The sequence below is a fragment of the Cavia porcellus genome, unplaced genomic scaffold, assembly GCF_034190915.1.
Source record: "Cavia porcellus strain 051 isolate PalLab524CR breed Dunkin Hartley unplaced genomic scaffold, mCavPor4.1 scaffold_6, whole genome shotgun sequence".
NCBI classification, from domain to species: Eukaryota; Metazoa; Chordata; class Mammalia; order Rodentia; family Caviidae; genus Cavia; species Cavia porcellus.
Window position 1 is genome coordinate 93,587,427 of NW_026947489.1, and position 66,101 is coordinate 93,653,527.

Below are 66,101 nucleotides of genomic sequence, written 5' to 3' on the forward strand. Positions count from 1 at the left end.
AAGGATTAGAGGCCACTGGGAGTGAGAAAGGCGGAGAGGACAGCACAGGGGGCACAGAAAGATGAGGGATTTGGTCTTGGAGATACAGGGGAGTAGCTGTAAAGTCAGGAGCCACCTCATCTAAGGGGTCTAGGGGGACAGAGCAAGCCAGGAGTGCTTGGGCCACCACACAGGACAGAGAGAGAGAGGGACACGTCCTCAAGGGAGAAAAGGCCTGAAAATGAGGGGTTTCTGCCAACATGGTGCCACTATGACAAAAGTATAAACAAAAGATCAGCTTTGTGCTTTTTATAGCCTTATTGAGGCCAAGGACACCAAGTTTATGAAGCAGGCACCTTAGAGGTATGTTTTTGGGGGCACAACAATTGGTCCCCAAGACTGAATTAAACGTGAACCAAAAGAATAACTTTACCTTGAGATGTAAGAGCTTTAGCTCTCTCAAGGAACTTGGCAGCTGTCCGGGTCACACCTATCAAAACTCGTCTTCACCTGTTTTGACAGTGTGACACAAGGTCTGGACTCCCGTTCTCCTCAGCCATCACCAAAAGTGCAGGGAGGGGTCCCAGAGAACAAGAGGGTAACAGATCTACCTTGGGCTTCCTGTCCAAAGAACGCGAAAACTGCCATCTTTGTCCAGAGATTGCAGTGGATAGCTTTTCTGACACAAGCTGTGGATTTTAGGAACAAAAACAGAAAACTCCAGAGGACAGCTCACCCATGATGAGTGAGGAGATTCAGTGATGCATTTGGATTAGTGGGGGCAAATAAATGGGTCCCAGAAGAGGGAAAGCTGGTTTCTAGGCAGGGGAGCTTGAGCTGGGAGTGATGCCCAGGAGCTAACGCTCTGCCATCGGAGTCACAGCACCAAAATGTTAAGAGTTTTCTGGTGAAATAAAGGAGCAGAATATAAGAAAAGGAAAGATGGCCTTTTTATTTAAGGGATATGGAGAGAGGCCCACACACAGCCAGGGTTTGGCTTTACCTATTGCCCGGATATGGGGATGTGGGTTGATGGGACCTCTGACTGGATGTGGTCTTGGGGCAGGCACTGATAATGCTCCAGGAGCTCATTTGGAATTTTGTTCGCCTGCACAGGGAAAGGAAGGAGAAAGTTGTAATTGGAGAAGAAGGAGGAAGTGGCCGACAGAATAAGCATGCCACATTTGGCCTTCCACCATGTTGAACTACCACCATAATGTCCTGTAATTTATTCTAGGGCAAAACTTTCTACTTCTTCTTCTCCAAAGACAGCTGTCACTTGGACTCTGCTCTTGGTACCATATTATTCTTCAGTCTCAGTTTGCATAAAACCTGGTTTGCTCCTATGAGCAGCATTGACTGTCATACACCCATGATTCTTTCTCGGGACAGAGAAGATTGAAAATTCATCATAGTCTAAAAACTATTTTATGATCAATCTTGTTGACAAAGCAGATTTGCCTGTGAAACACAGACTCTGGCCACAAGGAAGAGGCTACTAGAACATATCGGCTCGCCACTGTGGACCATGAGTTCTCCTCTCTGGACGAGATTTGCAGAAGTCTTACATGTTTCTTGGCTCCAAGGGGGATATATACTCTCTCGTGCATCATGAACCAAGTTGATGATCAGATTTCTCCAAATTCAGGTTGCATACGCACACACATAAAGAAACCAAGAAAAATCAGGCAGAAAATGAAGAGGTGTAGATAAGAAACCTGTAGAGCAAATTCATCAGCTTCGCTTGGCATGCTAGCACACACCTGTAATCCTAGCACTCGGGAGGCTGAGGCATGAGGATTATTGTGAGCTCAAGACTAGCCTGGGCTACAAATTGAGCTCAACGTCAGCCTGAACTGCATAGAGACCTTGTCTCAAAAGGACAAAAGAAAAAGGCAACCATTTACACTGGTTGATATAGGAAATGAAATAAGAAGTTCAAAAGTGGCTTCCTGCCACGGGTGGGAGTGGTCATTATAACCTAAGGAGCTGCCTGGCCATCCCAAGTCTGCTCTGAGTCTAGAAACAAGAAGGGTCTCTATGGTGACACTCTTAAATGTCTTCAATACATGTATTTATTTTACATTTTTTAAGAGCAGAATATATTTCTTGACAGAAAGAAAGCTTCTGTCTGAGAGAGAGACAGAAGGGGTTCCTAGTGGGTTGACAAAGATTCTGTCTTTTCTCAGGAATTTACAGAGCAAAATCTTGAGATGAGGCAGGTTTGTGGTAGTGAAAACATGGCAGGCATGAGATGGGACAGAACTGGGGCCAACCAATAGAATTGCTAGTGTAATTACTCAGGCATAATTGATTAAATCAGGATCCAATGGAGAGGCGAGTCACATTGCAAGCAGGCATGCATACACAGCAGGGTTGTTATTGGTTAGGGGTTGGGTTAGTGGCTCCTTCTGGCTTCTTCAAGGTGATGGAGACCCATCTAGAGAATCAGTCCCTGATGTTTATACTTGGGATGGGGTTGCATTTTTTTGCTCTTTTGCCCTGAGGTCTGGCCCAGGGCAGGAGGTATCTGTTTCCTCCAGGGTTACAAGGCATCTGGTTCTCTTGCACTGACTCCTTGCACGGTGCAGCCCTGTTTCCCTGTTTAGAATATTTCTGTCTAACTCAGGTGCCAGGAACATTCCGTCTTCTGTAGAAGTGCCCCGATCTGCCATGAGGGACAAGTGTGCTTTTTCTGGAGCAAAAATTACATTTTCCACACATTTCTGTCAGGTACAGAGTCTCCCTTTCCATCTTGCAGGTCTCAGTCTGCACCCTAACAGGGGAGCAGGAGTCAGTGGTGCCTCCAGTCTCAGGCTTAATTCTTTCCACCATTCTGATCACCAGCTGAACTGGTGGAACCTGCATGGAATTTCCCCCTAGGATAACAGGGACCCTAACCACTGAATTTGGTGTGGTTCCCCACCAGTTCATTTCAAGAACACAATCAGGATAGGATTGAGGTTGGCACACTGAAACGTCACTGTGTTTGGCCATTGTGGGGAGCTGCTGTTTTGGTGGGGGGAACCCTAAATTCTTTATTCTTCCCCTTCCTCTTCACCTCCTTTGAAAAAGTTGCCAGCATCTATTCATGTATTTATTAAAAGTTCTTATCGTGTGTCTTATTATGAACACTTTAACAACCTGGCTAATCGACCAGCACAGCATGTAAAGCACACGGTCCATAAAGCTGTATGAAGATCACTTTCTCTGTTATCCTGTATTGTCTTTCATTTATTTTGCACTTTCCTTGCACAGATGTTGGATTCCTCATCTAGGAGAAAACATGCAGCATTTGACTTGTGCGTCTGTTTTACCTCACTTAATGTCATGACCTCCAGGTGCAGGCATTTCCCACAAGTGACTCCCATTCACCCTTCATTATGGCAGAACAGTATTCAAATGACTCCCTTTCATCCTTAAGGACAGAGTAGTACTCCACTGAATATACGTACCACATTTGTGTATCCATTCATGTACTGATGGACACTTAGGCTGTTTCCAAACTCAGTGATTATGAACTGTGCTGCTATAAACACGGATATTTCTGTAGCACTGTAATGCTGACATTGTAACTCTTTGAGGAAAACAACTAGTGGTCAAGTGGAATTCCTCCTTTTAGGTGTTTAAAGAATCTCCATAGTGGTTTCCAAAAAATGATCAAGAGAGTCCCATTCTCATTACAGCTTCTCCATCATTTGTTATTGTTTGATTTCTTGAGGATGGTCATCCTTTGTGGAATAAAATAGAACCTCAGTGGGGTTTTTTATGTATGCATATATGCCCATAAGTAATTCTTTATTTGCTTATTTATTTCTTTTTTGAGGCAGGTCCTGCTATGTAGCCCAGGCTGCCCTTGAACTCAAGGCAATCCTCCCGCTTCAGGCTCCTTGAGGTCTGTGATTACAGACATGGGCCAGCACACCTACCTCTCACTGTTGTTTAATTTAATTTTTCAAATGGCCAGTGACATTCAACACTTTTTGTGTACAGTATTTATTGATCCTTCACCCTTCATCTGCTCTGTTTAACTGGGTCTTTAAATTCGGGATGGGTCTAGTGGCGTTTTAGTTGTTTATACATTCATTTGTCTGAGGAATAGCTGGAAAAATATTATCTCATTCTGGAGGTTGACTCTTCACTCTGTTTCTAGTTTCCTGTGCTGTGCAGAAAGGTTTTAATCGGATGGGCTCCATTTGCTCATCCTTGGTGCTATTTCTTGTACAACCAGGGTTCTGCTCAGAAAGCCATCCCCAACACCTGTGTCTTCAGGACTTTTACCTTTTTGTCTTCCAGCAGCTTAAATGCTGCTCTTTAATATTTGGATCTCTGAGCCCAGTTGAGTGCAGTTGAGTGCGCAGTGAGACCTGTGGGCCCAGACACGCTCTGTGGCGCTGGAGAGCCAGTTTGCCCAGCACCACTTCCCAGCCGGGTTTCCTCCAGCAAAGTATTTGCCCCTGTGTCAGAGGTGAGGAAGCTGAGCAGGTGTGCAGGTGGTCCGGCCTCCTGGCTTCTACTTTACCGACCTCTGAGCCTGGTGGTTCTGACCAGGACCGTGTTGGATTCGGTTTTTAATCGCTGTAGCTTTTAGTGTAACTTGGAGTCCAGGACCGTGCGCTTCCTGCCTGGCCCTTGCTGCTCAGAATCGCTTTCACTACTCTGTGTCTCTTCGGGTTCCATGGGATCTCAGGATCACTTTCTCTAGTTCCCTGGGAAACTGCTTTGCTTTTTCCACTGTGGGTGTACAGGTGTGTGGGTCCATTGTGGAAATAGCTGCCAGCGCCTTTTGTACCCCAGCCAAGGTGGCAGCTTGAGGATGATGCCCTCTTAGGAAGAAGCTGGGTTCGTCAGGACGCCACATAAACCTGAAATCAAAGACCATGACATCAGACTGAGTACCTCGGTTCAGATCCATGGATACAAAAAGCTAAGGCCCCAACAGAAGAGCCGTCTCTGTCACTGAGACCCCACTGGGGAGCCTTGTGGTGCCTCCACATGGCCTTTTTTAGTCTCTGTGGACATAGGGATCCAAAGGCAAGGAGAATCCAAAGACCATGTGAAAGGAAGCCTTGGTCTACAATGCACAACTCATAGCTTAGTCAATGAAGACATAAGGAAAGAAAGGACTTGGTTCACCAATGCCTGGATTAAACTGAGGAAGAAGAGCTTTGGGACACCCTGAACAAGAGGGACAGTGCATGGAGCACTCAGGAGAGCTTCGGGTAGGTATTCCTGGCATTTGCAGTCCATTTTAACTAGGGATCGGTGAGGACAACAGCTCCAATCCAATAAGAACATGGTGAAGAGAGGCTCAGAACTGTCCAGATAACACTTAGGAGACCACCAGGAAAGTTGCCAAATCACCACAGTGCCAGTCCCAAGGCCCCCAGGACAGCTTTCTCTAGTAATTAGAACTAACCACATGGAGGGAGGTCAATAGAAGAAACAGGAGGAAAGGATACTGCCAGATCCCTTTTACACTCAGGGTCCCTATGCGGAAGCTGCTGGGGTGCCCAATCCAGATGGGACACAGTGTAGCTGCCCTGCTCTACTGGTGACTGTCCTCAGCTATCAGCGCTGCTTCCCATGGAGCTGCCGCTCTGACTGCATCCTCTTCTCCTGCCCATGGTGGACTGCAGCACGACGTAACTGAGCAGGAGCTCGCACTTCAGCCTCCTCGCCCCTGGGACACGCAGGTCTGAGACCCCACGCTCTGGGACTCCCGGCGTTCCATGAGATAGAAGGTACGGAGCATGCACAGTGTCTCTGCTTCTCTTCAGGCTGGGAGTCCTAGATTTCACCTGGTCAAGTTTCTTTATAAATCTTTCCTGCAAGAGTCCCTTTTAATGTTTTGTTTGTATTTTACCCAGCTAGGCACACAGATCTTAGCAAAGCACAACCAGACACACGGCTTCCCGCACACACAGATGAGTGCAATGTCTGCTGAATACAGCCTGCCTTAAGTCGAGAATGGCCCAGGTATTTTTCACTATTCCTCCGATCCAGGAGTGTCAGGATACAGCATTCAAGATAAGCCACTAAAAACAACCCTGCCAAAGTCAGAAACTTGGAAAGCAGGAGATTCAATCCTTTCTTGGACAGTAAACCCAAGATCAGGATCCAACCTGAGAACTAGGCACACTGCATGATAGGCTATCAAGAGCCACCGAAAAGGGGACAGTGGGTGTCTCAGGAAGAGCGCCATGGGCTGCAGCCCCACACCCAGGGTTGGAGAGAAATTGATTCACTCAGAAAAGGATCAAAGGAAGTGCTGTGGGGAACGTGGGAGATGATGGAGGGCACAGGAACTCAGGTAAAATGACAGAGACTGGCATGTCCTTGGAAGCAGCGTCAGGGCACATCCCTCCAGGGGCCACTGCCAGACTGCAATCCACATTGGGTCCCTCCATGCCCAACTGCTGCCTCACTGCCACCCTTCACCCCTTCTCCAAGGGAGGCCAGCGAGAGGCCTCGTTTCCCACCTCCCTGGCCCAGAGTGAGCTCTGCTCCCAGAGCTTTGCTCTCCTGCCCAGAGTCTGCTCCTCCACCAGGGCACATCCTCAGCCAGGAGCCTGCAGGTGCTGAAAACCTCCTTCCTGTCTGAGGATGAGGAGTGTGGAGGGCTGCAGGGGCTCTGCTGAGAATGATGGGTGCCTAAGGACAATGATTCAAGAAGGAAAAACAAGTAGGCAGGATGCCTTTATGCAGGTTGTTTGAAAACTTCAAGTTTATTTAAGAGGTTAGGATAGTTCCAGGTGAGAAAATGGGGGAGAAAACAGATATTTCCATAGGGATCCCAGAGTATTTGACAGAGTTTAAACAGGTATACATTTGTGAGCCCATAACGGGGTGGAGGGTCAACATGTGGAGGCCAAAAGCAATCCCAGGTGGAGCTGAGGTTTCATAATCCCCCCCTCATAACTCAGCTGCCCAGCGGTCTACACCAGGGCTGACTAGTGATGAAGCACCCTAGCAGGCAGGGCCATGCTCTCAGCAGCACGAGGCGCTAGAGCAGCTGGGTTGGCAGCAGCTAGAGATGCAGCACTGGGGCCTGCAGCAGCTGGACACACAGCAGCTAGGGCGGCAGCAGCTAGAGATGCAGCAGGTGGGCTGGCAGCACTGGGGCCTACAGCAGCTGGAGATGCAGCAGGAAGGTCTGCAACATGTGTTCCTGCAGCAGGTGGTCTCACAACAGGTGGGCTGGCAGCAGCTGGAGATGCAGCAACTGGGGCGGCAGCAGCAGGGCTGGCAGCACTGAGGCCTGCAGCAGCTGGAGATGCAGCAGATGGGCCTGCAGCAGCAGGGCTGGCAGCACTGGGGCCTGCAGCAGCTGGAGATGCAGCAGCTGGGCCTGCAGCACTGGGGCCTGCAGCAGCTGGAGATGCAGCAGCTGGGCCTGCAGCACTGGGGCCTGCAGCAGCTGGAGATGCAGCAGCTGGGCCTGCAGCAGCTGGGCTGGCAGCACACAGACTGGCAGCACTGGGGTCTGCAGCAGCTGGGCACACAGCAGCTAGGCTGGCAGCAGGTGGTCCTGCAGCAGGTGGTCTGGAAACACCTGGGCTGGCAGCAGGTGGGCTGGCAGCAGCTCTCCTGGCCACAGCCCTGCTCAGAGCAGAGGGAGCCACAACAGGAGTTGACCATGGTGTTGTCGGGCCTGAGGTTCTGGGTGGTTTGTGAGGTGGAGGTCTGTGAGGAGTGGAAGCCTCCCTGCCATGGGCCTCTTTTATACCCGGCTAAGTGCTTCCTGTCATTATTAGGGCCCTCTTCCCTTGTAGATGTTTGTGTTAAAAAGTAGGCAATTACCTAATTAGGTGAGTGTGTTTCCCTGTGGAAGTGTCCCTGGCAGACACAATGCATCATTCCCTTTCCTGATTGTTGGATGGATCAACATCATTCTTCCTTAATAACTTGTGGTTTTCTTTCTTGCTCCTTTTAGAGTTTTCTGGCACAGTTCAGGAGCAGAATATAAGAAATAGTAAAAGTAGCCTTTGTATTTAAAAGACATGGAGAGAAGCCCATAACCAGCAAGGGTTTGCCTTTCTACACTCCGCGATACAAGGGTGTGGGTTATATGTCACCTCTGATCGGATGTGATGCTTGGGGTAGGCATTGATGTCATGCAAGGAGCTGATTGGAATTTTCTTTGCATGCACAAAGAAAGGAAGGAGGAAGTTATCATCGGGGAAGAAGGAGGAAGTGGCCATCAGGGTCAGCATCCCCAATTTGGCCTTCCACCATGTTGAACTATCAGCATAATGTCCTGAATTTATTCTAGGGCAAATTTATTCTAGGGCAAAACTAATTTATTTCCATCTTTTTATTGTTAGGAAAAGGGTGAAGACTCTCTTTTATTTCTTCCTCCTGAACAGGGCTGTCATGTTGGGTCTGGGGGTCGAGAGAATGACACTTGATGCCCACATAAAAGCTGGTACCAGGTGTTTCAGCTGGGATAACATTCACATCCTAGATTGGAGAAATGAAGAGACAAGGTGCATGAGGTGTATGAGGAGGCTGGCCACCTTCTAGTTAAAGGACCAAAGGGAGGTATCAGGAAAGGTGCCCTGGATCCAAATATGTGGTTCCATCAGGGCCTTAGAGAGGAAGAGCCTGAAACACAGCATGGAGTTGGGAGGGCTGGAGGTGATTGTTCCCCATCTGAAAGGGTAAAGGTAAAAGTGTAGGTAGGGCCTGTCTGTGGTCCAGGGCTCTAGCTGGAGAGACTGGAAGCAGTAGAAAGGTAAGGCCTGACAGGTGGATCATGTCTGGGAGATTGTAGAGCAGGGGCGGGGAGGGCCGTGGCTGTGTCACTGTAAGTTGGAGGAGATCCTAGACCCAGTAGGGTCTCATGCAAGGGATTAGGAACCAAATAGGATAACAAAAAATGACCTCAACTGAAAGTTGTGGCTGTGGGGCCTTGGTAAGAAGAGATGGGTGGGAAATAGGAGATGTGATGACACTCAGGATGTTTAAAGTCAGGGCAGGTAGGGCTAGGAGGGCACTGCTGAGCTTGAGTGATTTGGAATCAGGATGGCAGCCCAGCAACCTTGATCACCATTGAAGTCCTTAGCAAGACCAGGTAGGGGCCACACCACCTTGGCTGCAGTCCTGTTGAGGGATCTGAGAAATAAAGCCTGAGCCATTACCTGAGGGATACACTCTGAGGTTGCCCAAACCTTGGGATGATTTCCTGTAACAGGACTTTAGTAACTACATCACAGTCTCCCTGGTGGTGGGAATGCTTCTATCCATCCTGATAAAGCACAGACAGAGGGAAGAAGATACTTGAATGTTATGTGACGGGGCATGAGTGTAAAATCTACCTGCCAGTCCTGACCAGGTGTCCATGAAATTGATTAGTAGGAAAGGAAGCGGGTGGTTTGAGTCTCTGAGGTGTGGTTCTAGGTGTGAGTAGAGACCTGGGGTGAGTAGAGACCTTGTTGAGACCTGGGGTGTCTGTTTCAGTCTACATAAACACCAGGAATCCTGATAATCAGGGTGTAGGGGGGATGGTAAAAAAAAGGCATCTTTTAGGTCTAGGACTATGAAGTGAGTGGTAGAGGGAGGGATAGGAGAAAGCATATTACAAGGGTTTGGAATCACTTGGGCGAATTGGGGTAACAGCCTCACTGAGGACCCTAAGGTCTTGTATTAGATGGTAGGACCCATCAGGCTCGAGTACTGGGAGAATGGGAGTACTGTAAGGTGAATGGGTAGGCTTAAGAAAACCATTGTTGTAAAGGTACTTAATTATAGGTTTAAGTCCCTTTAAATGTTTGAGACCTACAAGATACTGGGGAATGCAAGGAAAAATTGAGGGATCCCTGAGACGAATTAATACAGGCATGGCATGGTTATTTTTGATGGGGTTCGTGGTGTTCTAAATTATGGGATACACCAGAGAGGGGGAGAGGGGAAGGGATGGATTTGCATTGCACTGTGAGGGTAGCTGGAGGAGGAGAGCTGTGGGCTGGGAGAAGGTAAAGGAGAAGTTAAGCTTTTGGAGAAGCTCCTACCTAAAGGGGGTCAGGGACATGTTGGAATTGCTAGAAAGCTATGGGTAAAGGAGAGAGATTGGAATCTGCATGGAATGGGCCCTGTCCTCAGGAGCTGTGTAATTGGCCATCAACACCAATTACAGAGACTGAGGACTTAGTACAAGGGCCTGAAATCTCAGGAAGAATACATGAACTCTATGTTCACAAGTACAGAGAGTGTTTTACCTGAGACCCCCAGTTTTACCTGAGGCTTCCTTAATGGGGGCTGCGGGCATTAATCTTCAGCACCCAGTCCAAGTAGATCAGCCAGTGATGAATCCAGTGGTGAAAAAAATCTCCTGTGAGGCCAAGAAGTTAGAGGCTGGCTTATCTGCTCTCTAGAGCGAGGAGAGTTGCTCTTCCAATGGACCTTCTGATTGCAGAGAGGGCACTCTCTTGCCCACCGTCCTTTCTTGACACACTTGAAGCACGGTCCAGGAGAGGCTCAGGAAGCCCTGCCTTCTTTTGGTTTTCCTGTTTCAGAGCTCCAACAGCCACTGCTAAAGTTTGTTATTTTTTCTTTTGATTTTTATCTCTATTGATGAAAACCATATTAAGAAGGACTCCCTCTGGGGTGTGAGGGCTGAATTTAACCTTTTGTCTTGGGATCTGGCCCACAGTGGAAGGTATCTCTCTCCTCCATGGTCACAAAACCTCAGGTACTCTGTGATGGCTCTTTTTAGGCCCTAGCCCTGTCTGAGGGCCTATAATACTTTTGACTGACTAAGCTCCCTGTAGCATTTTTCCTGTTAAGAAGTAACCCAGTCTGCCATGAGGGTAATGGGCAGAGACCAATCTGACTTCTTCGGGCTGTAAAGGGTTGAAGTTGTCGAAATTCAGTCAGGGATACTCTGCAGAGATTTTAACTAGTAGCCTCAGCCGGAATTTTCATGTTGTGTGGGTGAACAGCTTTAAGTCTAGAGGAGACAAAGGTAAAGAATCAATGAAATATGCATGGGCCAAATAACAGAATCACAGGATAATTATGAGTATAGCCCTGCTAATGGCTTCCCATAAGGGTAAGGGAAAAGTCCAGGGAATTTTAGAAACTGACATGTCATTCATTTGTCATACACATATTTAGTTTTTACAATTCTATAATACCTCCTGTGTTGTTAGCATGTCTACTGCCATCTGATTTTGGAGGATAGCCTGTTTTATTAATTTTACCTTTTTTTATTTAGGAGAGAGCTCAGCTGCAGTGTCATTTAAGGCCAGTTGAATATAGCTAATTATGGCCCCAATATGCATCATATAACGATTTTCTGGAAAAGATCTGGTGGGTCCCAGTAAAAAGAATCTAAAAGGAATTTAGTATATTTGTTATTGTTTTTGTCAACATGATGCCTTGGAGTTTGGCATCTTTTAGGCAAGAACAAACTTTAATCAAAGCATGTATAATCAAAGCATAACCAGCAGGGCTGACAATTAAGTTTAGAAACTGCTTTTAGGTTATAGAAATTGTAACTCATTGGCTCTCAGGTCCTTTTGTGAGGGACATTACATAAATTTTTGCTTGAAAATTATTATTTGACTGATGACCTCATGTTGATTTGACTTTAATTTCTTGGCTGGAGCACAAGAAAAAGGCAGATTCTAGATCTAAAAGAAAATATGTGTCATCATACACAATCCCAATTTCACATTTGAAGGTGTCCTATGTAGGTGACTTAGTCATATGAACTTTAGTTGGGGTGTCTCCTATAAGGCTATCGAGACTATAGGGCCTCTGATTAATGAACAAGAACTGGTTGAAGTTACCAGGTGGCCACTTTCTTATTCATCAGTAGAAGTCCCGTCCAGTGTCTCCTCACCCCCAAGGGATTTTGTTTAACCAGTTTTAACAACATTTTGACCAGCTGGCAACTGAAGTGGAAGCATGCTTTTAAATCTATAAGCCAAATAAACCTGGAGGAAAATGCAAAAGAAAAAGGAAAAATGATTGTTGAGCTCAAATAAAAAGGAACAGCTGTTTTGAGAGCAAACACATGGACAAACATGGGCAGACAATCTGTACAGTATAAACAGACTGGACAAACACACAACAGATACACAAACTGACAAACATCTTACAAAATCAGAGTGCACTCAAATATAGTTGGCCCACTTGAACTATAGTAAATAGACCAGTGTGGACCTTTTTGTATGTTAATTAATAGAGATCCCTTGAAATAAGAAGAGCAGAAAAGGAACCTATGTTGTGGTTACTCTGAGGTCGGTTGGCAAAGGGAAAAAGGAAGATGAATACGAACTAGTCCCTCAGGACCAGCCTATTCCTGCAGTGGGACTAGGGACTGAGGCCAAGAGGGTTCTGGAGCTGGAAGTATAGATGGCCACCGAGCTTCCAACCACCCAGCAGGCATCTGTGGGCACTTACTGGGTGATCAACCACAAAATGGCCACTCACAACCATGTGAAAGGGAAGCATAAATGGTGACTGGTTACCATGAGACCCACAGCAAGATGGTTGCTGCCAGTTACATGGTGAGGGAGCACAAGATGGCCACTGCTCATCATGCGACCTGCAACAAGATGGATGCTGAAGACCATGTGATATGGGATCACAAAACGGTGGTCAAATACCACGTGCTAGGTGGCTGAAATGTGCGAGGCCTCGTGAGGTCTGTGAAGAAAATGGAGATGCTAGAGTAGGGGACAAAGAAGAAAGCCATCTAATGGAATAGATGGCTCACGTGGAGAAAGAAATCTGAGCCCAGGGAGACACTTGGGAAGGATTAGAGGCCACTTGGGGTGAGGAAGCGGGAGAGGACAGCACAGGGGGCACAGAAACCTCTGGCTGAGAAAGCTGTGGGATTTGGTCTGGGAGATACAGGAGAGGAGCCGTAGGACAGGAGCCACCTCATCTGAGGGGTCTGCGGGGACAGAGCAAGCCAGGAGTGCTTGGGCCACCACACAGGACAAAGCGAGAGAAGGACACGTCCTCAAGGGAAAAAAGGCCTGACAATGAGGGGTTTCTGCCAAATGCTGCCATTGTGACAAAAGTATAAACAAAAGACCAGCTTTTTGTTTTTTATAGCCTTATTGAGGCCAAGGACACCAAGTTTATGAACCAGGCACCCCAGAGGTGTGTTTCTTGGGGCACAGGAAATATTATTCCCCATAACTGAATTAAATGTGAGCCAAAAGAACAACTTTACCTTGGGATGTAAGAGCTTTAGCTCCTCCAAGGAATGTGGCTGCTGTACTGGTCACACCTATCAATAGAGGTCATCACCTTTTTGAAAGTGTGACAGGGAAGGTCCCAACAACTGATATCATCAGGTGTCACCAGAATGTGGGGCAGGGTCCCAAGAACAGATCTGCCTCAGGCTTCCTGCTCTAGGAATGTGAAAACTGCTGTCTATGTCCACGGATGGCAGCAGATAGCTTTTCTGACACAAGCTGTGGATTTTAGGAACAGAAAGAGAAAACCCAGGAAGGCAGCTCCCCTGTGATGAGTGAAAAGAGTCAGTGATGCATTCGGATTAGTGGTGGCAAATAAATGGGTCCCAGAAGAGGGAAAAGTGGTTTGCAGGCAGGGGAGCTCGAGCTGGGAGTGACGCCCAGGAACTAGCACTCTGCTATCCGAGTCACAGCACTAAATGTTAGAATATATATATATATATATATATATATATATATATATATATTATAAGAAAATGTACAGGTGCCTTTTTATTTAAGGGACACAGAGAAGAGCCCACACCAGCAAGGCTTTGGCTTTCTCCTCTGACTGGATAGGGGGGTGTGGGTTATGTGTGACCTCTGACCGGATGTGGTGCTTGGGGCAGGTATTGATGATGCTCGAGGAGCAGATTGGAATTTTCTCCACGTGCACAGGGAAAGGAAGGAGGAAGTTGTAATCGGGGAAGAAGGAGGAAGTGGGCATCAGAGTAAGCATGCCCCATTTGGCCTTCCACCATGTTGAACTATCAGCATAATATATTGTAATTTATTCTAGGGCAAAACTCTTTCAGCTTCTGCTTCTCCAAAGACAGCTGTCACCTGGACTGTGCTCTTGGTACTGTCTTATTCTTTAGTCTCGGTTTGCATAAGACTTGGTTCGTCCCACGGGCACTATTGATTCTCATACACCCATGATAATTTCTCAGGACAGAGAAGATTGAAATTTAATGTTAGTCTAATGACTATTTTATGATTGGTCATGTTGACAAAGCAGGTGTTTACGTGTGAAACACAGACTCTGGCCACAAGAGGAAGCCGCTAGAATGTGTCTGCTCGCCACTGTGGACTATGAGTTCTCCTCTCCGGACGGGATTTGCAGAAGTTTTATATATTCCTAGGCTCCAAAGAGGGTCTGTACTTTCATTGGGAACCGCGTTGTTGATCAGATTTCACTGATTTCAGTTTGCACACACACATACATAAAGAAAAAGAAAATCAGGGAGAAAAATGAACAAGTATACATAACAAACAAGAAGAGCAAATGCATCAATTCAGCCTGGCTTGGTGGCACACACCTGTAATCCCAGCACTCAGGAGGCTGAGGCAGGAGAATCGTTATGAGCTCAAGACCAGCTGGGGCTACAAAGCTCAAGGCCAGCCAGAACTGCATAGTGAGACCCTGTCTCAAAAAGACGGGGAAATTATGCATCAATACCCACTTTTTCATGTAGGAGGTGAAATCAGAAGATCAAAAATGGCCTCCAGCAACAGAGTGGAGGTGGTCACTGCCTGGCCATCCTGGGTCCCCTCTGAGTCTAGCAAGAATCAGGGTCTCTATAGTGACACCCTTAATTGCCTTCAATACATGTATTTATTTTACATTTTTAAAGAGTAGAATATATTTCTTGAGAGAGAAACTTCTGTCTGAGAGAGAGACAGAAAGGGTCCCGAGTTGGTTACCAAAGATTTTGTTTTTTCTAGGGATTATATAGAGCAAAATCTCAAGACAGGGCAGGTGTGTGGTAGGGAAAACTTGAGAACTCACAGGGCAAGTATGAGGTGGGACAGAACTACAGTCAACCAATAAAATCACAAGTCTAATTACTCAGGTGTAATTGATTAAATCAGGATCCAATGGGGAGGCGAGTCCCATAGCAAGCAGGCATGTACACAGAGCAGGGTTGTTATTGGCTGGGGGTTGGGTTAGTGGCTCCCTCTGGCTTCCTCAAGGTGATGGAGACCTATTTAGAGTCTCAGTCCCTGAAGTATATACTTGGGGTGTGGTTGCATTTGTTTGATCTTTTATGCTGAGCTCTGTCCCATGGCCAGAGGGTCTGTCTCCTCCAGAGTTACAAGGCATGTGGTCTGCTGTACTGGCTCCTTCCAGGATGCAGCCCTGTCTCCCTGCCTAGAATGCTTCTACTCAGCTGTCTGGAACATTCCCTCTTCTGTAGAAGTGCTCTAAGCTGCCATGAGGGAGAAGTGGACGTCCATAAACTGCTTGGTTTCTGCTGGAGCAGAAATTACCCTTTTTCTACATTTCTGTCTAGTACAAGGTCTCCTTTTCCATCTTGCAGGGTCTCAGTCCACGACCTCCCAGGGGAAGCAGAAGTCATTAAAGCCTTGAGCAACAGGCTTGTTTCCATGATTCTGACCACCAGCTGAACTGGTGGAAACCACATGGAAATTCCTCTTGAGATCACCAGGACCCTAACCACTGAATTTGGTGCGGTTCCCTACCAGTTCAGTTTTTGACCACAATCGGAAAAGGAATGAGGTTTGCAAACGGAGGCGTCACTGTGTTTGGTCACTGTGGGGAGCTGGTGTGTGTGAGGGACATTCTAAATTATTCTTTCCTTCCTCTTTACCCCCTTTAAAGAGTTTTCCAGAGTCAGATTTATTTATTTGTTTAAAAGTTCCTATCCAGTTAATTATTATGAACACAATAATAACCAGGGTAATAGACCAGCACAGCATGGAAAGCACAATGGTCCATGCTGTGTTAAGATCACGTTCTCTATTTTCCCCTATTGTCTCTCATTTTTTTTTGCACTTTATGTGTGAAAATGTTGGATTCCTCCCCTAAGAGAAACCTTGCAACATTTAACTTTTGCGTCTATTTTTGTTCACTTCATGTCATGACAGATGACTGGCATTCACCCTTCTTTATGGCAGAGTAGTACTCCATTGAACATATGTACCACCTTTTCTTTATCCATTTGTGTACTGATGGACACATAGGCTGTTTCCAAGGCTCAGTGTTTATGAACTGTGATGCTATAAATGTGGATATTTGTGCACCACTGTAATGCTATGGTTATAACTCTTTCAGGAAGACACCTAGAGGGGGTCAAATGGAATTCCTCTTCTTAGTTGTCTGAAGAATCTCCATAATGGTTTGACAATTTACACTCCCTCCAAAACATGATCAAGGGAGTTCCATGCTCACCACAGATTCTCCAGCACTTGTTATTGGTTGATTTCTTGATGATGGTCATTCTTTCTGGAACGAAACAGAACCACAGTGCAGTTTTGTCTGTATGCATATATGCACATATGGAGTTATTTATTTCTTTGTTTGTTTTTTGAGAAAGGACTCTACATAGCCCAGGCTACCCTTGAACTCAAGATAATTTTCCTGCCTCAGCCTTCCTGAGGATTGGGATTACAGAGAGGGGCCATTACACCTCTCAATGTTGTTTAATTTACTTTTCTCAAATGGCCAATGATATTGAACATTTTTTGTAGAGAATTTACTGATCCTTCACACTTCGTTTGCCCATTTTTAATTGGGTCTTTAAAGTTGGGTTGGGTCTAATGGTTTTTTAGTTCTTTATATATTCTTTTGTCGGAGGAGTAGCTGCAAAAATGTTTTCCCATTCTGGAGGCTGCCTCTTCACTCTGTTTCTAGTTTCCTGTGCTGTGCAGAAAGTTTTTAGGTTTTTGTTCATTCTTCATGTTATTTCTTGTGCAACCAGGGTTCCATTCAGAAAATCATTCCCGACACCTGTGTCTTCAGGACTTTTACCTTTTTGTATTCCAAGAGCGTAAATGTTCCTCTTTAATATTAGATCTCTGATGGATTTTGGTTGCAGTTGAGTGCGCAGTGAGACCTGTGGGCCCAGACCAGGTTGTGGCGCTGGAGAGCCAGTTTGCCCAGCATCACTTCCCAGCCGGGTTTCCTCCAGGAAAGTATTTGGCCCCCGTGTCAGAGATGAGGAAGCTGAACAGGCCTGCAGGTATTCCAGCCTCCTCAATTCTATTCCACCGATCCAGGAACCTGGCGTTTCTGGCCAGGACTGTGCTGGGTTTGGTTTTTAATCACTGGAGCTTTGTAGTATAACTTGGAGTCTGGGATCGTGCGCTTCCTGCCTTGGCCTTGTTGCTCAGAATCACTTTCCCTACTCTATGTCTCTTCAGGTTCCATGGGATTTCTCCAGTTCCTTGGGAAGCTGCTTTGCTGTTTCCACTGGGGTGTGGTTCCATTGTGTGGGTGTGTGGACAGGTATGTGGGTCCATTGTGGAAATAGCTGCCGGGACCTCTTATACTCCATCCCCAAGGTGGCAGCTTGGGGATGACACCTGCAAGGAAGAAGCTCAGTTCATCAGGACTCCACAACACCTGAAGCCAGTGACCATGACATGGGACTGTGTCCCTGGGTTCAGATCCATGGATACAGAAAGCTCAGGTGCCACAAGAAGAGCCATCTGTGTCACACACACTCCCTGTGACCCTTCTAGGGAGGCCTGTGATACCTCCTCACAGCCTTATTTAGTCTCTGTGGACATAGGGATCCTGGGTCCAGAGACAAGGAGACGCCAAGAACCACGTGGAAGGAAGCCTTGGTCTGCACGGTATTACTGTGTGTGGCACATGGAGACTCCTCAATTCTACTCCACCTATCCAGGAGCCTGGCATTTCTGGCCAGGACTGTGCTGGAGTCGGTTTTTCATTGCTGTAACGATTAAAGGACCTGGTTCTACTGACCCCTGAATTAAACTGAGGAAGAAGAGGTTTGGGACACCCTGGACAAGGGGGAAAGTGCATGGAGCACTCAGGGGACCCCAGGGTTGGTGTTCCCTGGCATTTCCAGTCTTATTTTAACTGGGGATTGGTGAGGACAACAGCTCCAATCCAACAAGGACATGGTGTGGAGAGGCTCAGAACTGTCCAGATAACACCTGGAAGACCACCAGAAAAGTCGCCAAATCACCACAGGGCCACACCAAGGCACCCTGGACAACTTTCTCTAGTAATTAGAACTAACCAGCTGGAGGGAGATCAATGGGAGAAACAGGAGGACAGGATACTTCCGGATTCCTTTTTCATACTGGGTCACTGTCCAGAAGCTGCAGGGCTGCTCAACCTAGATGGGGCACGGTACAGCTGCTCTCCTCTCCTGGTGACTGTCCTCGGCTATTGGCACTGCTTCCCATGGAGCTGCCGCTCTGACCACATCCTCTTCTCCTGCCCAGGGTGGCCTGTAGCCAGCAGTAACAAACAGAGCTCGCACCTCAGCCCCCGCGCCCCTGGGACAGGCAGGTCTGAGACCCCATGCTCTGGGACTCCTGGGCATTCCATGAGGTAGAAGGTACGGAGCATGCACGGTGTCTCTGCTTCTCTTCCTGCTGTGAGTCCTAGATTTCTCCTGGACACATTTCTTTATGAATCTTTCCTGCAAGGGTCCATTTTAATGTTTTCTTCGTACTTCATCCAGGCACACAGATCTTAGCAAAGCACACCTGACACACAGCCTCCTGCACACACATACAGGGGCAGTGTCCCCTGAATGCAGCCTGCCGTAGGTTAAGAGTGGCCAAAAGTGTTGTTCACCGCTCATCAGATCCAGGTGTGTCATGCAAAGAGCATTAGACATAAGCAGTCTAAAAATGACCCTGACAAAGTCAGAAACTTGGAAAGAAGCAGGAGATTCACTCTTACCTTGAACAGTGAACCCAAGAACAAAGCTCAACCTGAGAACTAGGGACACTGCATGATAGCGTGTGGAGAACCACTGAGATGTGGAATACAGGTATCTCAGGAAAAGCACCTTCGGCCACAGCCCCACACCCTGATTGTGGAGAGAAATTTATTTACTCGGAAAAGGAAGTGCTGTGGGGATCCTGGGAGAGGATGGAGGGCAGCCAAGGCGCTCAGGTAAAGTAACAGAGTGTCACATCCTGGGAGGCAGCAGCAGGGCCCATCACACCAAGGACCTCTACCAGACTGCAGTGCCACATTCTGTCCTTCCATGGCCCTACCCCTGCCCCTACCGCCACCCTTCACCCCTTCTCCAGGGGAGGCCAGCGAGAGCCCTTATTCCCACTTCCCTGACCCAGAGTGAGCTCTGCTCCCAGAGTTTTGCTCTCCTGCCCAGAGCCTGCTCCTCCCCCAGGGCACATTCTCAGCAAGGAGCCTGCAGGTGCTGAAAACCTCCTTCCTGTCTGAGGATGAGGAGTATGGAGGGCTGCAGGGGCTCTGCTGAGAATGATGGATGCCTAAGGACAATGATTCAAGAAGGAAAAACAAGCAGGCAGGATGCCTTTATGCAGGTTGTCTGAAAACTTCAAGTTTATTTAAGAGGTTAGGATAGTTCCAGGTGAGAAAATGGGGGAGAAAACAGATATTTCCATAGGGATCCAAGAGTATTTGACAGAGTTTAAACAGGTATACATTTGTGATCCCATAACGGGGTGGAGGGTCAACATGTGGAGGCCAAAAGCAATCCCAGGTGGAGCTGAGGTTTCATAATCCCCCCCTCATAACTCAGCTGCCCAGCGGTCTACACCAGGGCTGACTAGTGATGAAGCCCCCTAGCAGGCAGGGCCATGCTCTCAGCAGCACGAGGCACTAGAGCAGCTGGGTTGGCAGCAGCTAGAGATGCAGCACTGGGGCCTGCAGCAGCTGGACACACAGCAGCTAGGGCGGCAGCAGCTAGAGATGCAGCAGGTGGGCTGGCAGCACTGGGGCCTACAGCAGCTGGAGATGCAGCAGGAAGGTCTGCAACATGTGTTCCTGCAGCAGGTGGTCTCACAGCAGGTGGGCTGGCAGCAGCTGGAGATGCAGCAACTGGGGCGACAGCAGCAGGGCTGGCAGCACTGAGGCCTGCAGCAGCTGGAGATGCAGCAGGTGGGTCTGCAGCACTGGGGCCTGCAGCAGCTGGAGATGCAGCAGCTGGGCCTGCAGCACTGGGGCCTGCAGCAGGTGGAGATGCAGCAGCTGGGCCTGCAGCAGCTGGAGATGCAGCAGCTGGGCCTGCAGCAGCTGGGCTGGCAGCACACAGACTGGCAGCACTGGGGTCTGCAGCAGCTGGACACACAGCAGCTAGGCCGGCAGCAGGTGGTCCTGCAGCAGGTGGTCTGGCAGCAGCTGGGCTGGCAGCAGCTCTCCTGGCCACAGCCCTGCTCAGAGCAGACGGAGCCACAACAGGAGTTGACCATGGTGTCGGGGCTGAGGTTCTGGGTGAGTTTGCGAGGTGGAGGTCTGTGAGATGTGGAGGCCTCCCTGCCCTGGGCCCCTTTTATACCCTGCTAAATGGTCACCATCTTTACTGGCAACATTCTTTCCTTGTTATTGTTTTTATTTTTCAAATAAACAAGCAATTATCAAATTAGGTGAGTTTATTTTGCTGGTAACATTTTCAAGGTGCATGGTAAGTAGTACTTCCCTCTCCTGGTGTGCCAGGATTCATCTGTCACCTCTTTGTGAATCATCCCTGCTGCCCTCACTTTATTTTCTTCAAAGAGATATGTCACATGACCTTCTGCCTCTTGGAACTACAGGCTTCTGGCTCACCTTGTATACACATCTTGTCTGCCCTGGAGTGACAACGATTCCCATAGGCTCATGGTTCTTCCTGGTAATCCAGGAGGATAAATCTGCATTTTATTCCAGCACACATTTGCTATGGGTCAGGGAGACAAAGAAGGGTTAGGACATTCTCCTGCCCTCCACAGTGAGCAGGGCCCACTTTGTAGGATATTTCTTGGGAAACAAGGAACTATTTTCTGTGTTGTGGCAACACCTCAAGTTATGGATTTCTCTGTCTCTGTCTATGACTCTCTTTCGGTTTTGTTTTTTGAGACAGAGTCTCACAGTGTTGTTCAGGCTGGCCTTGAACTCACTATGGAGCCCAGGCCAGCCTTGAACTCATGGCGATCTTCCTGCCCTCAGCCTCCCGAATGCTGGGATTACAGGTCTACACTTACACACCTGGCAAAGCTATGAAATTTTGATGTTTCTTTTTCTCCAGAAACCTCTAAAATTTATTTTCTTGCTTCCCGGTGGCAAGTGAGGTTTGGATGGGCTTCCCTGTGGGTTTCAGTTCCCTCGACTCCTACATCAGAGGTGATTTTTCTTATCTGACTACGGGCTTTCTGGCTGTAACTGATTATTCTGAGCCATATTCTCCATTTGCAGGGTTTTCTCGCCAACCCTCTTCAGATGACCAGATGCTTTCACCTGCTTCTCCAGCTCATCCTCCACTGTGCCCTGCCGCATTCTCTGTTGGGCTGCCTGGCCACTTGGATCCCCTACCCTCTCCTGCTTCCACATTTGATTTGTTGATGAGAACTCACTCTGGTGCTTTATTTTCCAAAAAGTAGAGACAGATAGAAAAGCAGAGTGAAAGCAAGTTTCTACATCAAAGGACTCTGCCTATATTTTTAAATGTAAAATCATGGTAATGCTTGAAGGTAGAGAAGATGCCTAACACATGACTATCTTTCCAAAAATGAACAAGGCTGTCGGTCTAAGCCCTGGAATATACACATCCTTCCACCTCCGGAAGTCAGGGCAGCCCAGGAAGGGAAACTCCTGTGCTTCACCGAGGGCCGGTCAAACCCTCAGATACACGGGAAAAACAAAGAGGCAAACATTAGGGCCCAAAGGGGACCAGAAGTGGCTCACTTCTGGGGGACTGGCTCCACTACTTCTGCAGTTGGCTCGCAGGAAGGGTGTGGAGGATGGAGGTGATTAAGTTCCTGAGGAACCAGATTTTCTCTAAACCCAAACGCCTGCCTTGTGGCAGCTGTCCTCAGCAGAGGCTGTCTTGCCCCCAGGAGCGCTGGGCTGTTAGCATTCCTCCCAAAGCCAGGGGCACATGTCCTTCAGTGTCCTTCCCTTTCCCTGAAGCAAGGTCACACTGACCTCCAGACTGTGGGGGTTTAAGTCACATAGTCAGACCCCCCATAGTAGCCTGGTCCCAGCGGCACCTGTGCCCTGTTCTTGCAACCATGTGCCACTTCCCGCTTTGAAACGGTCATAGGGGAGTGACCCTGGCTTGGACTGATCTCTCTGAGTACAACTGATAACTCAACTCTGTCGATGGCCTTTCTAGAAAATACGTTCATCAAAGTAGTCAGGGGCCATGAAGTTAGGGGACAGTGATTGCACTGAACAGCAGCATCATGGTTCCAAATGTTTTAGGCACACTCTCCCAAGAGAGTGCGTCTGACAGGATGAAGTGTCAGAGACACCGTTCAGTCTAAGCATTGTTAATGCAGCATGGTGCACGAGGTTAGGGAGTTGTGGGCATGTGTAGCTCAACTGCTTGGGAGAACTGATGTTTTTTAGCAATCCACATACCCAGAGTTGGGCCCTCCTCTGCACCTTACTTTCTGCTAGGTATAACGCAATCATTCAGATGAGCGTGGTAAACCAGCCTTGGGTAGAATAACAGGTTGAGACCTAAAGGAGTAAAAAGAGCCACTGGATTAGAAGAGGCTGAGGCGCTTCGTGATGACAAACACATGGTTTTCCACATTGCCGAGCTCACTCAGCCCGCGCTCTCTGCCAGCTGTGCGCTGCCACCGAATCCTCATGAACTCCTGTGTGCCAGGACCAACCCATTCCTGGAAGTGTGCTAGTTACAGGGAAGATCAGATAGCTCTCCTCTCAGGGCACTCAGAACACAGCTGGCAACTGCATTCAATGCTGGGCTATGGAAGGATAAGGATCAACTGAAATTTATGGAAAATGAAGTTGATATAACAGTGGCTTCATGATCAATGACCAGCAAGTGAGGGAAACTGAGAATCTGGCCTGCAGAAGACAGCACCAGGCCACACAATATGTGCCCTGCGTGAGGACTGGATGAGCCCCTGTGCAGGTGGCTAGGGAATGGGGGCCTCTGGTGGTAGATGGAGGTGCTTGTCTATGAGCCAGGGCTGCCGAGGAAGCCTCTGAACCGAGGAAGGAGACTGGACCCCGTGACTCTTCCCTTCCAATCCTCAGACACATGAGAGCCTAAGAAATCAACTTAGGATGTGCTAGGGTGCTCCTGCCTTCCTGGCCAGTTTCTGCTTCTCCCTGTGTCCTCCATCCCAAAACTTGGGCTCCTGGTTGGACCCACATGGAGCTTGGAATGGGGTCTGAGTTTGGATTATTCACTGGCTCCAAGGAACTCACATAAAGCCTCATGTTGGGGTCCTGAGCCTTGCCCTTGGTGAGGGGAAATGAAGGAACAGAAGCAGTTTCCAAGCTGTTGTGGGATAAACGCGTGGGTAAGCCCTATTACAGGAAATGAGGACAATCCTGTATTTGGGGGAAGAATGGTGGCCATGAAGCGCCCTGGTGAGCAGTGCCCCATGATTCAGTGAAGGTCACTGTCCTTTGCATTAATTATTTTTCCCTTTATAATGTGTGTGTCTCTGTTTGTGTGTGATGGGAGGATTTAGACTAGCTTTAGAAATCTCTCATGATTTTTTAGTGCTTTAACATTTTCATCTTTTCCAGTTTTACTGAGGTGCAGCTGACAAATGAAACTGTTTACATTGAAGGTACAGAATGTAATCTTTGATGTAGACATGTATTAGAAATTATTGCCACAGTCAAGTCAATCAAGCTGTATCAATTCATGCCCTCGCTGTGTGTGTGGTGAGAATATTTAAGATCTATTATTTTACCAAATGCTAAGTATCCCATGCAGGATTATTAACTGTACTCACCACATCGTACTCTGGCTCCCCTGGCTTCATCTCACAGTTGAAAGTTGTTACTCCTTGATCCTCATCTCTCTTTTCTTCACCCTTGACTCCGGTTACCATCATCTCCTCATCCATTTCTCTGAATTCAGCAGCTGTAAATTCCATGTAGAAGTGCAACCATACAGCGTTTGTGTTTCTCTGACATTGCATTTATTATAATGTCCTCAAACTCCATCCGAGCTTTCTCGAGTGACACAGCTTTCTTCTCTTTATAGCCGGTGATGTTCTTGGGTGCGTATGCATCATATCTTCTTCCTCCAGTCATCAATGAGTGAACGCTTCAGCTGTTCCTGTATCTTCGCTGGAATGGATAACGCTACAGTGAACATAGGAATCCAGGTGTTCATCCAAAACACTCATTCATTTGGTTTTCTTCAGGAATATACTCAGTATTGGGTTTGTTGGACCGTGTCATAGTTCTATTTTTAATTTTTTAAGAAGTCTCTGTCCCATTTCACATAACAGCTAATTTACATTCCTACCAACATGACTCCCTTTTCCCCACATCTTTGCCAATAGTAATAATTTTAAATAATAGCCATTCTATCACACACGAAGTGATATCTGGTATTTTCCTGATGATTAATGATACTGAGCGTTTTTTATGTATATCTGCTGCCTGTTTTTATGTCCTCTTTCAGAAAATGCGTATGCAGGTCATATACCTATTTTTATTGTTTTGTTATAAATCCCTGACACACTTCAGATATTAGCCCCTTATTATTGAGAGCTCATGATGAGACCCCAGCCCACTCTAGCGAATCCAAGAAACCTGATTTATTCTTCTGTGGATGGGCCAGTCTGATCCCCTTCCACAGAAATGAGCCCCCTTTGGCTGTGAGCTGAAGTCCTGTCCCAATTTTCTCTTATGTTCTAACTGCCTAATAAGTCTACCTACGCCTCTTTCCTGGCCTGTCCTGAAATGCTTTTCTATGACAAGAGTCTGTCAGCCTACTCCACGGGTCCTTAGAAGGAACTTTCTCCCATCTTCTGGAACCTTGTCTGGTGACACTATGAATTGGAAGGGGACACCATAATCTCAGGCAGGAGGGCCGACTCAGGATGGGGAAGGCACGGCCCTTCCCTGTTCTTCGTTGTTTCTGTAGCAGTTCCAGTGTGCAGCTAGAGAATCAAGGCTCCAGAACAAGACACCAAAGTTGGACACAGAGCTGCAAAAATCAGACAACCTCAAGATGGAAGCATAGGTGCATGTGAGCCACCAAATATGGAACAAACTGATCTGGAGGTCAGGAGGACAGAGAATCAGTCAGACCTCAGGGAGCCTGAATGTGAGTGTGGGAACTCCCCCAAGCCCTCTCCTGCCAGCTCTCCAGCAATAAAACCGAGTCTCTGAGCTCTGCCCTGGAAGATGCTGGTGCACACGTAAAGCTCCCTGACTTACAGTTCCCACCAGAGGGACCGGTTCTTAAATCACCTGACGCTGGGAGTGGCCAGGTCTCTTTCACCAGTGCCCTGGGAGAAAGTGGTAGCTTGAAAGATACAGGCAAGCCCTCCCTACTCGACCTCACCAGTGCAAAACAGACCATAATAGTGGGGCAGGTTCCAATTTCTCCCCGAAAGGAGTTAGCTGGGATGCTATCCTGGCTTTTGTCCCAGGCTCGGGATTCCAACTAATCTACTTCTGGAAAACAACCAGCACGGTAGGTAATGAATAGGCCTCTGCTCTCCCACCCCAATAAAACCAAATCTCCAGCCTCTCCCTGGGAGCCTGACCACATACCAAACACTCTAATTTTTATAGCTTCAATCAAAGAGAATAGCTCCTAGAATCCCAGCTCTAAAGTGGATGGAGCTTTTCATTAGAGAGGCCCACGGACCACAGAGATCAAAGGGGCAATTCAAACAGGCTGTCTCCTCCAGCTCAGGGCAGAGCGGGCAGAGCTGCTCCTAGAGTCTCACTGAAGGGACTGCAGGTCTCACGTCCTGACCTTCCCAGCTGCTGTCCACAGAACAGACTCTTCATTAGTCTTCATCTTGGAACTGATGAGGCCGCCATTAATCCTTGGAGAGACAGGACAATCAGAATTGAAGGCCACTTCCCACAATCCCTCTCAGGCTTTCCCTGGAAATACAAGTCGTGATCAAAAGAAACAACAACAACAAATGTATACGGTGTGTTTGAATTTTTACAAATTTATTAAAGACGTATTGCCATTAACCCCCTAGAAAATTCTCCCCTTTGTTTTGAACATGTAATTCCTCAATCAAAAACAATTCATGGGTAAAGATGTTGAGAAGATAAAACACAAGCAATAGAACAGGAGAAACGATTTGAAACCACACATCTGACAAAAGACTGGCTCTAGACTATATAAAGTACTTTCAAAATCAATAGTAAAATAGAAAACAGAAAAAGAAACAGACCAGTCAAAGCACAGAGAGAACACACACGAGAGAGTGCAGTGTCCAACATCATCAGCCACCAGGGAAATGGACATCAAACCAAGGATGAGTTGTCATTAAACACTCGCCATAAAGCTAAAAATAAACAAGATTAAACAGTGGCTTCAACTGCTAACAGGAGTGCAAAGAATCTGCCTCTTTTACCTGTTTTTTGATGGGAATGTGAAATGGTACAGTGTTATGGTTTGTGTTTGGATGGCCCCCCAAAGCCTCATGCAGTCATGGAGGTGGCTGAGCCTACCATTTGTGATTGGTTTGTTTTGTCTAGTGCTGGGACTGGCGGTGTGAGTGCTGCACTCACCCAGGGATGGGGAGCTGGCACCCTCTCCCTTTTTTGCCCTTTTTACTCTTGTCACTTGCAGCCGCCATGAATGACTGCCCTGTCTTGGAGCCAGCTGAGTATGGACTGAAACTTCCAAGCTAAATAAACCTTTCCTTTCCTAATCTTGGCATCAGGTATTTTGTGTTAGCAATAAAAGAAAAGTAATCAAGACATACAGGTATGCTGAAAAATTTGTCAATTTCTTTAAAACTATGCCACTACCATAAAACATGGCAGCTGCATTTCTTTTGGAGTTTACACCAGAAAAATGAGACTTATTCACACAATAACCTCTACATTATTTAAAGCAACTTTTTTCATAATAGCCAAAGAATGGGAACAATTCAGAAGTCTTTCTGTGGGTGAATGATTAAACAGGAACATCCATACCACACAACACTTAGCACTAAGAGCTTGAATTAATCTGCAGAGAATTATGTTGAGTGTGGAGAGTGGTGTAAGGAGGTGGATATCACCCAAATATATGCATCACCCTCCCCTAATGAAAGTGAAATGCATGGAGAGGGTAAAACAAAGGGGTAAAGACAAAAATGATCCAATGTGTTGTGTGCATGTAGAAGTTTGCCACAATGAAGCCGATCCATCTGTATCATCGGTATACTCCAATAAAAATGGTGTTAAGAGGGAGTCTGAAAATTTCTCATACAGTATGTTTTCACTGACATGTAATTCTTGAAATGATAAAACTAGGAAGGGAGATGAGATCAGTGGTTGGTAGGGGTTCATGAGAAGGGAGTAGTTGTGATTATAAAAGAACAACATATAAGATTCCTATGGCTATGAAAATGTACTTTGAATGACGATACTGACATAAGGAGTTAAATGAAAAAGTGATATAGTTAGGAATAATAGTTCAGCATCACTCTGCTAAATTTCTCACCCCATAAGACTTGTGCACTCATGTGTGTCAACGAGGGAACTGCTGTGATGAGAATCTTCCCATAAATTGTTAATAAAGAAATATTGATTTGAATTTGTAATGTGAATGACAGCAATGCTGTATTGTCCTGCTGATGTCTGATAATGTTTTTCACTTTTTTCTTTCCCAACTAAAGTTTGCTCCTGGTTAAGGTTCCTTCCAGCATGTTGTCATTATTCAATTATAAAACAGAAAGCTTGTCAAAGTAATGATGAATCTGTGAATCCAGAAAGAAATACAGCTGCTGAAGCACAGAGATGAAGCAGCCCAGAGGCTGCCCAGTTCAGCGGGTAAAACTATGAGTCTTAAACTCATCTGTCACTGTGACGTGAGCTGGGTGGAGTCATGGTGTCACAGGCAGCTGAGTTAGAAATATTCTAGGCAGTGGGACAGGGCTGGGCCCTCAAAGAAGCCAATGCAGGAAACCAGATACCTGGCAACTGTGGGGGAGACAGACACCTCCCGCTGTGAGCCAGACCTCAAGACAGAAGATAAATCAAATGCACCCACACACTTCCTAAGGATAAACATTAGGGACTGATATTCTAAATAGGTCTCCTGAAGAAGCCAGGAGTCGCCATCCCAATCCCTTGTAGGAAGAGTCAATGTTCTATATTCATGCCCGCTTGCTATGACTCACTTCCCCATTTGTCCCCCATTTAATCAGTTTCACCTGAGCAATTAATCTTATTGGCTGGCCATAGTTCTGTCCCACTTCATGCTCATCTTGGGAGTTTCCATGTTTTCCCCACCTTACACCCACCTCACCTCATGGTTTTACTCTATAAAATTCCCTAAAAATGACAGAGTCCCGGGCAACCCGCTCAGGACCCCTTCTGTCTCTCAGACAGAAGCTTTCTTTCTCTCAATAAATATGTTCTATTCCTAACCTCCTTTGTCTCTAAAATTCATTCTTCGATTTTAGAGAATGTGAACTCGTACTGAACATAGTAGGTCAGGAGTTTGGTTCCCCTGTACCGACGGTGGCAGAAGGGACAACATTTCTGAACACATTTGCTCATCACAGAAGAAAACCGACCTTCACTCATCTCCAAGTGTAAATGTGTTACTACAGCAACCACACCCATCAAGATCAGAATTTCTGGCCTTAACTCCTTGCCGCCCTGCAGAAATGGGGTGGCTTCCATTCAGTCTGGCTGGTTTTCTATCGGACCTGCGCTTCGAGGAACTGCCTGGCACCTTGCTGACAGCCTTCCCACCTGTCTCTTATACTCTTCCATAGTTAGCACTATTATCAAAGAGGGTCAACGTCCCCATTTTAGAGTGTCAATAATGTTTTCTTGGTCTTTCCCTTACAATAATCTCTTTATTACATCGACTCCTTTATTCTGCTCAAGTCGTCGGGTGTGATAGCACAGGCTTGTAATTCCAGCATTTGGGAGGCTGAGGCAGGAGGATCACTGTGAGTTCGAGGCCAACCTGAGCTACAAAATGAGTTGGAGACCAGCGTGAAACAGCATAGGGGAACCCTGCCTCAAAAAGAACCCCCCCAAAAAACAAAAAGTATTTTTCTCTTAGGTTATGCAGAAGTGGCATCAACTGAGGAATGGATAAAAAAGTTGTGGTATTTCTATACAATGGAGTATTATTCAGCTATAAAGAAGTATCGCATTGAGATATTTATCAATAAATGGGCGCAGCTTGAGACCATACTCATAAGTGAAATAAATCAATCTCGCATGTATGAATACCGAATAGTTTCCCTAATGTAAGTAATGATTCAAATATATAAAAATATGTGATAATCATGATTCCCCATTATGTGGCCTTGAAGCCTTATAAAATTTTCACTTATTAATTAGAAAGGCTTTATTCTGGGCTTTTTGATATGGAAATATTTGAAGCTATAGTATATGAAGTTTTATCCAACTATTTTAAGGAAAAAGACAGACACTATGGTAACTACTATTCTTTAAAAAAATTATTTAGCTATTTCTTATGTTTATTTTAATTAAGGGAAAAATTTAAAAAATTAGGATATATAAGAGTAACTCTTTTCGATCTCCTATTAACTTGTTTTGAAGTCCTGTAATACTCCCACGATCTTGTTTTGACTGATTAGACTCTGTTCCATTCTGTGCGATAGTAGCAAGTCTGAGGGTATAGGCAACTAATTTGAAGGCAATAAGATTCACAAAGATGCCCATTCTGGTTTGACTATTGTCTCCTTTGGAAGTCCTGTAATGTTCACAATGCCTAAGTTTTATTGGTCTTGTTCTCCACTGTTTAGTCCAACTTTATAATATCTAATGAGATAGACAATTCCTTTTAAGGAAACAAGAGACAATGTTGATAACCATTGTTAATAACCTTGTACTCTGTTCTACATCATGTGCTATGTCTATCCTTGGTTTTGACTTACAGCTTTGTTTTGCCATATTTGACTTTATTCTCTCCCCCCCCAAAAAAGTAATAAGAACTAAGGAGTAATAAAATCCAAAATGTGTAAATTTTGTTGTAAAAAAGAGAGGGAGGAAAAAAAAAAAGAGCTCTAACGGATATAACAGCAAGTGTGTTTAGGTGTGTTAAATAGCTGACTATATTAATATTTTTGGATCATTGAACACAGCTGTTTGCAGTCTCTCTGTTTGAATGTCTACTTTGTATTCTTTGATACTGTGATTTGAGCAACTATTTCCAAGATGATAATATGTAATCTATTAACAGGTGATTTCTTACTGTTATGTTTTTTTTTGTAGTTCTGTATTATGTGTAACCTTACACTGCTTTGTTTTGTTTTGTGTTTTTCTCTTTTTCCTCTTAAAAAAAAATAAATGTGAAATTACAAATTTAGTTTTTTAACCCCCCCCCAAAAAAAAAGAAGTGGCATCAGGCATCTGAACAAGATCAAGTCACCCCTGGGGTGCAGACTCCATCCGCAGGGGCTAAGGCTTTTGCAGAGAGGCACAGCTTCCAGCGGTCCAGAGGGAACGGTCACTGGTCGCTACGTATGCGACGTATGCGCGGGCCCCCTCTAAGCAGAGCTCTGACGTACAGCTATGTCACCAAGACAGTGCATGGGCGAGGCCAGCTGAGAGTCCTCTCTGCAGTACCTGGTCCACAATTGTCCCGGGCCCTCACTTATCACCGACCCGGACCCCCTGCTCCGTCTCACCACTTGAGATTTTTTTCATCTACACATTTTCCTTACATTTATTGACAATTTATTTTCTTAAATCTTCCATGTTATCCTTCTCCCAGACAGGACATTCTCCTTTCTGATCAATATATTGGTCGTCACGGGTAGATCACATCCTAACACTCGGGCCCTTCCTCTTGCTGCCCAGACTATGAGGTCCTTGTATAAAGCTCCACATGCTCACCTGTGCTGGGATGACCCTAAGAGTGGGACAGTGTGATGCACATGCCAGGTGACAGGACAATAAAACTTCTAATGCAATCAAACAGCTTTATAAATTATTTTATGATGTTCAATAAAATAAGATATGTCATCTTATATTTTAAAATATATAGTCCATTCTTTAATGCAAGTATTAGGTCATATTTGCAAAATAGATTTTCTTTCTTTTTTCATTGTCTTAATTAGCATATAAAAGGTGTATGTGTGTTGTTTCTTGTAACGTTTTGTTTCTTGTATACACTAGGTAATGCTCGAGTTGGAGAAAGCAGGTTTATCTGCTCAGATATTCATAATTTCTTTGTGACACAAATATTTAGTATATTTCTTCTAGTGTCTTCAGAGATAGACACTCTGTTACTGTTCTCCTACTCACCTTCTATGCAAGTGAGCCCCAGAGCTTAGCTTTTCTTACTGACTGTAGGTCAGCATTTGTTGGCCACCTTTTCTCCACCCCTGCTCATCTTGCTCTCCTCGGCCCTTGGTAATCACTCTTCCCCTCACAGTTTCTATGAGACCCACTTTCCTAGATTCCTCATTTCAGTGAAATTATGCGGTACTTTTCAACCCATTGCTCATAACATGATCTGTCTGTGGCAGGACCTCTCCTTCTGTGGTGAGCAGTGTTCACCTGTGTCTGTGTGCACATTTTACCACCCACTCGTCAGCGCATGAACGCATGGACTGGTTCCATATCTTGGCTGATGTGGCCAGGGCTATACTAAAGGTGGGAATGCAGGTGGCTCTAGAAAAATCAATTCACCTTCCGGGCCTCAGAAACCCAAACTTCACTCCATCTAGAGAGAAGAAAACATGAGAAAATAAACTCATAATTGACTCTAAAAGACAAAGATATAAGATGTCATGGTTTTTGTGGGTGGCCCCCAGGCCTCATGCATTTGCATTGTGCATTTGTGACTGGTTAATTGTCTAGTGCTTGGATTGGTGGTGTCAGTGCTACACCCACATAAGGGTGGAGCCAGGATGTGATGTAATGGCAGGAAGAAGGCATGTCTGTCTCTTGCCAGTTTCTGCCTTGCTGTTTGTATCCACCATGAACTGCAGCTCCGCCATGCCAGCCTGCCTTGGAGTCAACTGAGTATGGACTGAAACCTCCAAATACTGTAAGAAATAAACCTTTCCTTTCCCAACTTTGGTCATCAGGTATTTTGTCTCAGCAACAAGTAAAAATTAACTAAGACAGTATTTGGTACTGAGGAGTGAGGTTGTTTGCTGTGACTATACCTGACCATGTTTTTCAAGAGGCTTTGGAAATGGCTTGTGGGCAGAGTTTGGAAAGGTTCAGACATGTCACCTGAATGCATAGAGTTGGAGCAGCTTAGGCTGTTCTGTAGAGGAGATTCTGGTCAGAGCTCAGGAGACCAGAAGGCTGATAGAAAGCCTGATGGTAAAGACCAGGCTTGGGAGGTTTCTGCTGGGAAGAAGGACTGCATTGGTTGTTGGACTCCCCATGATGTGTGTTATGGCTTAGCAGAAAGTTTGTCTGCATTTTGCTCATGACCAGAGACTTTGCCTGAGACTGAGACAAAGGGCAATGGACTGATTGATCTGGAAAAGGAAAGTTCAAGGCAGTTGAGTGTTGAGGCTGTGGCATGTCTATTGTTTAGGGCTTTTAGCCAGCATTATGTTGCAAATCAAGAGCAAAGAGCCCATCAGGATAATTTACAATCTATGAATTTCGTCAGAAGGAAAAATCCAGGAAAGCTGTGGATTGTAAAGACTGGTTTGAGACTTTGATTGCCAAAAAGAAACAGAGATAAAAAAGATGACCCCGGGGAATTTCAAGAAGTAGCAGGTCCCCACCCTTTGCAGTCTCAAAACTGCAAAAGTGAAAGTGAAAGAATTTGCTCAGAGGAGAAAGCTACAAAGCATAGTGCTCCAGAATGGTAACAGAAGCCACTTGAGGTTCCAGAATGGGGACAACATAGAAAAACTTTTCTTCACAATCAGATTTACAGAGCCCAACGATCCAGGCAATCGACCCCTACAGCCAAGAGAGAGAGAAAAGTTTGGATACTGTTCCAGCTGGCAGCAAACCTTGACTGCATCCACATGGTGCTGATTTTAGGTGCAATGAAAATGCACAAATTCTGAGGGTAAGACGGCTTCCACCTCAATTGCAAAGGGCCTGGGAGGCCAAGCAGTGTGCCCCTGAGAGGGCAATTTGTAAAGATGTAAGGGGGAAGCCAAAGGTGCAATGGAGATCCCAGAAGTTTGGAAAAGCCAGGAACATGGATCATACAAGGAAAGCTGCAAAAAGCAAGCAGAGGGCATTTAAGAGAGAAGCTGCAGGAACTGAAATGCCTTGTGGGTGGAATCACTCAAGCCTTTTGGAGCTTGCAACCAGACTGCTTCAAATGCTGAGCATAGAACTCTAGGACTTAATATTTGCCCTGCTGGATGTTGGACTTGCTTTGTTTCCAATGCTTTATATTCCCCTGTTTGTAACTTTTGGAATGGTAATGTTTATCTTGTGCCTTTGCATTTCAAAAATGTTTAACCTTGTTTCATTTGTACAGAGGGTTACAGTTAAGAGTTTGCCATAGATCTTGGAGGAGACTTGGGACTTGGACTTCTCAACAATGCTAAAAAATGTTAGGACTTTGACAACTTTTGGAGATGGACTAAATGTCTTTTGTATAAAGGATGTACATGAGTCCTGGGGACCAGGGGTAGAATGTCATGATTTATGTGGGTGGCCCCCAGGTCTCATGCATTTGCATTTGCACTTGTGATTGGTTCATTGTCTAGTGCTTGGATTGGGGGTGTGAGTGCTACACTGGCCTAGGGATGGAGCCAGATGTAATGTAATGGCAGGCAGAAGGTATGTCTTGCTCTTTTGCTGGTTTCTGCCTTGCTGTTTGCAGCCGCTATGAACCGCAGCCCGCCATGCCACCCTGCCTTCGAGCCAACTGAGTATGGACTGAAATCTCCAAATACTGTAAGAAATAAACCTTTCCTTTCCCAACTTTGGTCATCAGGCTTTTTGTCTCAGTGACGAGTAAAAAGTAACTAAGACACAAGAAGTTCTGATATCAAGGCATTATTTATTGAAGAATAATTAATACATTGTTATGAAGGTCATGGCAAGGATAACAGTTAGGGATTCTAGGGCTTAGCTTAATGGCACCATGTGTCTAAGGCCTGGACAAGAGGGAGAGGCCCAAGGGAGAGATGAGTAGCATTTAATGTGCAGCTCTTTTGCAAATCTCTGACTGATATCAGAAGCTAATAAAGCTTGTGGTCATCGAGGACAGGGACAGTTTAATTTGGATGACACTTACACATTGGTATGATAATGGGGGATTTGTGGTTAGTAGTCAGATACAAAGTTCCACAGGAGGCTCCTCAGCAGCTGGGGCGGCAGCAAGTTGTACGGCAGCAGGTGGTCTGGCAGCAGACGGGGCGGCAGCAGCTGGACACACCACAGCTGGGGCGGCAGGTGGTCTGGCAACAGACGGGGCGGCAGCAGCTGGACACGCCACAGCTGGGGCGGCAGGTGGTCTGGCAGCAGACGGGGCGGCAGCAGCTGGACACGCCACAGCTGGGGCGGCAGGTGGTCTGGCAGCAGACAGGGCGGCAGCAGCTGGACACGCCACAACTGGGGCGGCAGGTGGTCTGGCAGCAGACGGGGCGGAAGCAGCTAGACAGGCCACAGCTGGGGCGGCAGCAGGTAGTCCTGCAGCAGGTGGTCTGGCAGCAGCTGGACTGGCAGCGGCTTTCCTGGCCACAGCCCTGCTCAGAGCAGACGGAGCCACAACAGGAGTTGACCATGATGTCGGGACTGGACGTTGGGGGTGGGTTTACAAGAGTGTGAGTTCCTCAGATGTGGAGCCCTGTCTTCCATGTTCGCTTTTATACCCTGCCGTTGTCACCGCATTAATGACTGTTTCCTTATTATTGTTTATCTCAATGCATGAGCAATTGTAAGGTTAATTAATTGTGGAAGAAGCTGTATAAAAGTTGGATGCAATGCACTGTTTCCATTCTCTGAGTCAGGCTTTATCCAATCCAGTCTTCTCTTCTGAGTCACCTCTTTTCTACACCTTTTGGTGCATCATCTAACTTGAAGGACTCTAAACCTGACTCATGAGATCACTGTCACCTGGTAGGTCACGAGAACTTCAGTACCCCACCCATCTCCCTGAGGAATTCGTGTGTTGTTACCAGTCCTCTAGTGGGACTGTGATTCATGTTTTCTGAAGATTCCTTTGAGAAAGTAATAAACTGTGAAAGTACTAGAAGAAAACTTGGAAATTATTTTCTTACAATATTTGAAGTAGAATAGCTTTTCTCAGACTTAAGTATTAATAACAATAAAGAAAAATATCTAGCTATTTTATAACAGACAAATTCTAAATAGATGATTGTTTTTTTAAAAGGTAAAAAAACCAAAAGGCTAAAAGACTAACTGGAATAAATAATAAATACCTTAACCAAATCCCTCAAAAAGAATCTAATTACTTGTATACATGAATACCTATTACAATCTAGTGAGAAAAGACCAACAACTAATTAGAAAATTGAGTAAGACATCAACTGTCATTTCACTAAAAAACAATATAATGCCTTCTGAACTTCTGAAAGACATTCCATTTCACTCACAATTTTTAAAATGTTGTAATGAGCAATTTATTTATCAGATTATCAACTAAACACCTACCATTTTAATAGGGGCACAGGTCCTACCCTACGTGGTACAACAGGAAATAGTTATTATTTGTAATGACAAATGTATTCTAGCTTTAAAACTTAATGAATTCATAGAATTATAAGAGAATAAACATTTTCATACACAAATGATTGGACTCTAAACTGGAGCAACTTCTGTAGATGGTAATTTAGTATCTTAAACTTAATAGTGTGTTAACAGTATGTTAAATGTGACAGTATCTTAATTTATCAGATTTTTAAATGTACGTGCTCTTGATTAAACAATTTCACTTCAAGAAATATATTCAACAGATGCACATACCCTGTGATATGTGCACTCAAGAATAGTCACTGCGGCATTGCTGATGCGAGCGACAGCTTGTTTTTGAGTTCTGTTGTGGTTATGGAGGATCCTTTGGTGTTGAAGTCATGCTCTCTCGTCTTGTGAACAATGATTATATATCACGGGCAACAGAGCCTCATTTTATCATAAAGGAAAAAGACTCTGAACTATTCTTTCGATTTTTCTGCAATAAGAAAAAGGACAGTAGGTTTTTGAAAAGGAGACTAGGAGATGGAGTGGGAGTGACGGGGGGAGAACAGACATAAACAGAAGTAAGATGTGTCCTGTGTATGTACCAGTCAGCCACAGAGAGTGCCCACACCAGGCACTGCAAACATGTGCTAATAAGGGAAACTGCCTTGGTTAAGAAAAAGCAATGAAGCATGACTTTTCTTTTTTTTTTTTTTTTTTTTTTTTTTTATTTAAGAGGAAAAAGAGAAAAACACAAAACAGAACAAAGCAGTGTAAGGTTACACATAATACATAACTACAAAAAAAAAACATAACAGTAAGAAATCACCTGTTAATAGATTACATAATATCATCTTGGAAATAGTTGCTCAAATCACAGTATCAAAGAATACAAAGTAGACATTCAAACGGAGAGACTGCAAACAGCTGTGTTCAATGATCCAAAAACATTAATATAGTCAGCTATTTAACATCCCTAAACACATGACTTTTCTTTAGATCATTTGTATTCCAATTTCCCACTTAGACCAAAGTATTCAGAAAGGAGGAAAAGAAGAGGTGAAGAAATACGTGGGAACATGTTTGATTATTCTGTTTTTCTAAGATGCAAGGTTAATGGGGGGAAATTTTGAAGACATTTTGAATATTATTCCTGTTATTGATATTTTCTTTGTACCCTGATATATTTTGTAAATATCCTGAATATATGAGAATTATGGGAATTCAATTTATCAGGTGTAAGATAGTATATAAATATTCGTGCATCTACATCAATTATGATCCTATTCAGATTCCCTATACCCTTCTTTACTTTTCTTCTTCAAAATTGTCATTTTTTGAAAAACGTGTGAAGGTCTATGCTATGACTGCAGTTTTAACCTTTCCCCCTGTATTAATAACAGTGTTTTGTACTTAGTTGGAATGTAACCCAAGTGCTCAGAGCAACAAAAGTTTACTTTTTTGGAGACTAATGTATCACCAGGAAGTCACCGTAGAGGTCAAAGCATCTCATGGAGCCCCGGTTCTGTGGTCATTTCATTGGAGTGGGGGGTGCTGTGTGAAGGAAGAGAACATCGCTTAGAGGCTCCGTTTAGTGATTGCAGTGTTTTCCTGCTGCCTGCTTTGTGACCATCCCTTCCAGAGGGACACACATTGAGCAGCCACCCAGCTCTCCTTCGCTCTCCCTGTCTCTGGCTGTGTCAGCTGTACTCCTGGCTTTTTAGACTCGCCACCTTTCATTTCTATGAATCCATCCTGACATATTAGTTTCTTCCACAGAACACATGCCTGTGTCTGACTGTTGTCCCCCACTCACTCTGCCTGCCACGAGTGCACCTCTTAAATGCAAGACATGGTAGGGAAACGGAGTCTCCATCACCTTCCGTGTGCCCCAGAACCCCATGAGCTTGCTAACTGGCCTGTATTTCAAATGCACTGAAAGGCAATGTGTCATTTTGTCTCAGTTGACATGATGGCAACTAGAAGGGCAATCAACTTACAAAAAGAAACCTAATTATTTGGCAATTTTGGATTGGATTCTTCAACACATACAGATACAGTTTGCATTTTTGACAGAAGCTTAATGTCTTTCCAAACAAATAACCAACACCATACAACATAATTAAGGGCCAAAAGGCTTCTGTTGCCAAGGGAATAAGTATTTATTGGGACAGAGTCACTCCATCACACGTGATTCTTGCAAATGCCAAACCCTGCCCAGCAGATGGAAGGTGAGGACTTCGTTCCAGCAAAGCATCTGGCCAGCTGGCTGGGCTCTTCCAGTCTTAGGGTGATCGTTGCTTCCTGTAGCCAAGACCTCACCTTTTCAGTTAATTCTCCAATACCTGGCAGTTATTTGTAGTAAATTCTCTGTTGAAATACTCGGGGAAGTTTCTGTTTCCAGACTGGAAGCTGATTCAGGAAATTCACGGGAGATTAATCATCTGTGTTCACAGCCGAAGAGTGACAGGTCCTCTACTCAGGTGTCCTCTGACCCACGGAGAAATGAGGATGAAAACAGAGAAGACTCCAGAGGCTGCCACTGAGGGAGCTCCCTATGGGCAACAGAGGCAGAAGGTAGAGGATGCAACCTATGAACCCCCAATCCTGGCACAGGTGCCAGACCACCAGCCGTGCTGCCACCCTGCGGGGATCTCATTCCACCAACTTAGATTAAACTACACAGCAGAAGCAGCTCTAACAAAGCAGGTGGCATGGCTGGCATGGTCAGAGAGAAAGACTTTGGAAAACAGCGCCATCCTGGAGGTGAGAAGAATAAAGCAGTACCCGGTCCAGCAGGCAGTCTGTCCCGCTGGTGAGCAAATGGCAAAGTTTAGGCCAAAATGCATGGGATTTCACAAAGACATTGGGGTGGAAGATGGCTCAGTTATAAGGATAAGGAAGTTGACAGGGATTCCCCAGAGCTGATAGAACTCACATTCCCAGAATGAAAAGAACTTCATTATTCCAAGTATGTGAGTTGTAAATACTGCAGGGACTCAAGCACTGCTGGATTCTTAGTTACCAGGACAGTACACCCAGGAGGCAGAGATTCTGGCAGGTGATTGTCACCACAGGACCCTTGGGGTCGCTCTAGTCCTTGAGATCCTTGTAGCTTGCTAAAAGTGTTCTTCGCGTGCTTCAACGGTGCGGGACCAGACATAGGTTTCAGGCATTCCCTTGGAGAGAACAGAAAGTACTGTCCTCTCTGTGGCTCCGGTAGTTTTTTGTTTTGTTTTGTTTTGGTTTTTTGTTTTGTCTTTTTTATTTTTATCAGTACCAGGGATCAAACTCATGACCGCCTGCTTGTAAGGCAGGCGCTTATACCGCTGAGCTAAATCCCCAGCCTCTGCTCCGGTAGTTTTTTAAGGTAGTACTTAACTACCTTAAAACTTTTACCAGGTTCTATTGTCAGAGCTGCAGACTCTAAAACCTGGGATAGCTTTCGTCCCAAGGGCAAAGCCCATGAACTCAGTCTGTGGCTTTATTAAGCCGTGTGAGAAAAAACTTCACAGACAGCTGCATTTGTCACAGGCTTTTTTAAAAAGAGGACAAAACCAAGGAAAATAATACAATAAAACCAATCAAAATAAAGCAGTATTAGTGATGCAGGACTTCAAAACCTTACCAAATCAGTAATCGCTCCCATCATGCCTTTTGTTGTCTTCAAAATAGCTGCAAATAACTTTGGGTGTAGTAAAAATCGAACAGAACAGAACAGGATAGAAACAATAAAAACAAAACAATGAATGCAATAAAGGATTTCAAACAAGCCCATAATAAATCCAAAGTGGCTTCCATAATATGCCATGCTGTCTTTTAAATAGCTGCTCCTGCCATCAAATTTAACATAATCAAATGAAACAAAAGAGAATAAAACCCAACACACAAAACAATGAAAATGATACAGTTTCCAGGCAGGGATTGCTTCCTGGTGAGGCTTTGTTCTCTCCCCCTACAGTCTGTAAATGGCACTGACTCACCGAAAGAGGATGGCTGTCCCCACTTCTACACATGAGGCTGGTTTCCAGGTGGGGGTCACTTCCTGGTAAAGTCTGGGTCTCTCCCCCTCATTCTGCAAAGTTACAGGCTTTTTAGAGAGGGAGATTGTCTTCTGACGGCCTAAAGAGTGAAGTGACAGCCAGACGTTACATCTGAGCAAAGACTTGGAGCATGGTCATACTCCTGAAACCTGAAAACTGTGAGCACGTAATGTGTTTGTCTCAAAACAGATTCTACCAGGAACTCTTAAGAGACTCCAGCCCATGGGTGGTTTGCTTCCCCCAAGGCAATGTTTGTCACCATGCTTCTCTTTGCCTGAGCTGTCACGGTTCACCAAGCCCCCACCTGATTTGAGAGTTTTGTGTTCTTTTTAAAGACTCTTTCAGTCACCACAAATTCTGCAGACCTTGGAGCTGCACCTCCAGCATTTCCCAGATTCTGATACAACTTCATTTATTCCCCTGTTCTGTGAATGTCTGCAGTCAAATTTTAATTCTGTCCACTTCCACCATTACATTTATTGATTATTTCTCAAGGTTCAGGCCACAGATTTCTAATTATATTTTAGCTGCCTTGGAGTTTTTTTTCCCAAGTTCTCTTTCTTCAAAATAAAAACTGTAATGTAACTATGCACGTATATCTTTGGAAATCTTTACTGGTCCTGTGTTAGCCACTTTCCCATCACTGGGACCTGATACTTGACAAGGAAGCTTAGAGAAGAGGTCTTCGTTGGCTCACAGCTTGAGTCCATGGTTGGCTGACTCCAAGGAGGAGGGAATCTGTTTAACTGACATCAGGCAGGAAGCAGGGAGAGAAGGGAGGAGCCCAGGACTCCCAGGTCACCCTCCCAATGACCATGTCCAACCAGTGCTACCTTTCCACATGCAACTTTGAATCCATTGACGAGGATCAGGACCCCCTGATCCAGATCATCTGCCATGCACATGAGATTTGGGGGATGCCATTTAGATCTGAATCACAACCAGCTCTCTGACTTTATTTGCTGGTAACACACCACTGACTATGTGTGAACACCCAGCTACCCAGGGCTCTCAGTGAGCTCCTGTGGGGTATCATAGAGTCCTCCATCAATTTCTTCTTTTTATGACTTCTATTAAACAAATAGACAATTCCATATCTCAGTGCTCTACTAAAATACATTATGAACAAGGTTGTATAATATTTCCAAGAATTTATTTTGTATTCCTTTCCACTGTCCAGCTACATAACAAAGCCCACCTCTTTTCCACTATTGAACCTTAAAAGATCAACCTCAAGTGAGACATTCAGTCTGTTTAAGGTGCACTATTATCTTGAAAATCAAAAATAAAATCTCAAAACCTTGCTTAAGTAACTTGTGTGAATAATTTTGGAAGGCCAAAAGTAAACAAATATCTCCTAAACAGGCAGAAAACATATTCTTAGACAAATAATTGATATTTCCTACTAAACTGAACAAGAAAATTTTATCAAAAGTCAGATATCACACCTGAAAATTGTAATGATTGTACCCATGTCTGTCTGTCTCTTATCTACACTGCACTATTCCTTGCACTATAGTCTTATAATTTATATATTTATCCAGCAGTTATTATTGTTTTCATCGAGAGAAAATCTTATATTAGCTTCTACATCACAAGTACTATCAAAAATCCCCCTAAACTTAGCTTTGTTATGTTCTGCTTTGTTTTGCTACCAGGGATCAAACTCACAACCACACGCTTGTGAAGCAGGCATTTATGCCACTGAGCTAAATCTGCAGCCCTCCACTAAATTTAGTTTTAACCAGTCACGATGACTCAACAACATCTTCTCCACAGAATTTCCCAAAGTCAGTACACTCCAGGATGGTGTGTCAGAAACTGTCCATGGTCCTGACCTCTCACTGAGTGCTGAGGAGAGGTCCTGACCTCTCACAGAGCTCAGAGGTGACCAATGCTGTCCACATTGGTATCAAAATGAAGATTAGTGTTTAACCCAGGCAGAGAATGACTGATTTCTCATTTAGTGATGTAGTTCTGGTGAGTTATTCATAAACAGGAAAGCAAACAAATCAATTACTCAAAGAAAATTTAAAACCATTAAGGAACAACTTCTTCTTTGGAACAATTCCCAATAGGTAGAGAAAATTACAATAAATAATAACAAAGATGAGTTTTAATTGGTCTGAGCTTTGTTGTACTGTGTACAAAAGGCCTGATGGCCTAAGAAAGTCACCTGTGACCAGAACATACCCTGCACACCTGACACCATGACCCACTCCTGCTGCTCCCCTTGCTGCCAGCCCACCTGCTGCAGGACCACCTGCTGCAGGACCACCTGCTGGAAACCAGCCTGCATCACCAGCTGCTGCAGCGCCCCCTGCTGCCAGCCCGGCTGCTGTGGCCAAACCAGCTGTGGCTCCAGCTGCTGCTGCCAGCCCTGCTGCCACCCAACCTGCTGTCAGACCACCTGCTGCACGACCTGCTTCAAGCCCAGCTGTGTCACCACCTGCTGCAGCACCCCTATCTGCCAGCCTAGGTGCTGCGTGTCCAGCTGCTGCCAGCCCACCTGCTGCCAGCCCACCTGCTGTCAGCCCAGCTGCTGTGAGACCAGCTGCTGCCAGCCCATCTGCTGCCAGCCAGCCTGCTCTGGACCTGTGTACTGCACCAGAACCTGCTACTACCCTACTTGTGTCAGCCTGTGCAGTGGCCTCCCTGAGAGCTACGGAACTAGCTGCTTCCAGCCCTGTAGCTGCTGATCAATCTACCACAGCACCACGACCCATCTTGAGCATACTTGCCACATGGTAGCCCCATGGAACTCACTCTCCTAACTCTGCTAATAATCCATGGTCATCCAACAGTTGTGACCTGAAAGCAGATGGGGAGCTGGATCACGATGGACAATCTCAGTCACATTGGGGTTCTCTTCACTCAGCTGCCTGCTCATCAGCATCCTCTCCTGACCTGGATTCATGCCCTCAACTGTGACAAAGTGATTGAGCTAAAGAAATTGAACAAACTCATGACTTTCACCCTAGGTCTTTGTAAAATCAAGTCTTCATAATTTTGTTTCAATGTACTCATCATTTTTGACATTCATGACAACATTGTGTTATTTGCCCTGTGTTCTTTTGTCACTTGTGTTAATAAAGTCCTAGCTGTATGGCATCCTATACTGATTTGCTTTGTTGCAGTGCTTTTCCTTTGGCATATGTGATACCTGCTAAGTCACACAACAGTCCGAAAATTAGGCAGCACCAACAGGAGTCAAGAGACCTGCATGGTACATTAGAACTAACCCTGGGGCCGGGCACTGGGAGCCAGGGCACAGGGAATACACCCATCCTTCACACCCACAGCTCACGCCCTACAGATCCACCTTCCCACACCCACTCCCCACACCGTGGTCCCGATGTCCAAGTCTTAAGAGCAGTGGCTGCTTCTAAGAGCTCTAATAAATGATGGGAAGCTTTCCTCTCAGTCTCTGGAAAACCACCAGTCAATTTCTTTAAAAGTGTTTCATTGCCTCTTGTACTCGAGACACTGTCCCAAGACGCTGATGCCAGAAGCTCCTCTAGGAGACGTTTGCTGATGTCATGGAAAAGGCATTTGTGTACATTCTCTCTCTGCTGTTCATCTTTACAAAGAGTCCTTTGGGTTACCTCCCATCCCAGGAATCACAGACCCAAATTAACTTTACTCTGATGGAGAGAGAGAATTTGTTTACAGAATAACACCCTATACAGGAAACAAAGCAATGACAAAGCCTGGAACTTCGGATCTCAGGGCGCTGGGCATATCAGCCTTTGGTGCTTCCATAATGTCTGCATCACATAAGAGGCAAACCTGATCCCTTCAAAAGACACTAATTATAATGAAAAAATTCACAAACTTGGGAAAGGTTTTTTAAATACACAAAACATAAATTTTTGGTACTTGGAAAAAACAATCCAACAAATCAAATTTTTAGAAAGTATATGACCCCACAAAAAAGTGGAAAATTAAAATTCCAACAAGAAGGAAATTTCTTATTGTGATAAGCATATATCCTGAATACACATATTTAGAATATTTGTCCAACCTGATTAGTACACACAAAATGGCAAATCAAGACCACAGTGGGTCCTTATATCCCATTTCACTAGGTAAATTTATCCTTTTTGTGATATTTGGAAAAATAGAATTATTATATTTACTCAACCAATACACGATATGAGTTAGACATGAACCTTAGTTTGCCTAGTATGTCTGTTTTCTGCACCACTACAACACACACGTTAGACAGATGTCACTTATTGTCTTAGTTACTTTTCTCTTGCTGCTGAAACAAAATATCTGATACCTAAAATTAAGGAAGGAAAGATTTATTTAGCTCATGATTTGTGGATGTTTCAGTCCATAAGCTGGCTCCAAGGCAGGGTGCATGGCACAGGGGCAACTGTTTATGGTGGTAGAAAATAGCAAAAGAGGGCTGCGACCCTCGCTTCCTCCCTTATGTTGTAGATAGGCTAGCCCTTCCCCAGGGCATGTGTAGCACTCACACCATCTCCACATCACTCTATCTCTTGCATGTCCTCAGGATGTTTACAAAGGGAGGACCCTCGTCCCTGCTGAGATACTTAGTGAAGGTCCCACACATTTTGGATCCTTGTTGCCATGCACTATCCAACACCTTAGACATCAAACTTAACAACTGCAGCCAAGTCTCTTTATCTGTGGGTTCAGCATCCACCAATTGAAACAATCCTAGATCAAAGCATTGGGGAAAATGTGTCTATACTAAACACATAGAGACTTTCTTTCACGTTATTATTCCCTCAGCAACAGAGCAGAACAACTATTTACATAGCATTGACTTTCTGATAGATACTGGGGAAGTTGAAAGGCACTCAGTGTTACAGAAATTGCCCAAAATTGGTAAGACCCTGGGTTTGATCTCCAACATCACAAACACAACACATTGCAATCTATTAGATACAAAAAGAAATCCAGAAATGACTTAAAGAATGCACAGGGATGTATACAGCTTATACCATGAAAATACCATGCCAGTTTGTAGAAAGGATCTGAGCATCCAGAAATTTTTAATTCCTAGAGGGTCATGGAATCAAACCCATATAGACACAGGAATAACAGTATTTGTGAAATCAAATGAATGAATGAAACAATGAATAAATTAAACAGTGACTTTTCTCAAGTTATAAAGCAAGACCCCAGGCTTATATTATCATAGAGTAGATTGCAGTATATGTCCCAGGTTGCAAAATGACATAAAGATCAGAACTGAGGTGCGTACTTCTCAGAAAGCCTCAGCTTGCTGCTTGGGTGGGATCTCTGCTTCTCTTCCTGCTTATTTATCCAATTTCCTCTCTGTTCAAACAGAGCAAAGGTTAAATTCTACCGGGTGTGCTTCCATACAGTGATCCAATTTATAAAAACAGCAACTTTTTAAATTTTAATAACATTCAACAACTAAAGAATTGATTATGCTTAAGAACTGTGATCAAGAAAGGATGTGATGTTTACCTTTGGTACCTCTTTTTGGCCCACACATTAAGTTGATCTAGGACATGAAGTGGGCAAGGGAGTTGTTTGTATAAGATCACTGGACTGGCTGCAAAGTTGTCACTAGATAGAGCAGGAAAAGCCTGAAATTTTCCATGGTACCAGGTACCATTTTCCATTGTACCAGGACAATTTGGTGTGCACCCAAAGTGGGGGGCATAAAGTGTCATCCTGAACTCATATTGGATGTAAATCTATTGCAAGGGTACTGAGCACATAAGTGTAATTGTAAGACTTCAGCATTTCTGGGATGTAGTAGGAAATAACAGATACATTATCTTACAATACCTTAGAAGATCTAACAAGAAAGTGAAATCACACACAGCAGAGCAAGCGACTGCAGAGCAAAAGACGTGGATAAAGCAAGCTGGAATGAAGAGATAAGACAAAGACACGCAATTCAGCAGAAATAGTAAGGCATGATGACCACATCAAAAGGAGAAATACCAAAGCTTCATGACTACATGGAAGTTAACCTCTTTAATCTTCAGGGATATTCCAATTAAAACTGTAATGCACTATTCCTAAATAATACAGAGCTGAAATATCTAAAAGCCGAGGTAAAAATCTGAGTTACAAATGAGTTCTAAAGAAATGAGAAAAGTAAGCTGTGTATATTAAGGAAATGATTCTTTTTAAGGTTCAGCACTATACACTAATAATGTTAATGACATAGATAATTTACTATACACAAATTATATCCCAAAAATACATTGCACATAAATGCAGGCTGGTATTGAAAAGAATTTAGAAATACTCATTTAGAGGCACATGACTCACAAATGCCCTAATGATGGAAAAATGACCATTGGCAAAGGAAAACATGAATCCACTGGGATCCATTTGTACAGAGAAGTAAAAAGGGGAGGGAAACGAATGAATAATCACTCTGGAAGCAAAGTCAGCAAGGCTCACAAACGTAATTCAGAGCAAAACAAAATAAAAAAATATGTAACTTCACTTCACAAAAAGTTTAGAAGGTAGCAACACGGGTACATTTCTGGGCAAAATGCTACTTACCTAGACAGGAAGGAAAGGGCAGCCCTGAGAATGAACCCCAGCCTTACATTCCACATTGAAACTGGAAGTCTTGAAATGAAGAATGCTGAAGACAGACATGCCTAATGTCAACTCCAAAGGGCAGCTGCTCCAGAGGACACACTCTGACCCAGGAAGAGTGCAGTCCAAAACACTGCACAAGTCAGGATCATCGCTCTCCACACACTTCCTATGCGAACTGCATCAAAGAAACCACGGAAAGAGCACAGTTCCTGAAATGCACTCTGTCACAGGAGCTATCAGAGAAAACATGACTGGGAGGCCAGGAAGGAAGGTGATAATGGGTTCTAGAAACATTCACCTTGCATTAGGCATGATTAGCTGTTTATGAAGGGCAATAGGGTGAGAACACTTAGTAAAGAGCTTCCTCCATAAGACATTTCCTCATACACTGCAGAAAACAAACAAGGAAAACTCTCCCCATTGGTCCCCATGGTGGGGGGGGTCAATGTATAAAAGACCCCAATGGAAAGAGGTCAGCACATCCTGAGAAAGTCACCTGTGACCAGGACCCGCCGCCACACCTGACACCATGTCCCACTCCTGCTGCTCCCCTTGCTGCCAGCCCACTTGCTGCAGGACCACCTGCTGCAGGACCACCTGCTGGAAACCAGCCTGCATCACCAGCTGCTGCAGCGCCCCCTGCTGCCAGCCCAGCTGCTGTGGTCAAACCAGCTGTGGCTCCAGCTGTTGCCAGCCCCGCTGCCACCCAACCTGCTGTCAGACCACCTGCTGCACGACCTGCTTCAAGCCCAGCTGTGTGACCAGCTGCTGCAGCACCCCTATCTGCCAGCCTAGGTGCTGCGTGTCCAGCTGCTGCCAGCCCACCTGCTGCCAGCCCACCTGCTGTCAGTCCAGCTGCTGCCAGCCAAGCTGCTGCCAGGCCAGCTGCTGCCAGCCCACCTGCTGCCAGACCACCTGCTGCCAGCCCACCTGCTGCCAGCCAGCCTGCTCTGGACCTGTGTACTGCACCAGAACCTGCTACTATCCTACCTGTGTCCGCCTGTGCAGTGGCCTCCCCGAGAGCTACGGATCCGGCTGCTGCCAGCCCTGCAGCTGCTGAACAATCTACCACAGCACCATGACCGGCCTTACACAGAACTCCCAAGTGCCAGCACCATGGAACTCACCTTCCTCTCTCTGTTAATTATACAGTCATCCTACTGCCAGCACCATCTGGCCAGGTCCAGGAAGCTGGACCCCGGGTGCACAATCCCAGCCTCTGTGGGGTTCTTTTCACTCAGCCGGCTGCTCATCAGCCTCCTCTCCTCACCTGGATTCCTGCCTTCAGCTGTGACAAAGTGATTGAGCTAAAGAAGCTGAGGAAACTCATGACTGTCAGACCAGGTCTTTGCAAAGTCAAGCTTTGATAAGTTGGCTTCAATGTACTCAGTATTCTGTGACTTTCATGACAACCTAATGTGCTTTCCCTATTCTGGCTTCTCTTCTCACTTGTCCTAATAAAGTCCTACCTGTACCGCATCCTATATTGTTTGTTTTATTTCAGTGATTTTCATTTCGCATGTGTGATATCCGCTAAGTCACACAACACTCCAAAAATTAGGCAGCACCAACAGGAGTCAAGAGACTTGCATGGTGCACTAGAACTAACCCTGGGGCCGGGCACTGGGAGCCAGGGCACAGGGAATGCACCCATCCTTCACACCCACAGCTCATGTCCGACAGAACCACCTTCCCACACCCACTCCCCACACTGTGATTCTGAATGTGTTAATCCTGTGTTGATGTCCAAGTCTTCCTAAGATTAGTGGCTGCTTTTAAGAGCTCTGTTACATGATGGGAAACTTTGCTCTCAGTCTCTGGAGAACCACCAGTCAATTTCTTTACATTGTTTTCATTGCCTCTTGTACTCTGACACTATCCCAAGTCTCTGATGCCAAAAGTTCCTATAGGAGCGCTTTGCTGATGTCACGGAAAAGGCATTTGTGTACACCCTCTCTCTGCTGCTCATCTTGACAAAGAGCCCTGTCGGTTACTTCCCATCCCGGGAACCACATATCCAAATTAATTTGCCCTGTGATGCAGACAGACAATTTGTTTCAAACGAACACACCAACAAGGGAACAAACAAATGACAAACTCCAGGACTGCAGGTTGCAGGGCACTGGTCACATCAGCCTTTGGTGCTTCCACATTCGCTAGATCATATGAGAGGTAAAATTGCTCCCTGCACTGTAGGGGTGGGTGACTCTGATGAAGGGAGAGAAGGGAAGGCCTACGACGGAGCCTAACAGGGATGTGTGGAAGCACTGGGGAAAGGGGTCCTTACTACCTGGAGGTGGAGCTAGAGTTGGTTTGAGCATGGAGAACAAACCCAGACCTCCTTTGGAAGAGAATAAACAGCAAAAACACTCAAGCACATGGTGATGTCAGGCTGATCCCTTATGAAGGGGAGGAGCAGGGGAATCAGCTGCAGGAGCCAGGCAGCCTCCCGAGGGGGTCTCAGGTATTCCATCATCAGGTGCCCTGTGCAGCCCTTGCTGCGGATGAACGGTAACAGCCCTGTATGGAGGGACAAGCCATCACTCAGGTGCTTGCTGTGTTTTGTTTTGCTTCGCTGTTCTGCTTCTCTTTAGGGAAGCAGAGCAGGCTGCTCATGGACTGAACACTCAGCACTCGCCAGGAGGAGAGGAAAAGAGCACAGCACATCCCACCACGTGCTCGCCAGCTGCAAAACTCACCATTTATTTGGGTGCCTTATTTTGCCTAAACTGACAATGTAGACACTTTGTTGACACCCTTTCCCAAATTACAGCCACATGCTCTTCTTAAGCGATCTTTATTCAAGTAGTAGCAAACACAAACCTAGGAGAAGGTTGGTCTGAGAACACCCTTGAACACAGAGTACAGAAACCGCGCACTTCCATGTTGTTCATGGGTTTTCAAACAAAATGTACTTAGTAGTCTAACCCCAAATTCCGCGATAGCGCAGATGATAGAACTTCAAGAAATGCAAGAGAAGCCATCAGAAAAGCTCTACAGAAAGCCCCATGACGTGGATTCAGGATGGGAAATAACCAGTGGTCTATAACTGTGGCAACATGTTGAAACCAACTCTGGCTTCAACAGCAAAAATGTATCATCATGGGGTTCTGGAGGTCAGAAATTCACCCTGTGTTTTCTGAGTCCAGATAAAGGTGTTCTCAGGCATGAATTCACTGCGCAGCCAACAGGAGAGGGCCATTTCCTTTCCTCCCCTGGCAAAAGCTACTCAGTTTTCGGCTCCTGGCTCTGTTACTCAGACCCCTGTCTACCATCGCATGAACAAATTGACTCTCTCCCTCCTTGCATTCTAAGCACCCATATGGTTCATGGCATGCAGATCATGAAGATTAAACTTTCCTCTTAAATTACTTATCTAAATCACATCTGCAGAGTCGCTTGAGCCATGTGAGGTGAGAGACACGTGGGGGACCAGGACATGCAATTATTTCAGAGATCATCTTTCTGCCCATGAAAAGACTCGGATGTGTCCAGGATTAACACATTCAGAAACCGTGCAGACATTAAGGAGCAAATGGAAAGCAGGCTTAGCTCATCCAAAGTGATCCATTCCCAGACACATGGAGAACCTTCTCAAAGAGTGTAAGTTACAATATTACAGAGGCCAAGCCGGTGGAAGAATGGCTGCATTCTTCATTTGATGATTCAATCTCTTCTACCTTCTCATGACTCTGTTCAGACGGCTACAGTATTTTTCAAGTTCATTGCAAGATCACACCGATGTCCACATACTCGACTGTATCTTGAAGATTTAAAATTTGATATCTGACAAATCTCCTAAGCATGGACTACCCAAAACTGCCTCCAACTGAAGGTCAGCTTTCTACCTCAGGGCCTGTTTCACTCCTTGCAACTCTTCTGCTCCTTAAAATTGCAATGGGATTTAATCCTTTCTTTCATTTTGGGTTTTTTTTTTTATTTTTTTAGTGATGCTGGAGATGGAGCCCAACCTTTATACAAGCAAGGCAAGAGCTCTACCACTAAGGCTTATTTCCACTCCTTCATGTTTTTTAAAAATAGGATGAATCATTAAAGGGAACCAAATGAAACACCTGCCATGAATAAGAGAGGAAAAAAAAGAATGAAATAGAAAGACCTGAGGAAGAAGATATTGACTTGGAATACCCAAACTGAGGACCTTATCATGGAAACCAAAGCTCACGAGAAAATGAAAAACAATGCAAGATATACATAGCAAACTTAGAGGATGCCACTAAAACGTCATTTTGAGGCCCTTCTAAACGATTTAATATTTATACTAGAACAAAATATTAAATTTTGTATAACTGTTAAAAAGCTACAGAATAAAAATGAGTTCAAAAATTAAAGTGAAAGACACATACGAGAATGGAAATTAATGAGCTAGAAGACAAACATGAAATCAAAGTGAACCGTAACGTCAGATATGGGTACCCTGAAAAAATTGTTTAAAAAATAATTTTTAATAATACCTATCAGAAAATTGATAAATTTTAATAATATTGGAAGTTGTACAGCATGTGGCTGTGAGATTTCACAGAATGCTTAATAAATCCAACTGGAAAATATGAAATTGGATCCCTATGGTACATCATGTACAAAAATAAATCTAAGTTAGGTGAGAATTTAAAATGGACCCAGAAACTTAAAGGCTCTTAGAATGTAATGTGGATATACATCTTTTAGACCTGAGAAAGAAAAATCTTAATCACCAAGAAAAAAATCCCTGATTACAGTGAGTAAAAAAGATCACCACCTTGGATCATACTAGCATGCATAATTTATGTTCTTCAAAAGACACTAATTCAAATGAAAAAAATATTCACAAAGATTGTGAAGGATTTTTAAATACACAAAACAATAAATTGTTGCTACGTGGAATAAACAATGCTAAAGATCAAATTTTTAGAAAGTATATGACCCCAACCAAAAACTAGAAAATTAAAATGACAACACCAAAGAAATTTCTTATTGAGATAAGCATATATCATGAACGCACATATTTAGAATATTTGTCCAACCTGATTAGTACACAAGAAAGATTAAATCAAGACGACAATGGGCCTTTACCCCCACTGCATTGGGTAAATTTATCTTTTCTTGACATTGCAAAAATAGAATTGTTATTATTACTAGACCAATACAGGATACAAATTAGTCATGAACCTTAGTCTGCTTCATATGTCTGTTCTCTGCACCACTACAACACACTCTTTAGACAGATGTCACGGATTTTCTTAGTTACTTTTCCTTTGTTGCTGAGACAAAATATCTGACACCCAAAATTAAGGAAGGAAAGATTTATTTAGTTTACAGTGTGTGGAGGTTTCCTCCATACTCAGCTGGCTCCAAGGCAGGGTGCATGGCACAGTGGTAAGTGTTCATGGTGGCAGAAAACAGCAAAACCAACAAGAGCCAAAAAGAGGACTGCAAGCCTGGCTTCCTCCCTTATGTTGCAGACAGGCAAGCCCTCCGCAGGGCATGTGTAGCACGCACACTATCACTATGCTCTCCTCTTGCACAGAATGAGGATGTCTGCAAACTGAGGGCCCTGCACCCTGCCGAGAAACTTAGTGAAGCTCCTACAAATTTTATGAGCTCCTTGTTGTGTGCTATGCAAAACCTTAGACAAAATTTTGCACGTAACACTCAACAAATACAGCTGACTCTCTTTATCTGTGAGTTTAGCATCCTCAAATTCCAAAATCTAGGATCAAAATATTGGGGGAAATGTATCTATCCTGAACATATACAGAATTACTTTCACAGTATTATTCCCTCAACAACACAGCAGAACAACCATTTACATAGCATTGACTTTCTAATAGATACTGGGACAGCTGAAGGGAACTCAGTGTTACACCAATTGCCCAAAATAAGTAAGTCCCCAAATTTGATCACCAACATCAAAAAACAACACAATACAATCTATTAGATCCAATAAGCAATCCACAAATGACTTAAAGAACGCACAGGGATGTGTACAGCTTATGTGAAAATACAATCTCAGTTTGTAGAAAGGATCTGAGCATCAAAAAATTTTTAATTCCTAGAAGGTCATGGAATCAAACCCACATAGACACAAGGGTGACTGTTTGTGAAATCAAATGAAAGAAAGAAAGGATCACAGACCTTGCACCAGCTATAAATCGAGACCCAACTCTTATACTGTCCCAGAGTAGTTTTGAGCTTGTGCCCCAGGTTAAAAAATGACATAAAGCTCAGAACTGAGTTGGGTACTTCTCAGAAAGCCTCAGCTTGCTGCTTGGGTGAAATTTTTGCATCTCTTCGTGTTTATTTATCCAATTTCCTCTCTGTTCAAAAAGAGCAAAGGTTAAATTCTACCAGGTGTGCTTCCATACAGTGATCCAATTTATACAAACAGCAACTTTTAAAAAGTTAACAATATTTAAGAACTAAAGAATTGATTATGCTAAAGAACTGTGATCCAGAACGGATGTGCCCTTTACCCTTGGTGCCTCTTTTCTGTCCACAGAATAAGTTGGCCCGGGACATGTGTTTGGCAAGGGAGCTGTTTGTATCAGATCACTGTACTGGCTCCAAAGCTGTCACAAAGATACGTGGGGAAAAACCTGAAATTTTGGATCATGCCAGGACAATTGCGTATCCACCATAAGAAGGGGCCTAAAGTGTCACCCTGATCTCATATTAGATGCAAACCTATTGCAAGGATACTGAGCACACAAGTGTGATTGTAAGACTGTAGCATTGCTGGGGTGCAACAGGAAATAACAGATATACCATCTTAAAAGAACTATCTCCTTATGTAACAAGAAAGAGAAGGCACTACAGATGCCATGGATAAAACTAAGTGTCTACACTGCATTAAATTTCAGAGATGGAGAGCAAGCAATGGCATAGGAAAAGACATGGATAAAGCAAACTGGAATAAAGGAAAAAGACAAAGACACGCAATTCAGCACAAAAATTGAGGCATGATGACCACAACAACAGGAGAAATCCCAAAACTCTAGTGACTACATGGAAGTTAACCTCTTTAATCTTCAGGGATATTCCAATGAAAACTGTAATGCAGTAGCTGTAAATAAAACAGAGCTAAGATATCTAAAACCCCAGGTGAACATCTCAATCACGGAGGAGTTCTAAAGCAATGAGAACAGCAAGCGGTGTGTATTACGGAGATGATTCTTTTTAAGGTTGAGCACTGTAAACTAATAACGCAATGATAGACATAGCTTGTAACCCAGAAATTGCATTCCAAAACTACATTACACAGAAATGCAGGAAGGTGTTGACAGGGATGTAGAAAAAATGATTGAGAGGAACATGACTCAGAAATGCCCTATGAGGGAAAAATGCCCACCTGCAATGGAAAACATGGCTCTGCTGGGGCCCATTTGTACAGTAGAATAAAAAGAGGAGGGAAACACACGAATAAGCACTCTGTGCAGGGCAGTCAACAGGGCTCACAAACGTAATTCTGAGCAAAAGAATACATAAAATACACAATTTCACTTCAGGTAAAATTTAGAAAGTGGCAAAACATGCATTTCTGCTCAACATGCTAGTTACCTCCAGAGGAGGGAAAGGGCAGCCCTGAGGACAAACCCCAGGGGAAGCTGCCTCCCGGGAGGACATTTAATCAGCTCCCTGCTGTGAATGGTGTCATGCTCTTCCCCTGGCCATTTCTGTTCAGGTACACACTTAAAATTGCATGTCGTTCCCAGACAGTGTACTAGGTTTCATTTCTTTGGACAGAGGTCATTAATGGATAATCACATGGTATAAAACATCCTAATTTTGTGTGTAAAGACATGGACTTCAGGTGCCAGATTTCAGGAGGCTGCTCCTGCAGGCAAACAGGTTTGGTGAGGTTATCCAGGACTTAAACGGATTAATGCTCTGTGGATTCCTGTGCAGTTCCATCCTCTGTCCTCCAGGTTTGCAGCCACATTGCATTAAAAAACAAACATGACACCAGACAAACCACCCATGCGTCCTTGGATGAAAGTGGCGGTAATAACATGAGGGCTGCTGCAGACAGACAGGCCCAAGTCACCCTCAGTGACAGCAGCTCTGGTGGATACACTCGGACCAAGCCACGGAGCAGTCTATCCCGGCGCACAGGTCAGCATCATAGCTCTCCTCACAAACTCCCTGTGCACACAAGATCACAGAAACACACGGAAAAAGCACAGCTCCCGTCACCCACTCTGCCACACGAGCTGTCAGTGAACATATGATGGGGAGGCCAGGAAGGAAGCTGATGATGGTTTCTAGAAGCATTCCCCTGAATCAGGCACAATTAGCTGTTCAAAGCATAAATGGTAACACGGCTAGAACACTTAGTGAAGAGCATCCTCCTAAAGACATTTCCTCATAAACTGCAGAAAACAAACAAGGAAACTCTCCCCATTGGTCCCCGTGGGGGTTCGGGCAATGTATAAAAGACCCCGATGGAAAGAGGTCAGCACATCCAGAGAAAGTCACCTGTGACCAGGACCCGCCCTCCACACCTGACACCATGACCCACTCCTGCTGCTCCCCTTGCTGCCAGCCCACCTGCTGCAGGACCACCTGCTGCAGGACCACCTGCTGGAAACCAGCCTGCATCACCAGCTGCTGCAGCGCCCCCTGCTGCCAGCCCAGCTGCTGTGGCCAAACCAGCTGTGGCTCCAGCTGCTGCCAGCCCTGCTGCCGCCCATCCTGCTGTCAGACAACCTGCTGCACGACCTGCTTCAAGCCCAGCTGTGTGACCAGCTGCTGCAGCACCCCTATCTGCCAGCCTAGGTGCTGCGTGTCCACTTGCTGCCAGCCCAGCTGCTGCCAGCCCAGCTGCTGTCAGTCCAGCTGCTGCCAGCCCAGCTGCTGCCAGCCCAGCTGTTGCCAGCCCAGCTGTTGCCAGCCTACCTGCTGCCAGCCCACCTGCTGCCAGCCGGCCTGCTCTGGACCTGTGTACTGCACCAGAACCTGCTACTATCCTACCTGTGTCCGCCTGTGCAGTGGCCTCCCCGAGAGCTACGGATCCGGCTGCTGCCAGCCCTGCAGCTGCTGAACAATCTACCACAGCACCATGACCGACCTTACACAGACCTCCCAAGTGCCAGCACCATGGAACTCACCCTCCTCTCTCTGCTAATTATACACAGTCATCCTACTGCCAGCACCGTCTGGCCAGTACACAGGAAGCTGGACCGGGGTGGACAATCCCAGCCTCTGTGGGTTCTCTTCACTCAGCCGCTGCTCATCAGCCTCCTCTCCTCACCTGGATTCCTCCCTTCAGCTGTGACAAAGTGATTGAGCTAAAGAAGCTGAGGAAACTCATGACTCTCACACTAGTCTTTGCAAAGTCAAGCTTTGATAAGTTTGCTTCAATGTACTCCGTATTCTGTGACTTTCATGACAACCTAATGTGCTTTCCCCATTCTATCTTCTGTTCTCACTTGTCCTAATAAAGTCCTAGCTGTTCCGCATCCTATATTGTTTGTTTTGGTTCAGTGATTTTAGTTTCACATGTGTGATACGCGCTAAGTCACACAACAGTCTGATAATTAGGCAGCACCAACAGGAGTCAAGAGTCTTGCATGGTGCATTAGACCTAATGCACCCTGGGGCCGGGCACTGGGAGCCAGGGCACAGGGAATGCACCCATCCTTCACACCCACAACTCATCTCCGATAGAACCACCTTCCCACACCCACTCCCCACACTGTGATTCCCATGTCCAAGTCTTCCTAAGATTAGTGGCCGCTTTTAAGTGCTCTGTTAAATCATGGGAAGCTTTGCTCTCAGTCTCGGGCGAACCACCAGTCAATTTCTTTACATTTTTTTCATTGCCTCTTGTACTCCTGACACCATCCCAGGTCTCTGATGCCAGAAGTTCCTCTACCAGCGCTTTGCTGATGTCATGGAAAAGGCATTTGTGTACATCCTCTCTCTGCTGTTCATCTTGACAAAGAGCTGTGTCGGTTACTTCCCATCCCGGGAACCACATATCCAAATTAATTTGCCCTGTGATGCAGAGCGAGAATTTGTTTCAAACTAACACACCATCAAGGGAACAAACAAATGACAAACTCCGGGACTGCAGGTTGCAGGGCACTGGTCACATCAGCCTTTGGTGCTTCCACATTCGCTAGATCACATGAGAGGTAAAATTGCTCCCTGCACTGTAGGGGTGGGTGACTCTGATGAAGGGAGAGAAGGGAAGGCCTAGGACGGAGCCTAACAAGGATGTGTGGGAGCACTGGGGAAAGTGGTCCTTATTACCTGGAGGTGGAGCTAGAGTTGGTTTGAGCATGGAGAAGAAACCCAGACCTCCTGAGGAAGAGAATAAACAGCAAAACACTCAAGCATGTGGTGATGTCAGGCTGATCCCTTATGAGAAGGGGAGGAGGAGGGCAAACAGCTGCAGGAGCCAGGCAGCCTCCTGAGGGGGTCTCAGGTACTCCATCATCAGGTGCCCTGTGCAGCCCTTGCTGGGGATGAACGGTAACAGCCCTGTATAGAGGGACAAGTCATCACTCAGGTGCTTGCTGTGTTTTGTTTTGCTTCGCTGTTCTGCTTCTCTTTAGAGAAGCAGAGCAGGCTGCTCATGTACTGAACACTCAGCTCTCCCCAGGAGGGGAGGAAAAGAGCACAGCACATCCCACCACGTGCTCGCCAGCTGCAAATCTCACCATTTATTTGGGTGCCTTATTTTGCCTAAACTGACAATGTAGACACTTTGTTGACACCCTTTCCCAAATTACAGCCACATGCTCTTCTTAAGCGATCTTTATTCAAGTAGTAGCAAACACAAGCCTAGGGTAAGTTTGCTCTTACAACGCCCTTGAAAACCGAGTACAGAAACCACGCACTTCCATGTTGTTTATGGGTTTTCAAACAAAATGTACTTAGTCGTCTAACCCCAAATTTCGCAATAGCGCTGATGATGGAACTTCAAGACATGCAAAAGAAGCCATCGGAAAAGCTCTACAATAAGTCCCATGACTTGGATTCAGGCTGGGAAAGTAACCAGGGGTCTATAACTGTTGCATCACGTTGGAACCAGCTCTGGCTTCAACAGCAAAAATGTATCATCATGGGGTTCTGCAGTTCAGAAATTCACCCTGTGTTTTCTGGGTCCAGATAAAGTTGTTCTCAGGCATGAATTCACTGCGCAGCCACCAGGAGAGAGGCCATTTCCTTTCCTCCACTGTCAAGAGCTGCTCAGTTTTCGGCTCCTGGCTCTGTTACTCAGACCCCTGTCTACCATCGCATGAACAAATTGACTCTCTCCCTCCTTGCATTCTAAGCACCCATATGGTTCATGGCATGCAGATCATGAAGATTAACCTTTCCTCTTAAATTACTTATCTAAATCACATCTGCAGAGTCGCTTGAGCCATATGAGGTGAGAGACACGTGGGGGACCAGGACATGCAAGTATTTCAGAGATCATCTTTCTGCCCATGGAAAGACTCTGGGATGTGTCCAGGATTAACACATTCAGAAACCGTGCAGACATTAAGGAGCAAATGGAAGGCAGGCTTAGCTCATCCAAAGTGATCCAGTCCCAGACACATGGAGAACCTTCTCAAAGAGTATAAATTACAATATTGCAGAGTCCAAGACTGTGGAAGAATGACTGCATTCTTCATTTGATGATTCAATCTCTTCTACCTTCTCATGACTTTGTTCAGACTGCTATAGTATTTTTCAAGTTCTTTGCAAGATCACACCGACTTCTGCACACTCGACTGTATCTTGAAGATTTAAAATTTGATATCTGACAAATCTCCTAAGCATGGACTACCCAAAACTGCCTCCAACTGAAGGTCAGCTTTCTACCTCAAGGCCTGTTTCTCTCCTTGCATCTCTTCTGCTCCTTGAAATTGAAATGGGATTTAATCCTTTCTTTCATTTTGGGTTTTTTTTTTTATTTTATTTTTTTTAGTGATGCTGGAGATGAAGCCCAGCCTTTATACAAGCAAGGCAAGAGCTTTACCACTGAGCCTTATTCCCACTCCCTCATGTTTTTTAAAAATAGGATGAATCGTTAAAGGGAACCAAATGAAATACCTGCCATGAATAATAGAGGAAATAAAAGAATGAAATAGAAAGATGTGAGGAAGAAGATATTGGCTTGGAATACCCAAACTGAGGACCTTATCATGGAAACCAAAGCTCACGAGAAAATGAAAAATAATGCAAGATATACATTAGCAAACTTAGAGGATGCCACTACAACATCATTTTGAGGCTCTTCTAAACGATTTAATATTTCTACTAGAACAAACTATTAAATTACTAAATTTTGTATAACTGTTAAAAAGCTACAAAATAAAAATAAGTTCAAAAATTAAAGTGAAAGACATATATGAAAATCGAAATTAATGAGCTAGAAGACAAACATGAAATCAAAGTGACCCGTAAAATCAGAAATTGGTACCCTGAAATAAATTGTTTAAAAAATAATTTCTAATAATACCTATCAGAAAATTTATAAATTTCAATAATATTGGAAATCATAAACAATATCGCTGTGAGTTTTCACAGAATGCTTAATAAATCCAACTGGAATATACGAAATTGGATCCCTATGGTACATCATGTATAAAAATAAATCTAAGTTAGGTGAGAATTTAAAATGGACCCAAAACCTTAAAGTCTCTTAGAACGTTATGTAGATGTATATCTTTTAGACCTGAGAAATAAAAATCTTATTCATCAAAAAAAAAGTCCCTGATTACAGTGAGTAAGAAAGATCACCACCATGGATCATAGTAGCATGCATAATTTATGTTCTTCAAAAGACACTAATTCAAATGAAAAGAATATTCACAAAGATTGTGAAGGATTTTTAAATACACAAAACAATAAATTGTTGCTAAGTGGAATAAACAATGCTAAACAACAAATTTTAGAAAGTATATGACGCCAACCAAAAACTGGAAAATTAAAATGACAATAGCAAAAAAAAATCGTACTGAGATAAGCATATATCATGAATGCACATATTTAAAATATTTGTCCAACCTGACTAGTACAAAAGAAAGATTAAATCAAGACCACAATGGGCCTTTACCCCCACTGCATTGGGTAAATTTATCTTTTCTTGACATTGGCAAAATAGAATTGTTATTATTAATAGACCAATAAGGATACAAATTAGACATGAACCTTAGTCTGCTTCATATGTCTGTTCTCTGCACCACTACAACACACTCTACACAGATGTCATGGATTTTCTTAGTTACTTTTCTCTTGTTGCTGAGACAAAATATCTGACACCCAAAATTAAGGAAGGAAAGATTTATTTAGTTCACAGTTTGTGGAGGTTGCATCCATAATCAGCTGGCTCCAAGGCAGGGGGTGTGGCACAGCGGTAAGTGTTCATAGTGGCAGAAAACAGCAAAACCAACAAGAGCCAAAAAGAGGACTGCAAGCCTGGCTTCCTCCCTTATGTTGCAGACAGGCTAGCCCTCTCCCAGGGCATGTGTAGCACGCACACCATCACTATGCTCTCCTCTTGCACGGAATGAGGATGTTTGCAAACTGAGGGCCCTGCACCCTGCTGAGAAACTTAGTGAAGCTCCTACAAATTTTAGGAGCTTCTTGTTGTGTGCTATGCAAAATCTTAGACAAAATTTTGCATATAACACTAAGCAAATACAGCTGACTCTCTTTATCTGTGAGTTCAGCATCCTCAAATTCCAAAATCTAGGATCAAAATATTGGGGGAAATGTATCTATCCTGAACATATACAGAATTACTTTCACAGTATTATTCCCTCAACAACACAGCAGAACAACCATTTACATAGCATTGACTTTCTAATAGATACTGGGACAGCTGAAGGGAACTCAGTGTTACACCAATTGCCCAAAATAAGGGCAATTTGATCTCCAACATCACAATACAATCTATTAGATCCAATAAGCAATCCACAAATGACTTAAAGAACGCACAGGGATGTGTACAGCTTATGTGAAAATACAATCTCAGTTTGTAGAAAGGATCTGAGCATCAAAAAATTTTTAATTCCTAGAAGGTCATGGAATCAAACCCACATAGACACAAGGGTGACTGTTTGTGAAATCAAATGAAAGAAAGAATGAAAGGATCACAGACCTTGCACCAGCTATAAATCGAGACCCAACTCTTATACTATCCCAGAGTAGCTTTGAGCTTGTGCCCCAGGTTACAAAATGACATAAAACTCAGAACTGAGTTGGGTACTTCTCAGAAAGCCTCAGCTTGCTGCTTGGGTGAAATTTTTGCATCTCTTCGTGTTTATTTATCCAATTTCCTCTCTGTTCAAAAAGAGCAAAGGTGAAATTCTACCGGGTGTCCTTCCATACAGTGATCCACTTTATAAAAACAGCAACTTTTTAAAAGTTAACAATATTTAAGAACTAAAGAATTGATTATGCTAAAGAACTGTGATCCAGAACGGATGTGCCATTTACTCTTGGTGCCCCTTTTCTGTCCACAGATTAAGTTGGCCCGGGACATGTGTTCGGCAAGGGAGCTGTTTGTATCACATCACTGTACTGGGTGCAAAGCTGTCACCCAGATACATGGGAAAAAGCTGAAATTTTGAATCATGCCAGGACAATTGGGTATCCACCCAAGGCAGGAGGCCTAAAGTTTCACCCTGATCTCATATTAGATGCAAACCTATTGCAAGGATACTGAGCACATAAGTGTGATAGTAAGACTGTAGCAACCTGGGGTGCAACACGAAATAACAGATACACCATCTTAAAAGAACCGTCTCCTTATGTAACAAGAAAGAGAAAGCACTATACATGCCATGGATAAAACTAAGGGTCTACACTGCATTAAATTTCAGAGATGGAGAGCAAGCAAAGGCATAGGAAAAGACACAGATAAAGCAAACTGGAATAAAGAAAAAGACAAAGACACGCAACTCAGCAGAAAAATTGAGGCATGATGACCACAACAACAGGAGAAATCCCAAAACTCTAGTGACTACATGGAAGTTAACCTCTTTTATCTTCAGGGATATTCCAATGAAAACTGTAATGCACTAGCTGTAAATAAAACAGAGCTAAAATATTTAAAATCCCAGGTGAAAATCTCAATCACGGAGGAGTTCTAAAGCAATGAGAACAGCAAGCGGTGTGTATTACGGAGATGATTCTTTTTAAGGTTGAGCACTATAAACTAATAACATAATGATACACATAGCTTGTAACCCAGAAATTGCATTCCAAAACTACATTACACAGAAATGCAGGCAGGTGTTGACAGGGATGTAGAAAAAATGATTGAGAGGAACATGACTCACAAATGGCCTACGAGGGAAAAATGCCCACCTGCAATGGAAAACCTGGCTACGCTGGGGTCCATTTGTACAGTAGAGTAAAAAGAGGAGGGAAACACACGAATAAGCACTCTGTGCAGGGCAGTGAACAGGGCTCACAAACGTAATTCTGAGCAAAAGAATACAAGAATACACAATTTCACTTCAGGTAAAATTTAGAAGGTGGCAAAACATGCATTTCTGGTTAACATGCTAGTTACCTCGAGAGCAGGGAAAGGGCAGCCCTGAGGACAAACCCCAGGGGAAGCTGCCTCCTGGGAGGACATTTAATCAGCTCCCTACTGTGAATGGTGTCATGCTCTTCTGCTGGCCATTTCTGTTCAGCTACACACTTAAAATTGCATGTCGTTCCCAGAGAGTGTACTAGGGTTCATTTCTTTGGACAGAGGTCATTAATGGATAATCACATGGTATAAAACATCCTAATTTTGTGTGTAAAGACATGGACTTCAGGTGCCAGATTTCAGGAGGCTGCTCCTGCAGGCAAACAGCTTTAGGTGAGGTTATTCAGGACCTAAACGGATTAATGCTCTGTGGATTCCTGTGCACTTCCATCCTCTGTCCTCCAGGTTTGCAGCCACATTGCATTAAAAAACAAACATGACACCAGACAAACCACCCATGCGTCCTTGGATGAAAGTGGCGGTAATAACATGAGGGCTCCTGCAGACAGACAGGCCCAAGTCACCCTCAGTGACAGCAGCTCTGGTGGATACACTCGGACCAAGCCACGGAGCAGTCTATCCCGGCGCACAGGTCAGCATCATAGCTCTCCTCACAAACTCCCTGTGCACACAAGATCACAGAAACCCACGGAAAAAGCACAGCTCCCGTCATCCACTCTGCCACACGAGCTGTCAGCGAACATATGATGGGGAGGCCAGGAAGGAAGCTGATGATGGTTTCTAGAAGCATTCCCCTGAATCAGACACAATTAGCTGTTCAAAGCATAAATGGTAACACGGCTAGAACACTTAGTGAAGAGCTTCCTCCTTAAGACATTTCCTCATAAACTGCAGAAAACAAACAAGGAAACTCTCCCCATTGGTCCCCGTGGGGGTTCGGGCAATGTATAAAAGACCCCGATGGAAAGAGGTCAGCACATCCAGAGAAAGTCACCTGTGACCAGGACCCGCCCTCCACACCTGACACCATGTCCCACTCCTGCTGCTCCCCTTGCTGCCAGCCCACCTGCTGCAGGACCACCTGCTGCAAGACCACCTGCTGGAAACCAGCGTGCATCACCAGCTGCTGCAGCGCCCCCTGCTGCCAGCCCAGCTGCTGTGGCCAAACCAGCTGTGGCTCCAGCTGCTGCCAGCCCTGCTGCCGCCCATCCTGCTGTCAGACAACCTGCTGCACGACCTGCTTCAAGCCCAGCTGTGTGACCAGCTGCTGCAGCACCCCTATCTGCCAGCCTAGGTGCTGCGTGTCCAGCTGCTGCCAGCCCAGCTGCTGCCAGCCCAGCTGCTGTCAGTCCAGCTGCTGCCAGCCCAGCTGCTGCCAGCCCAGCTGCTGTCAGTCCAGCTGCTGCCAGCCCAGCTGCTGCCAGCCCAGCTGCTGCCAGCCCAGCTGTTGCCAGCCTACCTGCTGCCAGCCCACCTGCTGCCAGCCGGCCTGCTCTGGACCTGTGTACTGCACCAGAACCTGCTACTATCCTACCTGTGTCCGCCTGTGCAGTGGCCTCCCCGAGAGCTACGGATCCGGCTGCTGCCAGCCCTGCAGCTGCTGACAAATCTACCACAGCACCATGACCGACCTTACACAGACCTCCCAAGTGCCAGCACCATGGAACTCACCCTCCTCTCTCGGCTAATTATACACAGTCATCCTACTGCCAGCACCGTCTGGCCAGTACACAGGAAGCTGGACCGGGGGGGACAATCCCAGCCTCTGTGGGGTTCTCTTCACTCAGCCGCTGCTCATCAGCCTCCGCTCCTCTCCTGGATTCCTCCCTTCAGCTGTGACAAAGTGATTGAGCTAAAGAAGCTGAGGAAACTCATGACTCTCACACTAGGTCTTTGCAAAGTCAAGCTGTGATAAGTTTGCTTCAATGTACTCCGTATTCTGTGACTTTCATGACAACCTAATGTGCTTTCCCCATTCTATCTTCTGTTCTCACTTGTCCTAATAAAGTCCTAGCTGTTCCGCATCCTATATTGTTTGTTTTGGTTCAGTGATTTTAGTTTCGCATGTGTGATACGCGCTAAGTCACACAACAGTCCGATAATTAGGCAGCACCAACAGGAGTCAAGAGACTTGCATGGTGCATTAGATCTAATGCACCCTGGGGCCGGGCACTGGGAGCCAGGGCACAGGGAATGCACCCATCCTTCACACCCACAGCTCATCTCCCATGGAACCACCTTCCCACACCCACTCCCAACACTGTGATTCCCATGTCCAAGTCTTCTCAAGATTAGTGGCCGCTTTTAAGTGCTCTGTTAAATCATGGAAAGCTTTGCTCTCAGTCTTTGGCGAACCACCAGTCAATTTCTTTACATTTTTTTCATTGCCTCTTGTACTCCTTACACCATCCCAGGTCTCTGATGCCAGAAATTCCTCTACCAGCGCTTTGCTGATGTCATGGAAAAGGCATTTGTGTACACCCTCTCTCTGCTGTTCATCTTGACAAAGAGCCGTGTCGGTTACTTCCCGTCCCGGGAACCACATATCCAAATTAATTTGCCCTGTGATGCAGACAGACAATTTGTTTCAAACTAACACACCATGAAGGGAACAAACAAATGACAAACTGCAGGTTGCAAGGCACTGGTCACATCAGCCTTTGGTGCTTCCACATTCGCTAGATCATATGAGAGGTAAAATTGCTCCCCGCACTGTAGGGGTGTGGGACTCTGGTGAAGGGAGAGAAGGGAAGGCCTACGAGGGAGCCTAACAAGGATGTGTGGAAGCAGTAGGGAAAGGGGTCCTTACTACCTGGAGGTGGAGCTAGAGTTGGTTTGAGCATGTAGAAGAAACCCAGACCTCCTGAGGAAGAGAATAAACAGCAAAACACTCAAGCACGTGGTGATGTCAGGCTGATCCCTTATGGAAAGGGGAGGAGGAGGGCAAACAGCTGCAGGAGCCAGGCAGCCTCCTGAGGGGGTGTCTGGTACTCCATCATCAGGTGCCCTGTGCAGTCCTTGCTGCGGATGAACGGTAACAGCCCTGTACAGAGGGACAAGTCATCACTCAGGTACTTGCTGTGTTTTGTTTTGCTTCACTGTTCTCCTTCTCTTTAGGGAAGCAGAGCAGGCTGCTCATGGACTGAACACTCAGCTCTCCCCAGGAGGGGAGGAAAAGAGCACAGCACATCCCACCATGTGCTCCCCAGCTGCAAATCTCACCATTTATTTGGGTGCCTTATTTTGCCTAAACTGACAATGTAGACACTTTGTTGACAGCTTTTCCCAAATTACAGCCTTCTTATGCTCTTCTTAAGCGATCTTTTTTCAAGTAGTATCAAACACAAGTCTAGGGGAGTGTTGCTCTTAGAATGCTCTTGAAAACAGAATACAGAAACTGTGCACTTACATGTTGTTCATGGGTTTTCAAACAAAATGTACTTAGTAGTCTCACGCCAAATTCCGCGATAGCGCTGATGATGGAACTTCAAGACATGCAAGAGAAGCCATCGGAAAAGCTCTACAGGAAGTCCCATGACTTGGATTCAGGCTGGGAAAGTAACCAGCAGTCTATAACTATTGCATCACGTTGGAACCAGCTCTGGCTTCAACAGCAAAAATGTATCATCATGGGGTTCTGGAGGTCAGAAGTTTACCCTGTATTTTCTGGGTCCAGATAAAGTTGTTCTGAGGCATGAGTTCACTGCGCAGTGACCAGGAGAGAGGCCATTTCCTTTCCTCCACTGTCAAGAGCTGCTCTGTTTTTGGCTCCTGGCTCCGTTACTCAGACCCCTGTCTACCATTGCAGGACCAACTTGACTCTCTCCCTCCTTGCATTCTAAGCACCCATATGGTACATGGAATGCAGATAATGAAGATTAACATTTCCTCTACAGGGGCTAGGCAAGGAGAGAGAGGTGCGGAAGCTTTGAGAACGACAATCTGGGAAGGGAGTCGAAAACAGGACGGGCAGGGAGGCGTGCACTGACTTGTGGTGAGGTGAGTGAGAGAAACTGACACTCTACCACAGTTTGACTCCAGCAGAGGACTTTCTGGCCCGGGCAGTCCTGCGGGAGCAGGGCGGGGAGGCGACTCCAGCCACACATCCCCCTCTCGGGCGAGATTGGTGAAAAGTGCCTGGCCTGCGTGACGCTGCCAGCGGACCCTGTAGACTAGCCCAACCCAGATCCCAGAGCCTGACGGTGGCCGGGAGGGGCAACCCCCGCGTAGGCTGCCTGGTTCGTAACTCCCTGGTGTGCTGGGATGGGCAGAACACCTCACCAGTGCAATTCGATCAGGCTGTGGCTGATTGGGAGAGAAGCTGGGCCTCTTATATAAGCTTCCATATATAAGGAACAGAGAATATG

The 66,101-nt window shown here is 45.2% G+C and overlaps 7 protein-coding genes and 1 long non-coding RNA gene across 10 annotated transcripts; 4 read left to right on the top strand and 4 right to left on the bottom strand.

Annotated features, from left to right (window-relative positions):
* Positions 1-6,678: 6,678 nt before the first annotated feature.
* Positions 6,679-7,662, bottom strand: LOC134476557 (keratin-associated protein 4-4-like). The gene has a single exon (XM_063251532.1). It carries the CDS (start codon positions 7,618-7,620, stop codon positions 6,970-6,972), a length of 651 nt encoding a protein of 216 aa, XP_063107602.1. The 5' UTR covers positions 7,621-7,662; the 3' UTR covers positions 6,679-6,969.
* Positions 7,663-19,463: 11,801 nt separating this feature from the next.
* On the bottom strand, positions 19,464-20,689 carry LOC134476558 (keratin-associated protein 4-11-like). The gene has a single exon (XM_063251533.1). It carries the CDS (start codon positions 20,358-20,360, stop codon positions 19,755-19,757), a length of 606 nt encoding a protein of 201 aa, XP_063107603.1. The 5' UTR covers positions 20,361-20,689; the 3' UTR covers positions 19,464-19,754.
* Positions 20,690-34,019: 13,330 nt separating this feature from the next.
* Positions 34,020-34,816, bottom strand: LOC106027042 (keratin-associated protein 4-1). Its single transcript, XM_013149463.3, has one exon. It carries the CDS (start codon positions 34,764-34,766, stop codon positions 34,341-34,343), a length of 426 nt encoding a protein of 141 aa, XP_013004917.3. The 5' UTR covers positions 34,767-34,816; the 3' UTR covers positions 34,020-34,340.
* Positions 34,817-36,400: 1,584 nt separating this feature from the next.
* LOC134476559 (uncharacterized) lies at positions 36,401-46,518 on the bottom strand. 3 transcript variants are annotated; one of them, XR_010048344.1, is made up of 5 exons: positions 46,251-46,517; positions 44,962-45,035; positions 39,663-39,801; positions 38,705-38,858; positions 36,401-38,234 (listed from the first exon to the last, which is right to left on the bottom strand). It is a non-coding gene; the product is annotated as an uncharacterized LOC134476559 (long non-coding RNA). The 3 variants fall into 3 exon arrangements; XR_010048343.1 differs by lacking the exon at positions 44,962-45,035 and having other exon boundaries at positions 38,618-38,858; positions 46,251-46,518; XR_010048342.1 differs by lacking the exon at positions 44,962-45,035 and having other exon boundaries at positions 46,251-46,512.
* LOC111755956 (keratin-associated protein 9-4-like) lies at positions 41,900-42,838 on the top strand. The gene has a single exon (XM_023563924.2). The coding sequence runs from the start codon at positions 41,933-41,935 to the stop codon at positions 42,419-42,421; it is 489 nt and encodes a 162-aa protein (XP_023419692.1). The 5' UTR covers positions 41,900-41,932; the 3' UTR covers positions 42,422-42,838.
* Positions 46,519-46,788: 270 nt separating the features above from the next.
* On the top strand, positions 46,789-47,776 carry LOC100734617 (keratin-associated protein 9-9-like). Its single transcript, XM_023563923.2, has one exon. It carries the CDS (start codon positions 46,822-46,824, stop codon positions 47,350-47,352), a length of 531 nt encoding a protein of 176 aa, XP_023419691.1. The 5' UTR covers positions 46,789-46,821; the 3' UTR covers positions 47,353-47,776.
* Positions 47,777-54,761: 6,985 nt separating this feature from the next.
* Positions 54,762-55,752, top strand: LOC111755955 (keratin-associated protein 9-1-like). The gene has a single exon (XM_023563922.2). It carries the CDS (start codon positions 54,799-54,801, stop codon positions 55,327-55,329), a length of 531 nt encoding a protein of 176 aa, XP_023419690.1. The 5' UTR covers positions 54,762-54,798; the 3' UTR covers positions 55,330-55,752.
* Positions 55,753-62,724: 6,972 nt separating this feature from the next.
* On the top strand, positions 62,725-63,763 carry LOC111755954 (keratin-associated protein 9-4-like). Its single transcript, XM_023563920.2, has one exon. It carries the CDS (start codon positions 62,763-62,765, stop codon positions 63,336-63,338), a length of 576 nt encoding a protein of 191 aa, XP_023419688.1. The 5' UTR covers positions 62,725-62,762; the 3' UTR covers positions 63,339-63,763.
* Positions 63,764-66,101: the final 2,338 nt, after the last annotated feature.

Excerpts from the sequence above, each read along its gene's own strand:
- LOC134476557 (XM_063251532.1), bottom strand. The coding sequence starts at position 7,620 with ATGGTCAACTCCTGTTGTGGCTCCCTCTGCTCTGAGCAGGGCTGTGGC.
- LOC134476558 (XM_063251533.1), bottom strand. The coding sequence starts at position 20,360 with ATGGTCAACTCCTGTTGTGGCTCCGTCTGCTCTGAGCAGGGCTGTGGC.
- LOC106027042 (XM_013149463.3), bottom strand. The coding sequence starts at position 34,766 with ATGGTCAACTCCTGTTGTGGCTCCGTCTGCTCTGAGCAGGGCTGTGGC.
- LOC111755956 (XM_023563924.2), top strand. The coding sequence starts at position 41,933 with ATGACCCACTCCTGCTGCTCCCCTTGCTGCCAGCCCACCTGCTGCAGG.
- LOC100734617 (XM_023563923.2), top strand. The coding sequence starts at position 46,822 with ATGTCCCACTCCTGCTGCTCCCCTTGCTGCCAGCCCACTTGCTGCAGG.
- LOC111755955 (XM_023563922.2), top strand. The coding sequence starts at position 54,799 with ATGACCCACTCCTGCTGCTCCCCTTGCTGCCAGCCCACCTGCTGCAGG.
- LOC111755954 (XM_023563920.2), top strand. The coding sequence starts at position 62,763 with ATGTCCCACTCCTGCTGCTCCCCTTGCTGCCAGCCCACCTGCTGCAGG.